Source organism: Arachis hypogaea, chromosome 14, assembly GCF_003086295.3.
Source record: "Arachis hypogaea cultivar Tifrunner chromosome 14, arahy.Tifrunner.gnm2.J5K5, whole genome shotgun sequence".
Lineage (NCBI taxonomy): Eukaryota > Viridiplantae > Streptophyta > Magnoliopsida > Fabales > Fabaceae > Arachis > Arachis hypogaea.
The window spans coordinates 121,911,120-121,972,067 of NC_092049.1; the positions used below are offsets into that span (position 1 = coordinate 121,911,120).

Here is a 60,948-nt window from a genome sequence, read left to right on the forward strand (position 1 = left end):
TTTTTTAGTGTATTTATATGCTTGCATATGATTGAGGCTATTATTTGTTATTAGTTCACTTATCCCAAATAGCCTACCCTTTCAATCACCTTTGTTAGCCACCTTGAGCCTTTTAATCCCCTTTTGTTCTATATTTTACCATATTGCTAGCCTTAAGCGGAAAAATAATTAGTTACCCCAATTGAATCTTTGGTTAGCTTAAGATAGAGATTGTGTGTCAATTAAGTGTGGGAAACTGTGGGAACTTGGGTTGATGAAAGTGTATAGTGTTTCATTGACAAAATATTGGGAATTTGGGTACCTACTCATGTGAGACCAGAAAAATTAAAAAAACTCATGTGCATTGATATGTTATGTTTGCTTTTATGATTCAAAAAAATAAAAAAAATAAAAAAAAAATAAAAAAAATAAAAAAAAATAAAAAAAATAAAAAAATAAATTACAATATAAGTGAATAAATAAATAGGGGACAAAATTGCCCCAATGTTAAGTTTAATAAAAAGATCAATGCATATGTGGTGAAATTAAAGAAAAATTTGGTACATGAGTATGTGATACAAAAGTGGGAATTATGGGTAGCTAGGCATGATTTTAGAGTTACATAGAGAGTGTGTGTGTGTTAGGTGAGAGCTTAGGTTAGTCAAAAACTCATATTATAGCTCATTTGGCCATACATATATCCTCACCCGTACCTTAGCCCCATTACAACCTTGAAAAGACCTCATGATGTTTGTATTGGTATACTAAATATTTGTTGATTGGTTAGATGAAGAACAAAGTTTAGAAAGCATGACTAGAGAAGAGTAGAGTGAATTAACCCTAGACACATGAGCGATTAGAGTGCATATACACTACCAGTGAGGGTTCAATGCTTGATTCTATGTTCCCTGCTTTTATGAGCTATCTTCTTACAAGTACTTGTCTCTTATTGTGTGATTTGAACTAGTGGAATCAGATTTTTGTTTGTCTTGGAGAATTTGTTTACTTTTAACCAAGTAGGTAGAGCATTTTGTATTTAGTTGCATTCATATGGATAGGTTGCATTTTATAAGTTTTATCATTCCTCTTCACTCTTTTATAATTTCTCTTGAATTTAGCATGAGGACTTGCTAATATTTAAGTGTAGGGAGTTTGATAAACCACTATTTTATGGTTTATCTTGTGCTAATTTGAGTGGTTTTTTATCAATTCGTTGCTCACTTATTCATATAAATTGCATGATTTTACAATTCCTTCCTAATCCTGTGATATAGTTGAAAACATATTTCCTAGGCCTTTAAACTGTCAATTTTAATTATCCTTTATTACCATTCGATGCCGTGATCAGTATGTTGAGTGCTTTTAGGCTTTATAGGGCAGAAATGATGTAGAGGATGGAAAGGAAACATGCAAAAGTGGAAGGAACGCGAAAAATGAAGTTTTGAGAAGCTGGCAGCGACGCGCACGCATGGGCGACACGTACGCGTGTCTAGCACAGAAGCCAAGCGACGCGTACGCGTGACTGATGCGTACGCGTGACAAGGAATTTCGCCAAACGACGCGCACGCGTGACTGACGCGTACGCGTGACATGCGCCACGTGCAGAAAGTTGCAGAAAGCGCTGGGGGCGATTTCTGGGCTCCTTTTGACCCAGTTTTCGACCCAGAAAACACAGATTAGAGGCTGCAGAGTGGAGGATTCATTCACACAACATTCATTCCAATAATTTTAGGTTTTAGATGTAGTTTCTGGAGAGAAAGGCTCTTTTCTCTCTCTAGGTTTAGGATTTCTCTTAGTTTTAGGTTTATTTCTTCTCAATTCCAGGTTCAATGTTCCTTTAATTTAGTTTCTCTTCTACTCTTATTAGTTATAGAACTTTAGTTTATCTATTCCTCTTGTTGGTTTATTTATTTTTCCTATTTAGCTTTATGAATTCTAATGTTAGTCTTGATTTCCTATTCAATGCAATTTGAGGTATTTCAGATTTATTGCTTCTTCCTTTATTTGTTATCATTGATGCTTGCAATTGTTGGTTTTGGATTTTACATTCCCTATTACTTTTCTATGTTTTTATGTTATGCCTTCCAAGTATTTGATAAAATGCCTGGGAGGGTTTTAAATTAGCTTTTTATTCCTTCTTGGCTTTGGTAGAGTAATTGGAGACTCTTGAGTTGTCAAACTCCTTTGCTGATTGATAATTGAAAGTTGCTAGTTGATTTGGATCCCTCTAAAACTAGTCTTTCTTTAGGAGTTGACTAGGACTTGAGGAATCAAATTGATTGGTCCACTTGACTTTCCTCCATAGTTAGAGGTTAACTAAGTGGGAGCAATGAACAATTCTCATCACAATTGATAAGGATAGCTAGGATAGGATGTCCAGTTCTCATACCTTGCCAAGAGCTTTTCTAGTTATTAATTTACTTTCTTGCCTTTTACATTCCCTGTTCAACCTTTCAAAAACACAAAAAGATACAATCCCATAACCAATAACAAGAACACCTCCCTGCAATTCCTTGAGAGACGACCCGAGGTTTAAATACTTTGGTTTATATTTTTGTTGGGTTTGCTTAAGTGACAACCAAACTTTTGTACGAAAGGATTCTTTGTTGGTTTAGAAACTATACTAGCAACGAGAGTTTATTTTGTGAATTCTTTACTAGCAAAAATCCATTCGTCAACGATATCTGTCTCTCTCAAGCTAACTATGCTTCTAATCTTCTTAAGCCTAATGTTCGGTTTACTCCTATATATGACACTGTTTTGGATAATCCTACTATTTATCGACAGTTAGTTGGAGGTCTTGTCTACTTGACTATCACACGATCAGACATTGCCTGTGCAGTTCATGTTTTTAGCCTGCTACTGTCAGCTCCTCATACTACTCACTATGTTGTAGTTCTTCGCTACATCAAAGGCACTCTGTTTCATGGTCTTCAATTTTCTGCCCATTCATTCTTAACCCTTCAAGCGTACTAAGATGCTGATTGGGTTGGTGATCCCACTGATCGTCATTCTACTACTAGTTATTGTTTATTTCTTGGTGACTCTCTCATTTTCTGGCGAGCTAAGAACAAATGTTCACTGCTTGATCAAGCACCAAAGCTAAATATCGTGCTCTTGTTAACACCACTGCGGAAGTTGTCTCGATTCGTTGACTTCTCGAAGACTTGGGTGCCCCTCAGTCGCCCCCAACTAATGTTTATTATGACAACTGCAGTGCTATTCAGATTGCTCATGGTATTTTTTATGAATACACCAAACACATTGAGATTGATTGTCATTTTGTCCGGCAACATCTCCTTATTGATGTTGTTCGTCTCGTAGTTGTTGGGACTCTGGAACTGATATATTCACGAAGGCTCATCATCCTACTCGTTTTTGGACTCTAGTGTCCAAACTCAAGATGGTATCTTTAGCTCCCATTTGAATTTGAGGACGGATGTTAGAGTGTAATTAGGATCAATTATAATGATTAACATATCTGTATATTTTTTATAGGATATTACGCTCTTATTGCTTTGATTCTTATAGTATCTATATATAATCTTGTATATTGTATTATTCTAGAACTCATTCGATAATAGACGACTCTTTTTTCATATTACTCTTTTGTTTCTAATAGTAAAAAATAAAAATTTAATATATTTAAATAGTAAAATAAAATTAAAAATCTATTTCAAAAAAATTAAATCAAATTAAATGTTAAGAATAATTTTAAAATTTTATATAAATATAAAAAACATATTTTACTGAAAAAATAATTAATGATAAGCTAACATAAATTTTTAATATTGTTATAAATGTATTATTGTGAATGTCTATATTTAACTGAAATTCATATTCAAATTTACAAAATTAATAATGGATATAACATTATTGAGTCAATTAAAAATTAGATTCTTGACTACAAATAATCTTTTAAACATTTTTTGTACATGTTTTTAGGGTTTTCCACCTTTTAAATAAAAAACAGCTAATTTTCTATATACATTGTTTCAGTTTTGTTTACGTATATGTCATGCTTTTAATATTAGTAAAAATTGCATCTAGAGTTTGAACATTAAAATAAAATACGTAAAGTAGTGCATCAGAGTCCAAAGACTTTACTCAATTTCTTACTATAGCTTAACTTGGTGCCATTTATAAAGGACATATTAATCCGCCTTAACCACTACAATTTAAGTGCGATATATTCTAGTGCACAATCGTCATATTATTCTACAAGAAGTTGTATTATAATACAAAAAATATTAATGTAGTGTATTTTGATGACAATTTGTATTTTTTTTTTTTATTGTTTTAAAAAAACTTATGCAAACACTACAAAAGAATCGGCAAGTTGCGGCAACTTTTTAGGTATTTGCGACAGTTTAAAGAAACGTTGCGGTTTAGAAGATGGAGATTTAATTTTGCGGCGGACACAATCGCTACTAAATCAACGATTAACGTCGGTTGATTTAGCGACGGTTTCAATTTTAAGAACCTTGAATTCGATTCTAATTTCTTGATGGTTTAAAACCGCTGCTATTTAAGGACAGTTCTGTTTTTCAAATTTATTTAGCGCCGGTTGAAAACTGCCGCTATCAGATATTCAATAATTTTAAATTTATTTCCAGTCATTTTGTAACCGCCGCTATTTCCTCGGCTTAATGGCCGCAAAAATATTGTATTTTGCACCGGCAATCAACGCTTTTTTTAATACGAATGTACTAGTAAGGGCGCACATGACCCGGCCCGACTCGAAGATTCAGCCCGGACCCGAATACTTTGGGGCTAATTTGGTGTGATTTTTCCGAGTCTAGGACCGGATAAGGGTCTCAAAAATAGATCTGGTCATTATTTAGAGTCGGGTCCGGGTCAATGTGAACCCGGCTTCACTCGACCCATGTGCACCCTAGGGAGACTAAAAAATGTATATATGTTAAATTAATTCTAATATTATGTAATATTAATTATAAGTTTATTGTTTTATTTTTAATCACATTTGTTGAATTAGGAAATAGATCAAAAAAGCATGAAATTCGAATTTATGCACAAATTCAAGTTCAAGTATGGTTATCAACTTCTCTGTAACAAGTTCTTTTTTCTTTTATTATAAATGAGTGCATCATAATTTTTTGACATAAAATTTATCAAGACCCGAACTTCACCCGGTAGAGACCTGGTTTTAGTGCAGCCCAAAAGTAGTGTGATTTTACCGGGTCTAGGACCAGGTAAGGGTCTCAAAAATAGATCCGGTTATTATTTAGGGTAGGGTCCGAGTCAAAACGAACCCGGTTTCACCTGGCCTCATGTGCACCCCTAGTACTAGGTATTTTTTTTATTTTCTTAATATTACAAATCTTAATTATTTTGTATCTGAAAAAATAAATTGATGGTAAACAGCATTAGCAAAACTATAAAGCAAATTCATATATTCATCCAAATATCAATAAAATCTATTCCTTAATAAGAGTCACATAGTCAACAAAAAAGTGTATATTAAAAAAATAATAATTTTCAATCCTAAGATCTACTTTCTATTTTGTCCCTCCAACGAATTCATCCATGCAGCGATGTCTGTTGACAGCTCCCCACCTTGTCCTTGAATTAGACATCTTGGAGTACTCTCCATTGCCTTCATCTTTATCTTTTCAGCTGCTACTTCATCCTCCACTGCCTACCTTTTTGTCTTCTCAGCTGCTACTTCATCCTCCATTGTCTTCCTTTTTATATTCTCGGCCGCCAGCTCTGCTTGTAGTTCAAGCAGCACCCTTGGCCTCCTCTCTTTGAGCTCCATTACTCGGCTAATGAAAATTCGTACTGAAGACTTGATTAGAAGTCATCCGATACCCATGCCACGCACTCTACCTGAGTGCTCTTTTTCGAGAGCTTGAGCAAGCGAATTATTCTGAGACAACAGTCTAGAGGATTCATCATCTTACTCAATCTCCATAATTCTTTCCTACACACATAGATAACCAAACATAAACATTTATTAGCTAGTTGCTAACCGCATAGACTTTCAATACAATTTTAAAAATAAAACCTACTAGAAACAACTTATCGATTTCCAACACATTACTTACACCAATAGACTGAGCTGCATCATAGATATAGGAGCCATTAAGTCATTTGTGCATTAAGGTCCACAACTCTCCTCTACCAACTCTCTTCCCTAGTTGTTCCAACTGTAACAATATAGTTTAAAAAGTGAATATGTAGACGAAGAAAAAGTTGAAAAAGTGAGTAAAAGGTAAATTACCTCTTCTTCTCCAAGCCTTGCCAAACTTTTCGATCCACCAGTGTGAGTGTATAACTGCTTCAATAATTATTTATATTAAATTTATCAATAATTCTAATATTGTATTTTATATTTTTTTAATAATTCTTATTATAATTCTTTTTTATATATCAGTAAGTCAATAATTATTATTATTATTATTATTATTATTATTATTATTATTATTATTATATTCTAGCGCCAAGCATGCATGCTGATGTGTCGTATTTTATTGACAGTTTACATTTTTTTCTCAATCATTTTCAAGAAAATATTATTTAATCAATCATATACAAAGTAACATTAACAATTATTTATGTTAAAATTTGTTAATAATTCTAATATTTATTTTATATCTTTTTAGTAATTATTATTATGCTTCTTTCTTATATTTCAATGAATCAATCATTAATAATCAATAATCATTATCATTATTATTATATTATTCTATAACGAGTTATATTTTGGCGCCAAACAAGAGTGGAGTTATATTAACTTTTAGAGAAGAGCAAACAAATATACAATTAACAAAGATCAAAATAAAAATTTTAAGGGGCTAAATTAAATTTTATATATAATGTGTAAAGAAAACTCATAATTAAGGGAGGTCATATTGCATTGCCCCCTTTATCTTATATGACGCTCTACCTCTAGCGTCAAGCATGTTGATATGGTATATTTTGGTGCTAGTTTGTATATGTTTTTTACAGTGTAATCAATCATACATAAATTAACATTTATTTATGTTGAGATTTGTCAATAATTCTAAAATAAATTACCATTTGTGTCTATGAAATATGTGAACACTAACAAATATATCCATCAAATAAGAAAACTAACAGTGTATCCATTGGTTACCAAAGCTCGCGCCTTTGGCATTGTTGACGATGCAAACACCGTTCTTCATCTCAAATGTGCTTCTCCTCTATCCCAACACCACCCACCACCTCCACTCCTTCTACGGCAAAAAACACTATCTCAAGCTCATCAACAACCACAAAAAGAAAATCGACAGCGACCTCCACCTCATGCATCTCTATGTCTCCCAATATCATCGCGTGCAAGTTCTGATTCGGTGGCTTTGGTGGTGTTGCCTCAACCCCTTCCTCAGTCGGTTCAAGATCTGCATCCTCCACCTTCCCCTTTGCGACGACACCATCCTCGACGTCACTATTAGATGTGCGTCGCACGCCACCATCTTCCTCCAATTATAAATCTAGAGTGTTTGTGTCTTAGTTTATTGGAGTACTACCAAAGCTCGCTCTTCTCATTGATGCCATTATTGTGGATTACCCAAAGATTCAAACTTGAAGACACCCTAATTTCTATTTTTTGTGTTCTTCAATCTCTGGCCAGAAAATCAAAACCCTAGAACCTTTCCTCTGGTTTTATTTAAAGAATTGTTCATTTGAAATTGAAGCCCTGTGTTCAGTTGAATTAGTTGTTTCTAGGTAATTATAGCTGCTCACTGCTTCAGGTTCGATACATGTGTAGCTCATTGGAACTCATTGACTCTTTCCCTTTTTTCTGTTGTGCTTGATGGCGGCGATGACCTCTGAATAGCGGAGGAAAGGGTGTTGGTGGGGTGATTGTTATTGTTGTTGGGTGGGGAGAGAGAGAGAGAGAGGGGGGGTTGAAGACAAAGGACATGGTAATTTTGGAATTTCGTCAAAAAGTCAACAAAAAATTAAAGTTCGGGCGTAACACGGAATCCATCTTTGATGGGTACAACATTAGTTTCCTTATTTGATGGGTACATTTTTCAGCGTTCACATTTTTCATGGGTACAAATGATAATTTATTCATAATTCTAATATTCTATTTCATATTTTTTAATTATTATTATTATTATTTCTTATATTTTAGTGAGTCAATAATAAAACATTCAATAATTCTAATTCTACAACGGGTTACATTCTGATGACAAGCATGTTGGCGTGGTTATTCTAATGCCAGTTTGGATACATCTCTCTTCTCAACTACTTTTTAGAAAAATATTATGTAATCAATTATATACAAATTAATATTTAATGATTAATTATGTTGAGATTTGTCAATAATTTTTAATATTTTAGTTTATATCTTTTTAGTAATTATCATTATTCTTTCTTATATTTATGTTAATCGATAATTCTAATATTTTATTTTATATCTGTTCTTGTGTGAACAACCTGGACTTAACCTCGGCTAAGGGAGTCGACACCGAGCTTTGGCCTTTAACACCAAGCTTTGGCCTTCAGCGCCGACCTATAAGCTGGGATGGTCCGACCTTCTCGTCCAGAGGGGTGTCACGTCACGGAGAGCACGAGAAAAGGGGGAGTGTACCTGCAAAAGGCACTCCGATGCTTAAGTTAGTACTGAGAATTCAGTGTATATCTATTGAGGATAAAACACCATACCTTTATAGGTAAAGTAAGATAGGTCAGTTATGTTCTTTATTTGAATTGATAAGTAGTTATTAGGTTTAATAAGTAATAAATACCTGGTCAGACAGTTTTATTCTAGGATGTAGTCCATTGAGTCCGATTATAACGTGTAACCGCCAAGTCATGACGCAAATTGCCGAGTTATGGTGTATAATGCCGAGTTAAGGTATTGGATTTGTAACGGCCGGATCATAGCCCCAAGCTTAGCCTGGAAATATGTTTAATGAAGCAGGTTAAGCTTGTAATGAATCATAAGTCGACCTCTGAGTGAGTTCATAACTCGGTGACTAATATGGCCTTGGAAGCCCCCAGTTCAAGTTGCTTTATTAAACAGTTATTTATGTTAAAGAGTGGTATGCTGGTAATGTTGAAGAAGATGATGAAAATGTTGGGTAGATTTTTAGTTATCTGGTGGAATTTGTACGTTTGTTTTGAGATCTTTTACTTTGTTCATTCAATAGATGCTTGGCCCTTGTTGTGGCTGTTTGAAATGTGTTATTATTGGTATCTAAACACAATGTGATGGTTTAGATGCAACATTTAAAAATGTGTTTAGTATCTGTTTGTTTGATTGATGCGGTTGCATTAGGTATCTGATGGTAGTATGTTTGACTGTATGTCTGGTATGACCATAGTCATTAGGTGTCTGATATGTATATCTAATAAAGATATAATTAAAGAGATAGGAATATCTAATAAAGTTCGGCGATTTGTTATATGGTCGGTGCAGACCGATTTGACTGATAGATCGGTAATTTGGTGAAGACCAATTTGATTGATAGATCGGTAATTGGTGAAGACCAATTTGATTGATAGATCGGTAGTTTGTTATCTAGTTTGTTTTATACTAGATAAAGATCGACAATCGGTTTATCTGATTTGTATGGTTATAGATCGGCTATCTGTTTACCTAGTTTGTTTGATTATAGATAAAGATCGTCAATCGGTTTATCCGATTTGTTTTGTTATAGATCGGCTATCTGTTTATCCAGTTTATTTGATTCTGGATAAAGATCGGCAATTTGTAATTTGATCGGCGGAGTCTGATGAGTTCGACTCTGAATAGAAGTCAGCAGAATAATATCTTTAATTCGAAAAGAGATTAAAATGCTCAATGGAAGATATAGTAAAGTAGAAAGTATAAGATTTTAGATGTATGGATGGACCTTTGATTACAAAGGTGCAGGTAGGCAAGCCTCGTTAAAATCATATTTATGGTTTGTAATCGGTAGGCTCCTGATGAGCGGATAATTTATACGATTTTTGGCATTGTTTTTAGTATGTTTTTAGTATATTTTAGTTAGTTTTTATTCAAAAATCATATTTCTGGACTTTACTATGAGTTTGTGTATTTTTTTGTGATTTCAGATATTTTCTGGCTGAAATTGAGGGACCTGAGCAAAAATCTGATTCAGAGGCTGAAAAAGGACTGCATATGTTGTTGGATTCTGACCTCCCTGCACTTGAAGTGAATTTTCTGGAGCTACAGAAGCCCAATTGGCACGCTCTTAATTGCGTTGGACAGTAGACATCCTGGGCTTTCCAGAAATATATAATAGTTCATACTTTGCTCGAGCTTTGATGGCCCAAATCGGCGTTCTAAGTCAGCATAAAAATTCTGGCGTCAAAACGCCAGAACTGGCATAAAAGCTGGAGTTAAACGCCCAAACTGGCACAAAAGCTAGCGTTTAACTCCAAGAGAAGCCTCTACACGTGAAAGCTTCAATGCTCAGCCCAAGTACACACCAAGTGGGCCCAAAAGTGGATTTATGCATCATTTACTTATTTCTGTAAACCCTAGGCTACTAGCTCTCTATAAATAGGACCTTTTGCTATTGTATTTACACACCTCATGACACTTTACACGTTTCATATTGTATTTCTGACAGCATGAGTCTCTAAACCCCATGGTTGGGGGTGAGGAGCTCTGCTGTGTCTCGATGAATTAATGCAATTACTACTGTTTTCCATTCTATCATGCTTGTTTCTATTCTAAGATATTCACTCGCACTTCAAGTTGATGAATGTGATGATCCGTGACACTCATCATTATTCTCACCTATGAGCGCGTGCCTGACAACCACCTCCGTTCTATCTGCAATAGCTTGAGTGCATATCTCTTGGGTTTCTAATATAAGATTAGAACCTTCGTGGTATAGGCTAGAATTACTGGCGGCCATTCCTGATATCCGAAAAGTCTAAACCTTGTTTGTGGTATTCCGAGTAGGATCTGGGAAAGGATGACTGTGACGAGCTTCAAACTCATGAGTGCTGGGCGTAGTGACAGACGCAAAAGGATCAATGGATCCTATTCCAACATGAGTGAGAACCGACAGATGATTAGGCGTGCGGTGACAACGCATTTGGACCATTTTCACTGAGAGGACGGATGGTAGCCATTGACAACGGTGATCCACCAACATACAGCTTGCCATGGAAGGAGCCTTGCGTGCATGAAGAAGAAGACAGTAGGAAAGCAGAGATTCAGAAGATAGAGCATCTCCAAAACCTCAACCTGTTCTCCATTACTGCAAAACAAGTATTTATTTCATGTTCTTTTACTTTTTACAATTAAATATGAGAATTATTGATATCCTGAATAAGAGTTACAAGATAACCATAGCTTGCTTCAAGCCGACAATCTCCATGGGATCGACCCTTACTCACGTAAGGTATTACTTGGACGACCCAGTGTACTTGCTGGTTAGTTGTGCGGAATTACAAAAGTGTGATTGTGATTTCGTGCACCAAGTTTTTGGCGCCGTTGCCGGGGATTGTTCGAGTTTGGACAACTGACGGTTTATCTTGTTGCTTAGATTAGGAATAATTTATTTTTGTTGGTTTAGAGTCTTTTATTTGAGTTTAGTTTCATATTTTAAGTTTGGTGTCAATTGCATGCTTTTATTTTCTTTCAATTTTTCGAATTTGCATGTTCCTAGTTCTTTCTTGATCTTTAAAAATTCTAAGTTTGGTGTCTTTGTGTTTTCCTTTAAATTTTCGAAAATTTGTGTTTGATTTTCTAAAAATTTTAAGTTTGGTGTCCCTTGTGCTTTTATTTACTTAAAAATTTTTCAAAAATTTGTTCTTGGTGTTCATCTTGATCTTCAAAGTGTTCTTGGTGTTCATCTTGACATTCAAAGTTTTCTTGTTTGTTCTCTTTTTTTTTTATCTAAAATTTCTAAGTTTAGTGTCATTTTGTTATTTTTCTCTTTCCTCATTAAAATTCAAAAATAAAAAAATATCTTTTCCTTATTTTACTCATAAATTTTGAAATTTTGCATTAAATTAGTCAAAGATTTTCAAAATCATATCTTTTTTTTAGTCAAGTCAAAATTCTAATTTCAAAAATTGATCTTTTCAAATCTTTTTCAAAAATAAAATCTTTTTAATTTCTTCAATCATATCTTTTCAATCATATCTTTTTCAATAAATTACAATCATATCTTCTCAATCATATCTTTTTCAAAATAATTTTCAATCATATCTTTTTTATTGCTAATTTCAAAATCTTTTTCAAAAAAATCACTTAACTACTTTTCTCTTTCATATTTCGAAATTAACTAAGCATTTTTTTCCAAAATCTTTTTAATTAATTAATTAATTTAGTTTTCAATTTGCTTTTATTTCATTTTCTTCTAATTTTCGAAAGTTTTATTTTATCTTCGACTTATTTTGTTTTATTTTTTTCCGGTTACTTTTAATTAAATAAAATAAAAAAATTAAAAATATAATTTAATTGCAATTCATATCAATTCCCTTTTCTCCATCATGGACATAAGTGGAAGTGAACAGTCCAGAAAGACTCTGGGGTCATATGTTAACCCCATTACAGCTGTATATGGGAGTAACATCTGTATACCTCCCATCAAAGCAAGCAATTTTGAGCTAAATCCTCAGCTCATTATCATGGTGCAGCAAAATTGCCAGTATTCCGGTCTTCTACAGGAAGAACCTACTGAGTTTCTGGCACAATTCTTACAAATTGCTGACACAGTATGTGATAAAGAAGTGGATAAGGATGTCTACATATTATTACTGTTTCTATTTGCTGTAAAAGATCAAGCTAAGAGGTGGTTAAATAACCAACCCACAGCAAGCATAAAAACATGGAGACAGTTATTAGACAAATTTCTGAATCAATTTTACCCTATAAAAAAGATGACACAGCTAAGGCTGGACATCCAAGGCTTTAAACAAGAGGATCATGAATCCTTTTATAATGCCTGGGAGAGGTACAGAGGGATGCTAAGGAAATGCCCCTCAGAAATATTTTCAGAGTGGGTACAATTAGACATCTTCTACTATGGGCTTACAGAAAAAGCTCAGATGTCTCTAGACCACTCAGCTGGTGGATCTATACACATGAGAAAGATGATTGAAGAAGCTCAAGAACTCATAGATACGGTTGCTAGAAATCAATATTTGTACTCTAGTAGTGAGTCCTCCATAAAAGAAGAGGCTAGGGCAGTAACTACTGATCCTAATCCTCAAGAACAGATTATTGAGCTTAATCAACAATTACTCCTTATGACAAAACAATTAGCAGAATTTAAAGAGATGCTCCAAGACACTAAAAATGCTAACAAGAATATGGAAGCACAATTGAATCAGACAAGACAGTAGCTATCTAAATAGATAACAGAAGAATGCCAAGCTGTTCAACTAAGGAGCGGGAAGACATTGAATAAATCAGCTCAAAGTAGCAGAAAGCCAAGAAAGGAACAACTGACAGAGGATGACCAAACCACTGCCCAAAATCCCTCTGAGGACAGCAAGAGCCCAGAGAGGAATAATTCTGGCATTCAAATGCCAGAAAAGGGTGAAAGATTGGCGTTAAACACCCAGTGGATGCCCACTTCTGGCGTGCAAACGCCAGAAAAGGGAGAAAAGTTGGCGTTGAACACCCATTCCTTGCCCAGTTCTGGCGTTCAAACGCCAGAAAAGGGTGGGAAGCTGGCGTTAAACGCCCATCCAGCACCCAATCTTGGCGTTCAAACGCCAATGAGGGATCAGACACCTGCAAGTGCTGATAGTAACCCCTCTAAGAAGGCTTCTCCAACCAACTCTGTAGGGAATAAACCTGCAGCAACTAAGGTTGAAGAATATAAAGCCAAGATTCCTTATCCTCAGAAACTCCGCCAAGCGGAACAGGATAAACAATTTGCCCGCTTTGCAGACTATCTCAGGACTCTTGAGTAAAGATCCCGTTCGCAGAGGCACTTGAGCAAATACCCTCTTATGCTAAGTTCATGAAAGAGATCTTAAGTCATAAGAAGGATTGGAGAGAAACTAAAAAGGTGTTTCTCACTGAAGAATGCAGTGCAGTCATTCTGAAAAGCTTACCAGAGAAGCTTACAGATCTGGGAAGCTTTATGATACCATGCACATTAGAGGATGCTTGTACCAAGACAGCTCTATGTGACCTTGGAGCAAGTATCAACCTAATACCTGCATCTACTATCAGAAAACTTGGCTTGACTGAAGAAGTCAAACCAACCCGGATATGTCTTCAACTTGCTGATGGCTCCATTAAATACCCATCATGCATAATTGAGGACATGATTGTCAAGGTTGGGCCATTTGCCTTTCCTACTGACTTTGTAGTGCTGGAAATGGAGGAGCACAAGAGTGCAACTCTCATTCTAGGAAGATCTTTTCTAGCAACTGGACGAACTCTTATTGATGTCCAAAAAGGGGAAGTGACTCTGAGAGTCAATGAGGATGAGTTCAAGTTAAATGTTGTCAAAGCTATGCAGCATCTAGACACATCAAATGACTGCATGAGCATTGATATTATTGACTCTTTGGTGGAAGAGATCAATATGACTGAGAGTCTCAAATCAGAGCTAGAGGACATCTTTAAAGATGTTCAGCCTGACCTGGAAGAACCAGAGAAAATAAAAGAACCTCTGAAAATTTATCAGGAAGAGGATAAGCCTCCTAAACCTGAGCTCAAACCACTACCACCATCCCTGAAATATGCATTTCTGGGAGAAGGTGACACTTTTCTGGTGATCATAAGCTCTATTTTAAATCCACAGGAAGAGAAAGCACTAATTCAAGTGCTAAGGACACACAAGACAGCTCTTGGGTGGTCCATAAGTGATCTTAAGGGCATTAGCCCAGCAAGATGCATGCACAAGATCCTATTGGAGGATGATGCTAAGCCAGTGGTTCAACCACAGAGGCGGCTAAATCCAGCTATGAAGGAAGTGGTGCAGAAAAAGGTCACTAAGTTACTAGAGGCTGGGATTATTTATCCTATTTCTGATAGCCCCTGGGTGAGCCCTGTCCATGTTGTCCCTAAGAAGGGAGGAATGACAGTGGTTCATAATGAAAAGAATGAACTGGTTCCTACAAGAACAGTTACAGGGTGGCGTATGTGTATTGACTATAGAAGGCTCAATACAGCCACCAGAAAGGATCATTTTCCTTTACCATTCATAGACCAGATACTAGAGAGACTAGCAGGTCATGAATACTACTGCTTTTTGGATGGCTATTCAGGATACAACCAAATTGCAGTAGATCCTCAGGGCCAAGAGAAAACCGCATTCACATGTCCTTCTGGGGTATTTGCCTACAGAAGGATGCCCTTTGGTCTGTGTAATGCACCTGCAACCTTTCAGAGGTGCATGCTCTCTATCTTCTCTGATATGGTAGAGAAATTTCTGGAAGTCTTCATGGATGGCTTTTCAGTATTTGGAGACTCATTCAGCTCCTGTCTTGACCATTTAGCACTTGTTTTGAAAAGATGCCAAGAGACTAACCTAATTTTAAACTGGAAAAAATGTCACTTTATGGTGACTGAAGGAATTGTCCTTGGGCATAAAATTTCAAACAAGGGAATAGAGGTGGATCAAGCTAAAGTAGAAGTAATTGAAAAATTACCACCACCTGCCAATGTTAAGGCAATCAAAAGCTTTCTGGGACATGCAGGATTCTATAGAAGGTTTATAAAGGATTTTTCAAAAATTGCAAAACTTCCGAGCAATCTGCTAGCTGCTGACACACCATTTGTGTTTGACACAGAGTATCTGCAGGTGTTTGAAACTCTGAAAGCTAAGTTGGTCACAGCACCAGTTATCTCTGCACCAGACTGGACATTACCATTCGAACTAATGTGTGATGCCAGTGACCATGCCATTGGTGCAGTGTTGGGACAGAGGCATAACAAGCTTTTGCACGTCATTTACTATGCTAGCCGTGTTTTAAATGATGCACAGAAGAATTACACAACCACAGAAAAAGAGTTACTTGCAGTGGTTTATGCCATTGACAAGTTTAGATCCTATCTAGTAGGCTCAAAAGTGATTGTGTATACTAAACATGCTGCTCTTAAATATCTACTCACAAAGCAGGATTCAAAACCCAGGCTCATAAGATGGGTGTTGCTTCTGCAAGAGTTTGATATAGAAATAAGAGACAGAAAAGGGACAGAGAACCAGGTAGCTGATCACCTGTCCCGGATAGAACCAGTAGCAGGGGCGTCCCTCCCTCCTACTGAGATCTTTGAGACCTTTCTGGATGAGCAACTCTTCGCCATTCAGGAAGCACCATGGTTTTGCAGCCATTGCAAATTATAAAGCTGTAAGGTTCATAACCAAGGAGTACAACAGGCAGCAAACAAAAAAACTAATTTCTGATGCAAAGTACTACTTATGGGATGAACCATATCTCTTTAAGAGATGTGCAGACGGACTGATCCACAGATGCGTGCCCAGAGAAGAGGCACAGAATATCCTATGGCATTGCCATGGATCACAATATGGAGGACATTTTGGAGGTGAGCGAACAACCACTAAGGTCCTCCAATGTGGGTTCTACTGGCCTACCCTCCACAGAGATGCCTGAGAGTTTGTGTGTAACTGTGATAGTTGCCAAAGAGCTGGCAACTTGCCCCATAGTTATGCCATGCCTCAACAAGAGATCTTAGAGATTAAGTTGTTTGATGTATGGGGTATTGACTTCATGGGTCCTTTCCCACCATCATACTCAAACACTTACATTCTGGTGGCAGTAGACTACGTATCTATATGGGTAGAAACAATTGCCACACCCACTAATGATACTAAGACTGTGCTGAAATTCTTCTAGAAACATATCTTCAGCAGATTTGGTGTTCTCAGAGTACTAATCAGTGACGGGGGCACTCATTTCTGCAATAAACAGCTGCACTCTGCGATGGTCTGATATGGAATTAGCCACAAAGTAGCAACTCCATATCATCCACAGACAAATGGGCAAGCTGAAGTCTTTAATAGAGAACTAAAAAGAATCCTGGAACGGACTGTAATTGCCCGTAGAAAGGATTGGGCATAAACCTTGGACGATGCTCTGTGGGCATATAGAACAGCATTCAAGACTCCTATAGGAACCTCTCCATACCAGCTTATGTATGGAAAGGCCTGTCATCTGCCGGTGGAACTGGAACATAAAGCCTATTGGGCAACCAGATTCCTAAACCTGGATGCTAAGTTAGCTGGAGAGAAAAGATTGCTCCAGCTGAATGAGCTAGAGGAATTCAGACTCAATGCTTTTGAAAATGCAAAAATTTATAAGGAGAAAGCAAAAAGGTGGCATGACAAGAAACTGTCATCTAGAGTCTTTGAACCAGGACAGAAGGTTCTACTGTTTAACTCTAGGCTCAGATTATTCCCGAGGAAATTGAAATCCCAGTGGAGGGGACCATATGTGATTACAAGTGTGTCACCATATGGATATGTTGAGCTTCAGGATATTGACTCTGACAAAAAGTTCATTGTTAATGAACAGAGAATCAAACATTATCTTGAAAGCAATTTTGAGCAAGAATGCTCAAAACTGAGACTAGAATAAAGCTCAGTCAAGGTCCAGCTAAAGACAATAAAGAAGCGCTTATTGGGAGGCAACCCAATGTTCTTTAATTATATATATTTATTTTTCATTGTTATTTTATATTTTCTTTAGGTTGATGATCATGTGGAGTTACAAAAACAACTGAAAAAGCAAAACAGAATGAAAAATAGCATTAAAAATAGCACACCCTGGAGGAGGAGCTTACTGGCGTTTAACGCCAGAAAAGGGCACCAAGCTGGCGTTAAACGCCAGAAAGGGAAGAAAAGCTGGCGTTAAACGCCAGAAATGGGCAGCAACCTGGCGTTTAATGCCAGGATTGGCAGTCAAAGGGGCGTTTACACGCCAGAATGGTGTAGGGATGAGAAATCCTTGGCACCTCAGGATCTGTGGACCCCACAGGATCCCCACCTACTTCAACTCATCCTCTCTCTTCTTCACACATTCCAATAACACCCTTCCCTAAATACTCTTTCCCATCACCTCTTAACCACTCACACCTCTCCATCTCCTCTATTTTCTTCTTCTTATCCTCCCTTCTTTCTTCTTTTGCTCGAGGACGAGCAAACCTTCTAAGTTTGGTGTGAAAAAAGCATTACTTTTTGTGTTTCTATAACCATTTATGGCACCTAAGGCCGGAGAAACCTCTAGAAAGAGGAAAGGGAAGGCAAAAGCTTCCACCTCTGAGTCATGGGAAATGGAGAGATTCATCTCAAAAGTCCATCACTAGAAAAAGGATGGAGCAAACAAGAGAGCCCACTCATGGACCTCAACAAAAGCAACCCATTATCCTCCATGAAATCAGAGAGGAGCAACAAAGGCAAGGAAGAGACATTGAGGAGCTCAAGCACTCCATAGGATCCTCAAGAAGGAGAACTAGCCGCCATCACTAAGGTGGACCCGTTCTTTAATTTCCTTGTTCTTATTTTTCTGTTTTTTTATTTCTACGCTTGATGTTCTATCTATGTTTGTGTCTTTACTACATGATCATTAATATCTTAGTGTCTATGCCTTAAAGATATGAATGTCCTATGAATCCATCACCTTTCTTAAATGAAAAATGTTTTTAATTGCAAAAGAAAAAGAAGTACATGAATTTCGAATTTTAAAACAGTTTAATTATTTTGATGTGGTGGTAATACTTTTTATTTTCTGAATGAATGCTTGAACAGTGCATATTTTTGAATTTTTTGTTTATGTATGTTAAAATTGTTGGCTCTTGAAAGAATGATGAAAAAGGAGAAATGTTATTTGATAATCTGAAAAATAAAAAAATTGGTTCTTGAAGCAAGAAAAAGCAGTGAAAAAAATATGGAAAAAAAATAGAAAAGAAAAAAAAGAAAGAAGAAGAGAGAAAAACAAAAATCAAGCAGAAAAAGCCAATAGCCCTTTAAACCAAAAGGCAAGGGTAAAAAGGATCCAAGGCTTTGAGCATCAATGGATAGGAGGGCCCACAGGAATAAAATCCTAGCCTAAGCGGCTAAACCAAGCTGTCCCTAACCATATGCTTGTGGCGTGAAGGTGTCAAGTGAAAAGCTTGAGACTGAGCGGTTAAAGTCGTGCTCCAAAGCAAAAAGAGTGTGCTTAAGAGCTCTGGACACCTCTAATTGGGGACTCTAGCAAAGCTGAGTCACAATCTGAAAAGGTTCACCCAGTTATGTGTCTGTGGCATTTATGTATCCGATGGTAATACTGGAAAACAAAATGCTTAGGGTCACGGCCAAGACTCATAAAGTAACTGTGTTCAAGAATCAACATACTAAACTAGGAGAATCAATAACACTATCTGAATTCTGAGTTCCTATAGATGCCAATCATTCTGAGCTTCAAAGGATAAAGTGAGATACCAAAATTGTTCAGAAGCAAAAAGCTAATAGCCCCGCTCATCTAATTAAGACTGATCTTCATAGATGTTTTTGGAATTTATTGTATATTCTCTTCTTTTTATCCTACTTTGTTTTTAGTTGCTTGGGGACAAGCAACAATTTAAGTTTGGTGTTGTGATGAGCGGATAATTTATACACTTTTTGGCATTATTTTTAGTATGTTTTTAGTATATTTTAGTTAGTTTTTATTAGTTTTTATTCAAAAATTATATTTCTAGACTTTACTATGAGTTTGTATGTTTTTTTGTGATTTCAGGTATTTTCTGGCTAAAATTGAGGGACCTGAGCAAAAATCTGATTCAGAGGCTGAAAAAGGACTGCAGATGCTGTTGGATTCTGACCTCCCTGCACTCGAAGTGGATTTTTTGGAGTTACAGAAGCCCAATTGGCACGCTCTCAATTGAGTTGGAAATTAGACATTCTGAGCTTTCCAGAAATATATAATAGTCCATACTTTACTCGAGATTTGATAGCCCAAACCGGCGTTCCAAGTCAGCATAAAAATTCTGGCGTCAAAACACCAGAACTGGCATAAAAGCTGGAGTTAAACGCCCAAACTGGCACAAAAGCTGGCGTTTAACTCCAAGAGAAGCCTCTACACGTGAAAGCTTCAATGCTCAGCCCAAGCACACACCAAGTGGGCCCGGAAGTGGATTTCTGCATCATTTACTTATTTCTGTAAACCCTAGGCTACTAGCTCTCTATAAATAGGACCTTTTGCTATTGTATTTACACACCTCATGACACTTTACACGTTTCATATTGTATTTCTGACAGCATGAGTCTCTAAACCCCATGGTTGGGGGTGAGGAGCTCTGCTGTGTCTCGATGAATTAATGCAATTACTATTGTTTTCCATTCTATCATGCTTGTTTCTATTCTAAGATATTCACTCGCACTTCAAGTTGATGAATGTGATGATCCGTGACACTCATCATTATTCTCACCTATGAACGCGTGCCTGACAACCACCTCCGTTCTATCTGCAATAGCTTGAGTGCATATCTTTTGGGTTTCTAATCTAAGATTAGAACCTTCGTGGTATAGGCTAGAATTACTGGCGGCCATTCCTGAGATCCGAAAAGTCTAAACCTTGTCTGTGGTATTCCGAGTAGGATCTGGGAAGGGATGACTGTGACGACCTTCAAACTCACGAGTGCTAGGCGTAGTGACAGACGCAAAAGGATCAATGGATCCTATTCCAACATGAGTGAGAACCGAAAGATGATTAGCCGTGCGGTGACAGCGCATTTGGACCATTTTCATTGAGAGGACGGATGGTAGCCATTGACAACGGTGATCCACCAACATACAGCTTGCCATGGAAGGAGCCTTGCGTGCATGAAAAAGAAGACAGTAGGAAAGCGATTTAGAAGATAGAGCATCTCCAAAACCTCAACCTGTTCTCTATTACTGCAAAACAAGTATTTATTTCATGTTCTTTTACTTTTTACAATTAAATCTGAGAATTATTGATATCCTGACTAAGAGTTACAAGATAACCATAGCTTGCTTCAAGCCGACAATCTCCGTGGGATCGACCCTTACTCACGTAAAGTATTACTTGGACGACCCAGTGCACTTGCTGATTAGTTGTGTGGAATTGCAAAAGTGTGATTGTGATTTTGTGCACCAGCTCCGTTCTCGACGACTTTGATAACTCGGAAAGGGCCTTCCCAATTAGCTGCTAGTTTGCCATGGTTAGGTGGTTTTCTAGCTTGTTTGGTTCGTCTCAGCACCAAGTCGTTTACATTGAAGGACCTTGGGTGGAGCTTCTTGTTGTACTGCCGAGATATATGTTGTTGCATAGCTCGGTGTGTGATTGCTGTTAAGGACCGAATTTCCTCAATGGTGTCCAGGTCATTTTGCCGACCTGTATCTATCATACTATTGGCGGTCAATTGAGTTCGCAGGGAGGATTGGGAGATCTCCACAGGTATCATTGCAGCCGACCCATATACCAGCCAGAAAGGCGTTTCCTTTATAGTTGAAGAATAGTAGTGTTGTATCCCCATATGACTTCGGGTATTAATTCGGCCCAGAGACCTTTGGCATCGTCAAGTTTCTTTCTCAATGCATGTAAGATAACCTTGTTTGTAGCCTCGGCCAAGCCATTGGTCTGCGGGTGTTCTACTGATGAAAAATTTTGTCTGATCTTTAAATCCTGCAAGAAGGAGGTGAATTTGTGATCGACAAACTGGCGACCATTATCAATGATAATGTGTCGAGGTATGCCGAATCTGCAGATAATATTTTTCCATACAAAGCAAAGAAAACCATTTGTTGCGATGTGATCTTTGCTAGAGGTTGTGCCTCTATGCATTTGGAAAAGTAATTAATTGCTACGATTAAAAATTTTACCTGCCCTGCCGCTAGAGGGAAGGACTGAGGATGTCGAGCCCCATTGATTGAAGGGCCAACTTACCTCGGAACTGTGGAGGAGTTCAACTGGAAGGTGTGTAATCAAACTGTGCTTCCGGCAATTGTCACAGCTTTTAACTTTTGTTTTACAGTCTTGTTGCAATGTTGGCCAATAAAAACCAGCTCGGAGTATATTTGATGATAAACTACGGACTCTGAGGTGTGTGCCACAAATTCCTTCATGTGCCTCGACAAGTGCAAGCTCGGCCTCCGACCTGGAAAGGCATTTAAACAGGGAACGAGAGAATCCTCGTCTATATAGGTAATTGTTATATATTGTAAAAAATGAAGCTTGTCGTCGAAAATGTCGAAAATTTTCGATACTCTCTGATAATATCCCTGTCCTAAGATAGTTTAAGTAGGGTGTTCTCGAATCTGCATCCTGTGTGACACTTAGAATATACTGAGTTTAACTGATGTTGATTGGTAAAGGGAGGAGTTGGTTGTTTGAGTACTGGCGAGCTTAGATAGAATATCAGCTCGGCTATTATTCTCCCGAGGTATATGTTGAATTTCACATTTACGAAATTTTGAAAGTAAGGTTTGAACAATGGCAAGGTATTTGGATAATAAAGGATACTTTACCTGGTATAAATCGTTTACCTACTGTACGATGAGCAAGGAATCACAATACAACTTGAGTTCGACAATGTTTAGATCGGCGGCGAGTTTGAGGCCAGCAATAAGAGCTTCATATTCACTCTTATTGTTACTTGCTTTGAAGTAAACGTGTAGAGATTTGTTCGATGGCGTTACCATTTTCGTTTTCAAGTATGATTCCGACTCCACTCCCTTGTGGATTAGAAGAACCGTCTACGTATAAAGACCGTTGGGTTGATTCCTCGGTTGTCTCTGGGCCTGTGAATTCGGCAATGAAGTCTGCTAAATATTGAGATTTGATTGGTCCGTATCCTTGATACCGGATATCAAACTCGGAGAGCTCAACTGACCAGTTTACTAGTCAGCCAACTAATTCTGGCTTTTGAAGGACTTGCCACAAGGGTTGATCTGTCGGAACATATATTGCATGACTTTGGAAATATGGCCAAAGTCTTCGTGCCGAAAATACCAGAGCTAAAGCCATATTCTCGATCTTCAGATAGTGAAGTTCAGCATTTTGTAGGGTCTTGCTGATAAAATAGATCGGCAGCTGCTGCTTTTGCCGTTCTGCAATAAGAATAGAGCTTATAGCCCAGTCAGTGATAGATAAATTGTAGAAAAAGCGGTTTCCCTTGAAGGGGTGTTTATAAAATAGGTGGTTTTAAAATAGTTTCTTTTATAGATGTGAAAATTTGTTCACATTCATTAGTCCAGTAAAAAGCTTTTTTCTCTTTTTCTTAAGGTTTGGAAAAATAGAAAGATTTGGAAGCTAGGAAAGGGAGGAATCTAGAGAGTGCGACAAGTCTTCCTTTCAGTTATTGGACTTCTTTGATAGTTTGTGGGCTTGTCATCTACAAGACAGCTCGACATTTTTCAGGATTTGCCTTGATTCCTCGGTTGGTAAGCATGAAGGCGAGAAATTTGCCCCCTTGTACACCAAAGGCACACTTCTCGGGGTTTAGCCGCATGTTATATTTTCAGATTTATTTGAATATTTCTACAAGGTTGTCAAGATGGTTGTGACCGAGCTTTGTTTTGGCTACCATGTCGTCGACATAAACTTCGAGGTTTCTGCCGATTTGTGCTGCAAATACCTTATCCATAAGGCGTTGGTATGTTGCACCTGTATTCTTAAGACCAAATGGCATAACTTTATAACAGTAATTTCTGAATTCAGTAATAAAAGTGGTCTTACTTTGGTCAGAAGGATGCATTAAAATCTGATTATAATCGGAATATGTATCCATGAAACTTAAGGTTTTATAGCCTGAAGCATTATCTACTAAGGAATCAATAGATGGTAAGGGTAGGAATCTTTTGGGCATGCTTTGTTGAGATCGGTGAAATCAACACACATGCATCATTTACCGTTGTGTTTCTTTACCATGACGACATTTGCCAACCATGTTGTGAATCTGATCTCTTGTATGAAGCCGGCATTGATTAGCTTTTTGGTTTCTTCCAAAGAGGCTTGTTTTCGTTCAAGTCCGAGGTTTCTCTTCTTCTGTGCTATAGGTCGAACAGATGGGTTCTAACTTATGAGAAATTACAGAAGGGTCAATGCCTGACATATCTGCGGGGGTCCAAGCAAACAAATCAGCATTTTGTTGTAGAATTTTTTGAAATGAGGTTTTCTCTTCCGAGCTTAGTGTGGATCCGACGTAAATGAATTTTTCCGAGCTATCTACAAAAAAGATTTTGTGTAAGTCCTCCGTAGGGGTTGGTCGTTTGAGAACGTCGGCCCTTGGGTTAAGGTCAGCCAACACTGGGGATTCGTCTTGATTGCTAATAATGTGAACATGTGCATTTATATTTCGGTTGGGCCTTTTGAGGCTATTGTTGTAACATTGTCTGGCGTCACGATTGTCACTGTGAATTATTGCAGTAGTGTCATCCTGCAAGGGGAACTTAATACAGAGATGAATTGTAGAAACAATAGTGCCGAACTTATTCAAAAAAGGTTGGCCGAGGATTGATATGCGAAATTGTTACTCTGAGGTTGTAAAATTTTGTTGTTCGTTCTCTCCCTGGCAATGGCGCCAATACTGGTGCACAATACCATGGTCCAAACATAACTTCACAACTTCGCACAACTAACCAGCAAGTGCACTGGGTCGTCCAAGTAATAAAACCTTACGTGATTAAGGGTCGATCCCACGGAGATTGTTGGTATGAAGCAAGCTATGGTCATCTTGTAAATCTCAGTCAGGCGGATATCAAATGGTTATGGAGTTTTCGAATAATAATAATAAATAAATAGAAAATAAAGATAGAAATACTTATGTAATTCATTGGTTAGAATTTCAGATAAGCGTATAGAGATGCTTTCGTTCCTCTGAATCTCTGCTTTCCTGCTATCTTCATCCAATCAGTCTTACTCCTTTCCATGGCAAGCTTTATGTAAGGGCATCACCGTTGTCAATGGCTACATCCTATCCTCTCTTGTGAAAATGGTCCAATGCGCTGTCACTGCATGGCTAATCATCTGGAGGTTCTCGATCATACTGGAATAGGATTTACTATCTTTTTGCGTCTGTCACTACGCCCAGCATTCGCGAGTTTGAAGTTCGTCACAGCCATCCCTTCCCAGATCCTACTCGGAATACCACAGACAAGGTTTAGACTTTCCAGATCTCAAGAATGGCCATCCATGGGTTCTAACTTATACCACGAAGATTCTGATTAAGGAATCCAAGAGATACTCATTCAATCCAAGGTAGAACGGAAGTGGTTGTCAGGCACGTGTTCATGGGGAATGATGATGACTGTCACGATCATCACATTCATATTGAAGCGCGAATGGATATCTTAGAAGCGGAATAAGTTGAATTGAATAGAAAAACAGTAGTACTTTGTATTAATGCATGAGGAACAGCAGAGCTCCACACCTTAATCTATGGAGTGCAGAAACTCTACCGTTGAAAATACATAAGTGATGAAGGTCCAGGCATGGCCGAATGGCCAGCCCCCATGATCTAAGAACTAAACGTCCCAAGATGACTTATACAATAGTAACAAGTCCTATTTATACTAAACTAGTTACTAGGGTTTACAGAAGTAAGTAATTGATGCATAAATCCACTTCCGGGGCCCACTTGGTGTGTGCTTGGGCTGAGCTTAAATGTTACACATGCAGAGGCTTCTTCTGGAGTTGAACGCCAAGTTGTAACGTGTTTTTGGCGTTCAACTCTGATTCGTGACGTGTTTCTGGCGTTTAACTCCAGACTGCAGCATAGAACTGACGTTCAACGCCCTTTTGCGTCATCTAAAATCGGCCAAAGTATGGACTATTATATATTTCTGGAAAGCCCTGGATTTCTACTTTCCAACGCAATTGGAAGCGCACTATTTTGAGTTCTGTAGCTCTAGAAAATCTATTTTGAATGCAGGGAGGTCAGAATCCAACAGCATCAGCAGTCCTTCTTCAACCTCTGAATCTGATTTTTGCTCAAGTCCCTCAATTTCAGCCAGAAAATATCTGAAATCACAGAGAAACACACAAACTCATAGTAAAGTCCAGAAATGTGAATTTAACATAAAAACTAATAAAAACATCCCTAAAAGTAACTAGATTCTACTAAAAACATACTAAAAACAATGCCAAAAAGTGTATAAATTATCCGCTCATCAAGGATCATATTGTATGGGCTAAAATAGTCAACTATTAAATATTGAATGTCTAAAGTTTTTGATAAGGGAACATCACCAAGTGTGGTTTGTAACCACGCAGATCCCAATACTGGGACTCGTTCGCCTGAAAAACCGACCAGGTCTCCAGTGAAAGGTTGTAGCATGTTGTCGCTTAATTTCATCTTCTGGAAAGTAGGGTAAAAAAAAGACGTCGGCACTGCTCCCCAGGTCAAGCAGTACCTTTTTACCAGGAGATCTCCAAGTTGAATGGAGATTACCACATGATCATCCAGATTTGTTGTAGCTATTTTGAAGTCGGATGCTTGAAACGTCATCTGGGGGAAGCGTAGAGGCATTTGAAGATTGTTCGGACTGGCTTTGATTGAAAACATAGCTCGGTAAGAGCATTTTCTTGCCAAGCTTGTGCTACTTCCACCTGCAAAACCTCCAGAAATATAGTTTATGACTTCTCTTGGTTGTTCAGGATGGTTTGTGCTCGCCTTTTCTCTTTCTCGGCCATGAATGGTCCAGGCGAGTTATCTGTCTTGCCTTCCTCGTTTTCTGGCCGAGCTTCCTCATTGTGCTCAGGTTGGACTCTTTTGTTCCGAGCTTCTTTGTTCCGAGCAGTTTCAGAGACATGTGTTGGAACAAATTGATGCTCGGCTTCTTCGGTTCGTTCTTGACGTCCATCATTGTTTTCAATCCGAGCATTAGTTAGGTTAGCAATCTGTTACGCCATTCTTTGATTCTCCTCCGCCATGCGCTAGTTGGCTTGTTGTAACTCAGTCACCGTTTGAAGGAGCTCGGACGGTTTAGGTGGAAGCTGCTCAGCCATGGTTGGAGGTGAAAATGTCAAGGCCAATGAAAATGAAAAGAATTATATTTCGGACCACACGGTGGGCGCCAATTATTCTTGTGTGAACAACCTGGACGTAACCTCGGCTAAGGGAGTCGACGCCGAGCTTTGGCCTTTAACACCGAGCTTTGACCTTCAGCGCTGAGCTATAAGTTGGGATGGTCCGACCTTCTTGTCCAGAGGGGTGTCACGTCACGGAGAGTACGCGCAAAGGGGGAGTGTACCTGCAACAGGCACTCCGATACTTAAGTTAGTACTGAGAATTCAGTATATATCTGTTGAGGATAAAACATCATACCTTTATAGGTGAAGTAAGATAGGTCAGTTACATTCTTTATCTGAATTGATGAGCAGTTATTAGGTTTAATAAGTAATAAATACCTGATCAGACAGTTTTATTCCAGGATGTAGTCCGTTGAGTCTGATTATAACGTGTAACCGCCGATGACGCAAATTGCCGAGTTATGGTGTATAATGCCGAGTTAAGGTATTGAATTTGTAACGGCCGGATCAATATCCTTTTCAAAATTATTACAATTCTTTCTTATATTTTTGTGAAAGTTATATATGGTGTTTCTTTTACCATTTATATTATGAGTGTAAATTTTAGACTCAAGTATGCTGATATGGCACGTTCTAATGCATGTTTACATGTTATTGCTATTTTCAAAAAATATTATGTATTAAATAATTAGAATTATTAATTATGGTGAACTTTTTTATTCATCATTATATTATTCTATAGGATTGTATTATGGTGCCAAATATGCTGACGTGACGCATTCTGTTGTACTTTACATACGTTTTTTTCTCAACCATGTTTTAAGAAACTATGATGTAATCAATTAGATACAAATTAATATTTAATAATTATTTATGTTAAAATTTCTCAATAATTCTAATATTATATTTCATATCTTTTTAGTAAGAGTAAAGTACTACTTTGATCCCCAACGTTTGGGTCAAATTCTAATTTGATTCCTAACATTTCAAACGTCTTATTTCTGTCCCAAAAAGTTCTAAACAGGCACAATATGATCCAATTATTAAACTTGACACTAATAGTTAACGGAATGAGTAATGTGGATGTTAATATCGTTGCTAGTTAAGTCATATTTTCTTTAATGTGTTAAAAAAACAAAACTAAAACCTTCTTGTAATACTTTTTTTTCTTAATTTTCTTTTTGTACAAAACTTCAAATCCTAACCATCAATCATCAATACTTCAAAATCAAAGAAAAGATTTTTATATTAGTGATTGTCGGTGGATCGATTTTATTTACATACGAAAATTGAATACTATTAACTCTTCAATATGTGAATTGTATGTGTCAAATTTAATGGTGGAACAACATCGAATCCGTTTAAAATTGTTTTGGAATTGAAATAGGACATTTCAAAGTTTTGGGATTGAAATAGGACGTTTGAAACGTTAGGGGACAAATTAGTCTTCACCCCAAACGGTATGTACCAAAATAATACTTTATCTTTTTAGTAATTATTGTTATAATTCTTTCATATATTATAATCAATAATTCTAATTCTACAACAGGTTATATTTTGACATCAAACATGTTAACGTAGCACATTCTAGTGTCTAGTTTGGATACATCTCTCTTATCAATTATTTCTTAGAAAAAGTATTGTGTAATCAATCATATACAAATTAACATTTAATGATTTATATTAAGATTTGTTAATAATTTTAATATTATATTTCATATTATTTTAGTAATTAACATTATTTTTTTTATATTTCCGTGAATCAACAATTCTAATATTTTATTTATATTTCTTAAACATTATCACAATTCTTTCTTATATATAATATTTCAGAAATGTGAATTTAACATAAAAACTAATAAAAGCATCCCTAAAAGTAACTAGATTCTACTAAAAACATACTAAAAACAATGCCAAAAAGTGTATAAATTATCCGCTCATTACAACACCAAACTTAAATTGTTGCTTGTTCCCAAGCAACTGAAAATCAAATAGGATAAAAAGAAGAGAATATACTATAAATTCCAAACTATCAATGAAACATAGCTCCAATCAGATGAGCGGGACTTGTAACTTTTTCCCTCTTGAATAGATTTGGCATCTCACTTTATCCATTGAGGTTCATAATGATTGGCATCTATAGGAACTCAGAGTTCAGATAGTGTTATTGATTCTCCTAGTTCAGTATGTTGATTCTTGAACATAGCTACTTTATGAGTCTTGGCCGTGGTCCTAAGCACTTTGTTTTTCAGTATTACCACCGGATACATAAATGCTACAGACACATAATTGGGTGAACCTTTTCAGATTGTGACTCAGCTTTGCTAAAGTCCCCAATTAGAGGTGTCCAGGGTTCTTAAGCACACTCTTTTTTTTTTGCTTTGGACCTTGACTTTAACCGCTCAATCTCAAGTTTTCACTTGACACCTTCACGCCACAAGCACATGGTTATGGACAGCTTGGTTTAGCCACTTAGGCCGGGATTTTATTCCTTTAGGCCCTCCTATCCACTGATGCTCAAAGCTTTGGGATCCTTTTTATTTACCCTTGCCTTTTGATTTTAAGGGTTATTGGCTTTTTGCTCTTGCCTTTTGGTTTTAAGAGCTTTTGGCTTTTTCTGCTTGCTTTTTCTTTTTCTATTTTTTTCGCCATTTTTTTCTCTTTTTTTTTTCTCGCAAGCTTTCTGTATTCACTGCTTTTTCTTGCTTCAAGAATCAATTTTATGATTTTTCAGATTATCAAATAACATGTCTCCTTGTCTTCATTCTTTCAAGAGCCAACATATTTAACATTCTTAAACAACAACTTCAAAAGACATATGCACTGTTCAAGCATTCATTCAGAAAACAAAAAGTATTGTCACCACATCAAAATAATCAAACCAGTTTCAAGGATGAATTCAAAACCATGTACTTCTTGTTCTTTTGTTTTTTTAAAACATTTTTCATTTAAGAGAGGTGATGGATTCATATTCATTACTTTAAGGCATAGACACATAGACACTAATGATCATGTAATGAAGACACAGGCATAGATAAACATTTAACATAAGAAAACAAAAAACAGAAAATTTAAGAACAAGGAATGAGTCCACCTTAGTGATGGTGGCGTTTTCTCCGTGAGGAACTAATGATGTCCTTGAGCTCTTCTATGTCTCTTCCTTGTCTCTGTTGCTTGATCCCTAGTGATTTTAGTGCTCCTATCCTTAGACCTTAGTTGCTCCCAATAATTGTGTGGGGGAAAATGTATCCCCTGAGGTATCTCAGGGATCTCTTGATTTGCAGTCAAATGTTCTACCACTGAGCTATAGATCCTTTACATGAATCTCTCCATCTCCCATGACTTGGAGGTGGAAGCTTTTGTCTTTCCTTTTCTCTTCTCTCTCTTTTTTTTTTTTTTTGAGGTTTCTCTGGCCTTAGGTGCCATCAATGGTTATGGAAAAGCAAAATAAGCAATGCTTTTACCATACCAAACTTAGAATGTTGCTCGCCCTCGAGCAGGAGAAGAAAGAATAGATGAAGAAGAAGATGTGGAAGAAACTAGGATTATGAGGAGGGAAGGTAGGGATCCTGTGGGATCCACAGATCCTGAGATGATCCTGTGAGGTTTACAGATCTTGAGGTGTCAAGGATTTACATTCCTGCACCAATTAGGCATGTAAAATGCCTTTGCATGCAATTCTGGCGTTTAAACGCCGAACTGATGCTTGTTCTCGGCGTTCAACGCCCAGATGCAGCATATTTCTGGCGTTGAACGCCAGCTTCATGCTTGTTTTTGGCGTTCAGCGCCAGCTCCATGCTCTGTTCTGGCGTTGAACGCCAGACAAATACTCCTTACTGGCGTTTGAACGCCAATGAACTCCTCCTCCAGGGTGTGCTGCTTTTAATGCTGTTTTTTATTTTTCTTCAATTTTTTTCAGTTGTTTTTGTGACTCCACATGATCATGAACCTATGAAGACATATAACTAATAAAAATATAATTAAATAAAAATTGGGTTGCCTCCCAACAAGCGCTTCTTTAATGTCAATAGCTTGACAGTGGGCTCTCATGGAGCCTCACAGATGTTCAGAGCATTGTTGAGACTCCCCAATACCAAACTTAGAGTTTGGATATGGGAGTTCAACACCAAACTTAGAGTTTGGTTGTGGCCTCCCAACCCCAAACTTAGAGTTTGACTGTGGGGGCTCTGGTTGACTCTGTTTTGAGAGAAGCTTACTGTGCCTCTTTTCCATGTTTACAGAAGGATGTCCTTGAGTTTTAAACTTAAGGGAGTCCTCATTCAATTGAAGGACTAGTTCACCTCTGTTAACATCAATCACAACTCTTGCTGTAGCTAGGAAGGGTCTTCCAAGGATGATGGATTCATCCTCATCCTTCCCAGTATCTAGGATTATGAAATCAGCAGGGATGTAAAGGCCTTCAACCTTTACTAATATATCCTCTACTTGTCCATAAGCCGGTTTTCTGGAATTGTCTGCCATCTCTAATGAGATTTTAGCAGCTTGTACCTCAAAGATTCCCAGTTTCTCCATTATAGAGAGTGGCATGAGGTTTATTCCTGGCCCTAGGTCACATAGAGCCTTCTCAAAGGTCATGGTGCCTATGGTACAAGGTATTAGAAACTTTCCAGGATCCTGTTTCTTCTGAGGCAATCTCAGTTGATCTAATGCATTTAGTTCATTGGTGAACAAGGGAGGTTCATTCTCTTCAGAAGAGGAATACTCATCAGAGCTCATGAAGGGCGTAAGGAGGTTTAATGGAATCTCTATGGTCTCTAGATGAGCCTCAGAGTCCTTTGGTTCCTCAAAGGGAAACTCCTTGTTGACCACTGGACGTCCCAGGAGGTCTTCCTCCTTGGGATTCACGTCCTCCCCTTCCTTCTTGGATTCGGCCATGATGGTTATATCAATGGCCTTGCACTCTCCTTTTGGATTTTCTTCTGTATTGCTTGGGAGAGCATTAGGAGGGGTTTCAGTGATCTTCTTACTCAGTTGGCCCACTTGTGCCTCCAAATTTCTAATGGAGGACCTTGTTTCATTCATGAAACTCACAGTGGCCTTAGATAGATCAAAGACTAAGTTTGCTAAATTAGATGTATTTTGTTCAGAGTTCTCTGTCTGTTGTTGAGTGGATGATGGAAAAGGCTTGCTATTGCTAAACTTGTTTCTTCCACCATTATTAAAGCCTTGTTGAGGCTTTTGTTGATCCTTCCATGAGAGATTTGGGTGATTTCTCCATGAGGGATTATAGGTGTTTCCATAGGGTTCACCCATGTAATTCACCTCTGCAATTGTAGGATTCTCAGGATCATAAGCTTCTTCTTCAGAAGATACCTCTTGAGTATTGTTGGATGCAGCTTGCATTCCATTCAGACTCTGAGAAATCATATTGACTTGCAGAGTCAATATTTTGTTCTGAGCCAATATGGCATTCAGAGTATCAATTTCAAGAACTCCCTTCTTCTGAGGCGTCCCATTACTCACAGGATTCCTCTCAGAAGTGTACATGAACTGGTTATTAGCAACCATGTCAATGAGTTCTTGAGCTTCTGCAGGCATTTTCTTTAGGTGAATGGATCTACCTGCAGAAGTATCCAATGACATCTTAGCTAATTCAGACAGACCATTATAGAATATATCCAAGATGGTCCATTCTAAAAGCATGTCAGAAGGACACTTTTTGGTCAGTTCCTTGTATCTCTCCCAAGCTTCATAGAGGGATTCACCTTCTTTTTGTCTGAAGGTTTGAACATCCACTCTAAGCTTACTCAGCTTTTGAGGAGGAAAGAACTTGGCTAAGAAAGCCTTGACCAGCTTATCCCAAAAGTTCAGGCTATCTTTAGGTTGAGAATCCAACCATATTCTAGCTCTGTCTCTCACAGCAAAAGGGAAAAGCATGAGCCTGTAGACTTCAGGATCTACTCCATTAGTCTTAATAGTATCACAGATCTGCAAGAATTCAGTTAAGAACTGAAAAGGATCTTCAGATGGAAGTCCATGAAACTTGCAGTTTTGTTGCATCAGAGAAACTCATTGAGGTTTCAGCTCAAAATTGTTTGCTCCAATGGTAGGGATGGAAATGCTTCTTCCATGTAAATTGGAATTAGGTGCAGTAAAGTCACCAAGCATCCTCCTTGCATTATTATTATTTTCGGATGCCATCTCCTCTTCCTGTTCGAAAATTTCTGTAAGGTTATCTCTGGATTATTGTATTTTAGCTTCTCTTAGTTTCCTCTTCAGAGTCCTTTCAGGTTCAGGGTCTGCTTCAACAAGAATGTTCTTGTCCTTGCTTCTGCTCATATGAAAAAGAGGGAACAGAAAAATAATAATAGGGATCCTTTTTACCTAGGTATAGAGGTTCCCCTGTGTGAGTAGAAGAAGAAAAGAATGTACTGTAAAGAAGGGAAGAAGAGAAAATTCGAACACAGATGGAAGAGGGGGTTCGAATTTGGGTGAGATGAAGTGTTAGTAGATGAATAAATAAATAGACGGAGATGAGAGAGAAAGAGGATTTTCGAAAATAAATTTTGAAAAAGAGTTAGTGATTTTTGAAAATTAGGAACGAAATCAAATTAAAATTGAAAATTGAAATAACTATTTAATTAAAAAGAATTTTTGAAAAAGAGGGAAGAGATTTTCGAAAATGAGAGAGAGAGAGAGTTAGTTAGGTAGTTTTGAAAAAGATAAGAAACAAACAAAAAGTCAATTAGTTAGTTGAAAAAGATTTGAAAATCAATTTTGAAAAGATAAGAAGATAAGAAGTTAGAAAAGATATTTGAAAGTCAAATTTTTGAAAAAGATAAGATTTAAAAAAAAAAAAAGATATGATAGGAAGATATGATTAGAATTAGTTTTGAAAAAGATTTGATTTTTAAAATCATAATTAATGACTTGACTCATAAGAAATCACAAGATATGATTCTAGAATTTAAAGTTTGAATCTTTCTTAACAAGTAAGTAACAAACTCGAAATTTTTGAATCAAAACATTAATTGATGATGTGATTTTCGAAAATATGATATAAAAATAAGAAAAAGATTTTTGAAAATATTTTGAAAATTATTTTTGAAATTTTCGAAAATAAATAAAGAAAGTGAAAAAGATTTGATTTTTGAAAAAGATTTTGAAAAAGATAAGATTTTTAAATTGAAAATTTGATTTGACTCATAAGAAACAATTGAATTTTAAAAAAAGTCAACCCAAATTTTTGAATTTTATGAGAGAAAAAAAAGAAAGATATTTTTTTGATTTTTGAATTTTTAATAAAGAAAGAGAAAAACATGAAAAAGACTCAATGCATGAAAATTTTGGATCAAAACAATGAATGCATGCAAGAATGCTATGAATGTCAAGATGAACACCAAGAACACTTTGAAGATCATGATGAACATCAAGAACATATTTTTGAAAAATTTTTAATGCAAAGAAAACATGCAAGACACCAAACTTAGAAATCTTTCATGTTCAGACACTATGAATGCAAGAATGCACATGAAAAACAAGAAAAGGCACAAAACAAGAAAACATCAAGATCAAACAAGAAGATTTACCAAGAACAACTTGAAGATCATGAAGAACACCATGAATGCATGATTTTTTTTGAAAAATGCAAGATGAACATGCAATTGACACCAAACTTACAATTTGACTCAAGACTCAAACAAGAAACATGAAATATTTTTTATTTTTATGATTTTATGATTTTTTTGGATTTTTTTTCGAAAATTAATGTGAAAAAGAAAAATAAGGATTCCAAAATCTTTAAGAAGAATTCCAGGAATCTTTCAATATTAGCCCAAAGCTCCAATCAAAGGGTTAGACATGGCTTAATAGCCAACCAAGCTTCAGCAGTACAAGCAATTCCCTAACATGTGGAGGCCTCAGTCCAAAAGAATTTAGACATGGCTCTACAGCCAGCCAGGCTTCAACATGCTTCATGAAACTTTAGAATTCATTCTTAAAAATTCTGAAGAACATAAATTAGAAAATATTTTTTTTTGAATTTTAATTGGGAAAAACGAAAAAGAAGAAAATATTTTTGAAAAAATTTTTGAAAACTTTTTGAAAATAAAATAAGAAGAAAATTACCCAATCTGAGCAACAAGATGAACCGTCAGTTGTCCAAACTCGAACAATCCCCGGCAACGGCGCCAAAAACTTGATATGCGAAATTGTTACTCTGAGGTTGTAAAATTTTGTTGTTCGTTCTCTCCCTGGAAATGGCGCCAATACTGGTGCACAATACCATGGTCCAAACATAACTTCACAACTTCGCACAACTAACCAGCAAGTGCACTGGGTCGTTCAAGTAATAAAACCTTACGTGAGTAAGGGTCAATCCCACGGAGATTGTTGGTATGAAGCAAGCTATGGTCATCTTGTAAATCTCAGTCAGGCGGATATCAAATGGTTATGGAGTTTTCGAATAATAATAATAAATAAATAGAAAATAAAGATAGAAATACTTATGTAATTCATTGGTTAGAATTTCAGATAAGCGTATAGAGATGCTTTCGTTCCTCTGAATCTCTGCTTTCCTGCTGTCTTCATCCAATCAGTCTTACTCCTTTCCATGGCAAGCTTTATGTAAGGGCATCACCGTTGTCAATGGCTACATCCCATCCTCTCTTGTGAAAATGGTCCAATGCGCTGTCACTGCAAGGCTAATCATCTGGAGGTTCTCGATCATACTGGAATAGGATTTACTATCCTTTTGCGTCTGTCACTACGCCCAGCATTCGCGAATTTGAAGTTCGTCACAGCCATCCCTTCCCAGATCCTACTCGGAATACCACAGACAAGGTTTAGACTTTTCGGATCTCAGGAATGGCCATCCATGGGTTCTAACTTATACCACGAAGATTCTGATTAAGGAATCCAAGAGATACTCATTCAATCTAAGGTAGAACGGAAGTGGTTGTCAGGCACGTGTTCATGGGGAATGAGGATGACTGTCACGATCATCACATTCATATTGAAGCGCGAATGGATATCTTAGAAGCGGAATAAGTTGAATTGAATAGAAAAACAGTAGTACTTTGTATTAATGCATGAGGAACAGCAGAGCTCCACACCTTAATCTATGGAGTGCAGAAACTCTACCGTTGAAAATACATAAGTGATGAAGGTCCAGGCATGGCCGAATGGCCAGCCCCCATGATCTAAGAACTAAACGTCCCAAGATGACTTATACAATAGTAAAAAGTCCTATTTATACTAAACTAGTTACTAGGGTTTACAGAAGTAAGTAATTGATGCATAAATCCACTTCCGGGGCCCACTTGGTGTGTGCTTGGGCTGAGCTTGAATGTTACACGTGAAAAGGCTTCTTCTGGAGTTGAACGCCAAGTTGTAACGTGTTTTTGGCGTTCAACTCTGATTCGTGACGAGTTTCTGGTGTTTAACTCCAGACTGCAGCGTAGAACTGGCGTTCAACACCCTTTCGCGTCCTCTAAACTCGGCCAAAGTATGGACTATTATATATTGATGGAAAGCCCTGGATGTCTACTTTCCAACGCAATTGGAAGAGTGCCATTTTGAATTCTTTAGCTCCAGAAAATCCATTTTGAGTGTAGGGAGGTCAGAATCCAACTGCATCAGCAGTCCTTCTTCAACCTCTGAATCTGATTTTAGCTCAAGTCCCTCAATTTTAGCCAGAAAATACCTGAAATCACAGAAAAATACACAAACTCATAGTAAAGTTCAGAAATGTGAATTTAACATAAAAATTAATAAAAACATCCCTAAAAGTAACTAGATTCTACTAAAAACATACTAAAAATAATGCCAAAAAGTGTATAAATTATCCGCTCATCAAGGATTATATTGTATGGGCTAAAATAGTCAACTATTAAATATTGAATGTCTAAAGTTTTTTATAAGGGAACAGCACCGAGTGTGGTTTGTAACCACGCAGATCCCAATACTGGGACTCGTTCGCCTGAAAAACCGACCAGGTCTCCAGTGAAAGGTTGTAGCATGTTGTCGCTTAATTTCATCTTCTGGAAAGTAGGGTAAAAAAAAAGACGTCGGCGCTGCTCCCCAGGTCAAGCAGTACCTTTTTACCAGGAGATCTCCAAGTTGAATGGAGATTACCACATGATCATCCAGATTTGTTGTAGCTATTTTGAAGTCGGATGCTTGAAACGTCATCTGGGGGAAGCGTGGAGGCATTTGAAGATTGTTCGGACTGGCTTTGATTGAAAACATAGCTCGGTAAGAGCATTTTCTTGCCGAGCTTGTGCTACTTCCACCTGCAAAACCTCCAGAAATATAGTTAATGACTCCTCTTGGTGTTCAGGATGGCTTGTGCTCGCCTTTTCTCTTTCTCGGCCATGAATGGTCCAGGCGAGTTATCTGTCTTGCCTTCCTCGTTTTCTGGCCGAGCTTCCTCATTGTGCTCAGGTTGGACTCTTTCGTTCCGAGCTTCTTTGTTCCGAGCAGTTTCAGAGACATGTGTTGGAACAAATTGATGCTCGGCTTCTTCAGTTCGTTCTTGATGTCCATCATTGTTTTCAATCCGAGCATTAGTTAGGTTAGCAATCTGTTACGCCATTCTTTGATTCTCCTCCGCCATGCGCTAGTTGGCTTGTTGTAACTCAGTCACCATCCGAAGGAGCTCGGACGGTGTAGGTGGAAGCTGCTCAGCCATGGTTGGAGGTGAAAATGTCGAGGCCAATGAAAATGAAAAGAATTATATTTTCGGACCCCACGGTGGGCGCCAATTGTTCTTGTGTGAACAACCTGGACGTAACCTCGGCTAAGGGAGTCGACGCCGAGCTTTGGCCTTTAACACCGAGCTTTGACCTTCAGCGCTGAGCTATAAGTTGGGATGGTCCGACCTTCTTGTCCAGAGGGGTGTCACGTCACGGAGAGTACGCGCAAAGGGGGAGTGTACCTGCAACAAGCACTCCGATACTTAAGTTAGTACTGAGAATTCAGTATATATCTGTTGAGTATAAAGCATCATACCTTTATAGGTGAAGTAAGATAGGTCAGTTACGTTCTTTATCTGAATTGATGAGCAGTTATTAGGTTTAATAAGTAATAAATACCTGATCAGACAGTTTTATTCCAGGATGTAGTCCGTTGAGTCCGATTATAACGTGTAACCGCCGATGACGCAAATTACCGAGTTATGGTGTATAATGCCGAATTAAGATATTGAATTTGTAACGGCCGGATCAATATCCTTTTCAAAATTATTACAATTCTTTCTTATATTTTTGTGAATGTTATATATGGTGTTTCTTTTACCATTTATATTATGAGTGTAAATTTTAGACTCAAATATGCTTATATGGCACGTTCTAATGCATGTTTACATGTTATTGCTATTTTCAAAAAATATTATGTATTAAATAATTAGAATTATTAATTATGGTGAACTTTTTTATTCATCATTATATTATTCTATAGGATTATATTATGGTGCCAAATATGCTGACGTGACACATTCTGTTGTACTTTACATACGTTTTTTTCTCAACCATGTTTTAAGAAACTATGATGTAATCAATTAGATACAAATTAATATTTAATAATTATTTATGTTAAAATTTTTCAATAATTCTAATATTATATTTCATATCTTTTTAGTAAGAGTAAAGTACTACTTTGATCCCAACGTTTGGGTCAAATTCTAATTTGATTCCTAACATTTCAAACGTCTTATTTCTGTCTCAAAAAGTTCTAAATAGGCACAATATGATCCAATCATTAAACTTGACACTAATAGTTAACGGAATGAGTGATATGGACGTTAATATCTTTGCTAGTTAAGTCATATCTTCTTTAATGTGTTAAAAAAATAAAACTAAAACCTTCTTGTAATACTTTTTTTTCTTAATTTTCTTTTTGTACAAAACTTCAAATCCTAACCATCAATCATCAATACTTTAAAATCAAAGGAAAGATTTTTATATTAGTGATTGTCGGTGGATCGATTTTATTTACATACGAAAATTGAATACTATTGACTCTTCAATATGTGAATTGTATGTGTCAAATTTAATGGTGGAACAACATCGAATCCGCTTAAAATTTTTTTGGAATTGAAATAGGACGTTTCAAAGTTTTAGGATTGAAATAGGACGTTTGAAACGTTAAGGAACAAATTAATCTTTACCCCAAACGGTATGTACCAAAATAATACTTTATCTTTTTAGTAATTATTATTATAATTTTTTCATATATTATAATCAATAATTCTAATTCTACAACAGGTTATATTTTGACATCAAACATATTAACTAGCACATTCTAGTGTCTAGTTTGGATACATCTCTCTTATCAATTATTTCTTAGAAAAAGTATTGTGTAATCAATCATATGCAAATTAACATTTAATGATTTATATTAAGATTTGTTAATAATTTTAATATTATATTTCATATCATTTTAGTAATTAACATTATTTTTTTTTATATTTCCGTGAATCAACAATTCTAATATTTTATTTATATTTCTTAAACATTATCACAATTCTTTCTTATATATAATATTTCATTTTACCATTTATAACTGTAAGTTTAGAATCAAGTATGCTAATATGACGCATTCTAATGCCCGTCTATATGTTATTACTATTTTTAAAAAATATTATATATTAAATAATTAGATCGTTAAAATTTAATGATTAATTATAGTAAGATTCGTCAATAATTATAATATCCTATATTTTTTTTAATAATTACTTTAATTCTTTTTTATATCTCTATGAACATTAGATTATCTTTTAAATAATTTTTTATTCTTTCTTATATAATATTTTGAATATAATATTTTTTATTTCTATTTATTGAATTTATCTAAATAGTTAGAAAATTATTTATTAATATTTTTTAATAATATATTATTATTTTTTACTACTCAAGTCAATATTTATTTTTATTATTATTAATTTGATAAGATTTAGTGAATACATATAAATTTTACTTTAAAATATTTTAGTTTAGTTTTTTTATATTGATATTGAGTTATTTGTTTACTGTATACGACATTTTTTTATTAAATATAAGTACTTTGTGAGTTTTTATTATTTTATAGATTTTTTATATTAGCATAAATCATAAAATATATTAAGTTATTTCATATAAGATAAATATATTCATAAATAACTTATTTTAAAAATATATTTCGGATATAAATATAAAAAAATATACATTTTCTATGTATCAGGCGGATAGATACATTAGTTGCTCTTAAAACATTGTATGCAAATAATTAACTATTTTTAATTTAAAATGATAAAAAAATATTATTTTTTAATATATAATTTTTGTTAGAATTTAATTTTGATGCATTAATAATGTAAAATATTTTATATAATCGTAGAATTATATTTATTCTTTTAAATGACTATTCATGTAATTAATATAAAAAATAATTATTTTACTAATATAATATCATATTGTTAAATACATATATAAAACTATTTTATACTAATAATACATTAAAATTAAATTTATTTTATTATCCATTTATTAGCTATTAACTTTTTTCAATGCCAATAAATTATAACTCAAACGGCATAATCTCTCCATACTCATTTAGAGGTCACGAATTTAAATCTCTTTATCTTTAATAAAAAAAACAAAAACAAAAATAAAAAACAAAACACTCTCTTCAACATCTTACCGGTAGTTGTTAATAACTTAATATTATTACACTTGCCATTCTTTTTCCGCAAACACTTTTACTCCAACCACCCTTTCTCAGAAAGTGATGGATTCACGTCTCGATGTGACTAAGCTTGTTGGACGAAGATGAAGACAACGTAACACCGGAGATGAAGACACTATGTGCCAGAGAGAAGAGAACTTTCAACTTAGGGTTTTGATTTTGGGTGGGTGCTGGTGGAAAAAGAAAAATGAAACCCTAACTTTTAAGGCATAATTCAGCTATGATGAATCAAAAATCTAAAATAGCTAGATACAACTCCATATAATGCAAACATATAATTCAACCATTAGGCTGCGCTGGCAGCGCTGCATTTGTTTTTGAGAAGAATAAGAAAAAATATTGAAAATAAGACAAAAAAGATATAAAAATAAAAAATTCAATATTTTTATATTTTGTTTGGTAATAAAGTAAAAAAAAAATTATAATAATAAAAAATATAATTATATAAAATTAATAAAAATAATAAAAAATAAAAATTAAATTATGTTTTTTATTAATGTTTTTGTATTTTTTTTAAAATAAAAATAAAATACATTAATTTAATATTTTTTGACACAATATTTTTATTTATATTTTATCTATCAAATATAATTTTATATTTTTTTATCTCTATTTTAATGTCCCATACTTATAAACAAACACAACTTTATATATTTTTTCCTCCTGCTGAATTGTTATTTATTTATTTATTAATTTATCTATTTTTTATTTCATTATTTTTTCTTTTTTTATTTAATTACCATATTATTGGTTTTCACATGTTATTAAACCAAATTTATACTTAAATATTTATAATTTAAAAATTTATAATTAAACTTTTGTATTAGATAAAAATTTATAATTAAATTTTTAATATTTATTTTACAGATAAAAGAAAATACAATGATCTTAAAATATTTATTTGTAGAATATTTTGTAGTTCATTCGACATCAAATATAGATTTAAATATATTCTAAAAATATGTTGTTTATTTTAACAAAAAATAGAGCAAATATTTAATTTGGCTCCTGGTAATTTTTTTAAAAGAGTACAAGATTCTTTAAAAAAAACTTCTTTTTCAGCTTTTAATTTTTAACTCTATGAGACCAGTTAGCAATTAGTCCATCCGTTAATAATCTTTTAAGAACTAATGAGACATACTTATGTGACACATTAAACTGCTGATTTATTCGTTAAGTATTAGTAGTTTGGATTAATAGATTTTTTGTTAGGGCTCATTGTCCTTCGAAATAATTGTTAGTGGTTATTTAAAATTTTTTATATTTTTTGTTATTTTTTTATATTCATTAGCTAAATTTATTATGTAAAGACTACAAAATATTAGTAATTTTTTACTTATAGAAATTGAATAGATAATATACATATTTACATGTCAATCTTATTTATTTGTTATTAGTTATTCTAAAATATTAAACTTTAAATTTGTGATGTTATATTTACCTGGTTAATTGATAATATAAATATCCTAATTATTGTATCTATTTTAAATAAAATAGTGTGTCAACTTTTTCATTATCTATATATTGTGAAATAGAATATGCACTTTTTCTAATAATTCAAACCAGTGATTAATAATAAATGAGTTTATTATGTGAATTATGATGCTTAATTTAAATTGAATACACCTAAAATTTAATATAATCTCAATAATATAATATCTTAACAATTTTTTTAAGCAACAGTAAAAAAATTAAAAAATATATCCCCTATTAAATTTTCATATTTATAAAAATTTTCAAAAAAATCACCCGTTTTTACACAATAAATTTGGACAATCTATTAATAAAGGTAACAAGAAATAGAGAAAAATTTTAAATGGTTAGTAACAATTACTCCAAAAACAACGTGGTCCCAACTAAAAAAATCTATTATCTCTAACTAGTATTTAACGAATAAATCAACAGTTTAACATGTAATATAGATATAAAAATTCTAATTAAAAATAATCTAATTGAATTTATTTATATTGAATATAAAAATTTAATTATAAATTTTTAAATTAAAAAAATTAATTAAAGTTTGATAAAATTATAAGATTCAGTAAAATAATTACACTTATCTAAAAATGCATCCCATAAATAATTGACATGGATGCCATGTTGGTTGGCGAATATTTTTGGCATCCTTAAATGAAACGAATTTTTTGTGGCTTGAAGCGGCCAAAAGGAAGACATCACGAATCGAATTGGCTGAGAGTACGGTGGAAACGAAGAATAGTGGATCTTAACTCAGAGTGGTATGAACAATCGGTGATGACAGTGAAGGGACACATACATGCATGCATGCATAAAACTCATTTTAATTTTACAAAGGAATTCAATAAGATGTTTGTTTCAATTGTTGAGTGAGTTTTTCAAAAAGTGAAAACTCATTTCCAGTCGATTTCACGTGAAGTTGATATATAGTTGAGAGTTGTTAGTTAGTTAATTTGACTGATTTGACTAATTATCTAATGATTTTCAACTATCAACTTCACGTGAAGTCGACTGTACGTGAGTTTTCACCTTTTTAAAATAAGATTTTTTGTAAGTATGTTTTAAAAAAAAAAAGTAAAACTAATTTGACATTTAAATATTTTTACCGTTTTTTTAAATAAATTAAAAATACAAAAATTATAGTTTACAAAACAAAACATATATTTTTTTATTTTTTGATACTTTCACTTTTAAAAAATGTGTCAAATATACTATAATCTTAAAAAGAATCCTTATTTTTATTAAAAAATAGAATAAAGTACATTATTTATTTCTGAAGTTTGTCAACATTTTTTAAAATATTTTTATTTGTTTTTAATTTTTGTTTTTAAAATTTTTTATTTGCATCAAATATATCCATGACAACTAAATTTTTAAAAATTTTAGAATCAATTCAACAATAATTTAGGACACATATGTCTGATTTGTTTGTATTGAATGTTGTTTTTATAAAATTGTTGCTAAATTCATCATAAATTTTTTTGAAAAATTAACTACCAGTAGTATATTTGATACAAATAAAAAATTTTTAAAATAAAATTAAAACAAAATAAAATTTAAAAATATTTTAAAATTTTTAACAAACTTCAAAGATAAAAAAATATACTTTATTTTAAAAAATATATTTTTACAATTTAATAGCTTCTAAATTATATAATATATATCTTAAAAATATATATTAAGATTGTGATTAATAAGTATTTTTATTTTTGTAATAAATATGTAACAAATATATTAAAAATTTAAAATTTTATACTTTTATGTAAAATTTTCACAACTAAGATCAACGCGTGCTCCAATCAATAAAGTGGCTTGTAAATAAAATATAAAAGAGTAAAGTATATTTTTTATTTCTGAGATTTGTTATTTTAAAAATATTTTTAAATTTTATTTTGTTTTAATTTTATTTTAAAAATTTTTGAATTGCCTTTAAATATACTCTCGACTGTTAAAATTTTTAAAAAATTTAAAACCAATCTAACAATAATGCATGAAAATTATATTTGATTTGTTTGTGTTGAGGGTTGTTCTTATGAAATTTATGTTGAATCGATCTTAAAATTTTTTAAAAATTAGTCGTTAGGGGTATATTACTATATTTGATGCAAGTCGAAAACTGTTGAGACAAAATTGAAACAAAATAAAACTTAGAGATATTTTTTAAAATTTTTTATCAAATTTTAGAGACAAAAAATATACTTTACCCAATATAAAAAAATAGTGTAACTTTATATTTGTTTATAGGATTATATATTAATATTATTAAAAAGTTTATAAAAAAATTAAAATTTTTAATATATTCATTATATATTTGTTAAAAAAGTTTTAAAATCTTTAGTGATAGTTTTAATATGTAGCCTAATATTCATAATTTAAATTTAAGATTTAATATATAAAGAATAAATAAACAATACTTTTTTGGAAAGTATGTGTACTTTGTAACATTTATTTATTTAAAAAAATATTTAAAAAAACGGAGGAAGAGAAAAGGGGCACTTTTAATCGGTGCCCTTTTGGGACATTGATTTTGCTGCCAGCTTTTGGGTAATGTGTTCGATGCAGTGGTTGGTTTGACAAATACAATGGTTATAATGGCATAAATTAAGAAAATGCAAAAATAAATAAAAAGAAATAAACGAAAGAAGTCAAGAGGAAAAAGCTGGTAGCTGATGCCGCAGTTGAAAGCAAAATGTCAAACGCTACGTTTCAGATTTTTGGGAACTGAGGTTTGACAGCTCCTTCTCCTCGTTCATTGCGTCCTCTCCTCCCTCCCTCTCTACAAAACCCTTTTCTTCTTCATTCAATATTCCCTTTTTTATTATCATTTGTCAATTCTCATTCTTTTCTTTTTCTTTTTCTTTAGTATGAGTATTATATTACTTTACTAGTTAAGTTGTACAATATCATCTTCATGTGTGTCATTATATAAATATATATTGTTTCTCTTTCCCTCTTCATCAATTCAAATTTCATTCCTTTTACTTAATAAATTAAATTTTTAATTTTAATATATTCTCAGTATAAATTGTAAAATAGTATTATACGTATATTTAATTATATAAAATTATATTAATAAAAATATTTTTTATATTAATTATATAAATAATTATTTAAAAAATAAATATAATTATATAATTGTATAAAATATTTTATACTGTCAATATATTAAAATTAAATTAATAAATTTAATAGTAATAGTAAATTAATTATTCAATATGTTTAAATAACGTATTTTTTGCATGGGAGCAATTATATTATATAGTTATTAACTTTTTATCTTTTATATGAAATATAATTTTTTTATAAATGAAAAGCATGGATATACTTTTAAAAAAATGTAAGTATATCTTTCACATATATACTAGACAAAGATGATTTTTTTTTTTTTGAATTTTTTATATATTAAATATATTCATTATCAAAATTTTAAATAAATTATGCATTACTCTCCATGTTAGTATTTCAATTTATCGGTTTATTGTTATATAAGGTTTTTCACTTTAAAAAAAAAAATTAATGATTAGTTTCGCAATAATTTGTTAGTTCCTTTTACTAGTTTCACCTAGAATATACTATACATTTAGAGATTGATACCTATAATTTTTTTAAATAATTTGACTATATATTAACAGTTAAATATACAAGATATTTATATAATCCCTGAAGATATCACTATTACTTCCGCAATAATTTTAATTATTTATTATTTATATCAGATATGGTTTATCAAAATCTCAACTTTCTCACTCTAATAATAATAAAGTAGCATTAGCATAGTCACCCAAAAAAAAAAAACGTAACATTATCACATGGCATGCTCTAATAAATAATAACACCACCAAAATAATTCCACAAACAAGCTTAATATAAAGAGTAATATTATTTGAAGATTAACATTAATATATTATTTTATTTCTATAGAAAGTATAATAATAAGAAGTGATAAAAATATATAGTGATAGTAATAAAAATTTTAATCCCATTTTGTTACATAATTTTTGCTAAAAATGAAAATTTTTAATGTATGAATCACATTACCATGATAAGAAAATTACAAAATTTGTACTAGTATAGCTTTGTGTGATTACCCGTTCTAATTCGTTGTGATGGAAGACGACGAAAGCATTAGATAAAAATATCTCCCCCTTCTACGCTTTCAATTCTATAATTTCCGACCACAACTGCAATACTATACCTACCACATCGTTTCCCTCTCACTTTTTCTCTCTTATTTTTATTTTTGTGTTAATTGCACTTATCTCTTTTCATTATTAAACTACTGTATTATACATGTTATTTTTTTATTAGTACAAAGATAAAATATAATACTCTTTATTCTCAATATTTTCAAAAAATTTAAAACTAATTTTGATATTTAATGTAATTCAATTTTAATGTCTTTACAAGCGCTAGTATATACTTATTTTTGTGATAAGAGTTTGCCATAACTAAAATTATTAAAAATTTATAAAACTTTTATCAGATTCCAAATGTTAATTATTTTATGAGTACTAAATATCTGTATGTAAATATGTATAATATTTATAACATTAAGTATTTCTATATAATATAAAAAAAATAATTTTTATACATTATCAAAAGTAAAATAATTTTAATTTATACCTGCATTTAATTACGTAATATTATGTCAAAAAAATAATTTTTTTACATTGTCTATCTTTTAAAAGTTTAATTACTTTGTTGATTCCTATAGTTTCATTAAATTTTTAATTAGGTCCTTATACTTTTTTTCTTTTTAATTGGGTCTCTATACTGCTTTAATTAAGTCATTCCTAATGTAAAAAATATTAGAGTTAACTAAATATTTTTTTACAAAGTGAAGATATTTATAATTAAAAACTTAATTAAATTTTTGACCGTATGTATTTTGATAAAAATATTATGTTAATTTTAACATTTTTAACATGAAAATAATATAATTACAAAATTAAAAGCAGTGTAGAGACTCAATAAAAAAAGTATAAGAACCTAATTAAAAATTTAATAAAATTATAAAGATCAACAGAATAATTAAACCACTTTTAAAAAAATGTGTTTAAACCATTGTATAGTTTTACACGGTCAATCATCATCAAAATTAAATTTTATTATAAAGTATAAAATTGAGTTTTATATATAGACAACATGAGTAACCTTAAGAAAAATGAAATGAGTGAAATTTTATTTATATATGTTTTGTGGGTAGTGAGGTAGTTAGTAGGCAGCTAGTATTGATAAGCATCATGTTATGAAATGGAAATGGTAAAGATCCAATAAAAAAAATACAAAAGAAGATGCTTAGCTTAGGGCTGGCTATTGACGATGAGTCTCTAAAGAAAAGAAAGAAGAGAAAAAAGAGAATAACATGGTTATAGGACCATATAAATAAATAAGATCAAGATGCACAAAGACGAATAGCTAGCCGCCGTAGGCACAGTGTTGCGTTGTATTCTCTTTCTCTCCCAACACACATGCACACACACATTCACACTCACATTCTCACCCTCCCCTATTGTTTTGCACCACCATGGGAATGCTAGACAGAGACATGGATCACAGATCCATCCAAAAGGCAAAAGGCATAGAGAACCGTGTTAAGAGATTGTAACTACACTAGTGAGAGAGAGAGAGAATCCTATAAGTCTCACACACACATTCACTGTCCCAATCTTAACAACGTTATCTGTTTGTAATTTGTGATGTGCCCCCTTTCAAATTAGAAATAATAATTGAAGGAATTATGATAATATACAAATGTTACGGGAACAATAATTTAATAGGGTTTATTTCGAATAGTTTTAAAATATACAATTCTAAAAATTACATTTATCAATAATATAATAATATCCATAGTCAAGTATGATTATTTATTTTTATTAATTTGTAGACATTTAATAGATAAATAAAATAAAATAATTTGTTAAAATCTTAAAAATTTTCATTTCTAAAACGATGATTGAATATTGTTAGAAAACTTAGAAAATTTTTACCCTTTTTTTAATTGAAAGAACTATTTTTGCATTTTTAACATGTGCTGCTAGATTCTTTGCTCTAAAAATTAGAGGCCCTAGGGTGACAATAGAATAATAAATATAATAAAATAATAGTATAAAAAATAGTGAGAAAAATAATTAAAAATAATATTTATATTATTTTTTATATATCATTTTCTATAATATAATTTTTTTTTCATTTTTCATTTGTCATCATTAATCTTTTAAACTAAAAGTAAAAATATATAGATAAAATAGCGAATATAGTAATAGTATTGTTTGTTTTTAAATATATAGAGAAAAGGAAAGAGACATGTGATTTGTTTGTTTAACCATATGCTACTGTACAGTACGCTTTTGGGGTTAATTATTTGAAGGCACACATTACACATACAATTGTTGATGTGCATACATACATAGACACTAAAACACACTAGCAGGATATGAAGATAGAGCCTATCATCACTCTATTCTGATTCTCTTCTCTCCTCTCTATCCCCAGACATGGCTGCTTGTGCTTTGTTCAGTGGTGCCAGTAACAACACTGCCGAAGATGGGAATGTCAGCACCACCACCACCACCACCAACGGTGCTGCTGTTGCCGGAAGTGGTAGTAGCCCTCTCACCAGTGCTTCCAGCAACATCAGCGCCGGTGAAGAACAACAACACATGCTTCTTCTCCATGGTAGTAGTGGCTTCATGAATCAGCCTCATTGTGAGAGGAAATTGGTGAGAAAAAGAATGGCTTCTGAGATGGAACTTCACCCTTCTATAACCAACACCACCACCACCACCATTTCTGAGTATCCTAGGTTTCCTCGTCGAACCACCAACAACATCAACACCTCCTCTTTCATTCAAAAGGGCTCCTCAGTTGGTACAGGTAGTAATTGTAACTATCCTTATAATAATAATAACAATAACAATAATATTAATAATAATAATAATAGTAATAGTATTAGTAATGTTGTTGTATCAAGAGATAACGTTACTATTCCAAATTACCCCATTGTGACGCTCACAACCAACTACTCCACTATGATGCTACCTTCTCTTTCATCATCTTCATCATCGTCATCATCATCTTCTTCCACCAATCTCATCAACACCGTCAATTCTTCCTCACCCTCAATACCCTCCACAACCATAACCGTTTCGGCTCCAAACTACGCTCAACACTTCAATCAAGAAATCCTACTTGACAACAATCAAAACACAACATCACCTGCAGTTTGCGGATTCTCAGGCCTGCCACTCTTTCCATCTTCACAATCGCAGAGAAACATAAGGAACAGCTCTGCAAATATTGTTGAGGTTGTTACTTCTTCGCCTTCTTCCATGGATGAAAGCTCAGCCGCTTCTAATTGGATCGATGGAATATTGAAGGATCTAATTCACAGCTCTAATAGTGTCTCAATCCCTCAGCTCATCAACAACGTCAGGGAGATTATATACCCTTGCAACCCAAACTTGGCCATGCTTCTTGAGTACAGGCTCCGCCTCCTCACTTCTGACTCCTCCGCCTCCGCCGTGCCCGCAGCACCACCGCCACCACCGCCTCCACAAAACAAAACTCCGGTTATGAAGCAAACAAATACTTCAAACATGCATGCTTACAGCACTATGCATTTTCAAGATTCATCTTTGAATCAGTACTGGCCTGTAGTACCGCCAACGCCGTTAGATTCTAACAACAACAATTCAGTTTCGTTGGCCAATACTTTACCATCACCGCCACCGCCTCCGCCGCCGCCACAGCCACCGCAACAAGAGAAACCCGAAGAAGATCTTGTTACAGCACCGGCAACCACCACGAGCACCGCCACCGCCACAGAAATGGCGGTGCTAACGAGAAAGAAAACGGAGGAGATGAATCAACAGAAGAAGAAAGACGAAGAAGGCTTGCACCTCCTCACACTACTCCTCCAGTGCGCAGAAGCAGTTTCAGCGGAGAATCTAGAAGACGCGAACAAGATGCTTCTAGAAATTTCTCAACTGTCGACGCCGTTCGGCACATCAGCGCAACGCGTGGCAGCGTATTTCTCGGAAGCCATATCCGCAAGGCTGGTCAGCTCTTGCCTCGGAATCTACGCAACGCTGCCAATCGTTCCTCACAGCCAGAAAGTGGCCTCCGCTTTCCAAGTCTTCAACGGAATCAGCCCCTTCGTCAAGTTCTCCCACTTCACCGCCAACCAAGCCATTCAAGAAGCGTTCGAGAGAGAAGAAAGGGTTCACATCATAGATCTAGATATAATGCAAGGCCTCCAGTGGCCTGGCCTCTTCCATATTCTGGCTTCCAGGCCCGGTGGGCCTCCTTACGTGAGGCTCACGGGCCTTGGAACTTCCATGGAAGCACTGGAGGCCACTGGAAAGCGGTTATCGGATTTCGCCAATAAGCTTGGCCTTCCGTTTGAATTCTTTGGCGTTGCGGAGAAAGTTGGGAACGTTGATCCTGAGAGGCTTAATGTTAGTAAGGCTGAGGCTGTTGCTGTTCATTGGTTGCAGCATTCTCTTTATGATGTTACTGGTTCGGACACAAACACTTTGTGGCTTTTGCAGAGGTAATTCATCTTTTTCTTCTCTTTTTGTTGCATGCTCTCATCTCATTTATTCATTATTCATTTATATAATAGCTTCTACTACTACTGCATGGATTATGGAAATGTTGGTTGATCTTTTTTCTTCTTGCTTATTATTGGCTATGCCCGAGAGATGATTTTCTTCTTTTATTGCTTTTTAAGCTGGACGTCTAGTACCTTAATGTTTTACCAAAATATTTAATTTTATTATATATATTGTTTATGTTAAATATTTTATTTTGTTATTTTAGAGAATTATATATGATTTCTTATATGATTTGCTATGATCCAGAGGTAGCTGATGTGTGTTTGTGCTAGCTAGGTAGTTGTGAGTTTGAGTACATGTGGAATAGTACTTTTCGTGAAAGATTTCCCAAAAACATTAGCTTCTTTTTTCAAACTTTAGGGTCTAGTAGTCACTTTATGTCTGCTTTTTTTCCCTTCCTAAGGGAAAAAAATTTGAGACCAATGATTATGACTTGTGGAATTTCGCTACGTACACATTAATGGACATAAATAACTGCATAATAATGTATATAGTAAGCTTTCTAAGATTTTGATGTCGTGTATGATTTACTAATAGTGAACGTTATATACTATTTTGATACTACCTTGCAAATAATTTTGTTGCTACATTGCATGTCACATGTTACTTGAGTATATTATTATATGGTAAGTTTTAAATGCTTTCTATTACCATATACCATATAGTATATACTATCTATTATTTACTAATTGATAAATGGTAAAGAATTCTGATCGTTTATTCCATTGCATGTGACTTGTGATTATATGATTGAGTGACATTATAAAACTCTATTACAATATCATGCAGGTTGGCACCTAAGGTGATAACAGTGGTAGAGCAAGACCTAAGCAACACAGGTTCATTCTTGGGAAGGTTTGTGGAAGCCATACACTACTACTCAGCATTATTTGACTCCCTTGGTTCAAGCTATGGAGAAGAGAGTGAGGAGAGACATGTGGTGGAGCAGCAACTACTCTCAAGGGAGATTCGGAATGTTCTAGCTGTTGGGGGTCCATCAAGGACTGGTGAACCAAAGTTTCATAACTGGAGGGAGAAGCTTCAACAATGTGGATTTAGAGGTATATCACTAGCTGGTAATGCTGCTACACAAGCAAGTTTGTTACTTGGTATGTTCCCTTCTGAAGGGTACACTTTGGTGGAGGACAATGGTATTCTTAAACTTGGTTGGAAGGATCTTTGTTTGCTCACTGCTTCAGCTTGGAGACCACCCTATACCACTGCAATGGCTCATCATCATAGTTAATGTTTCTCCATAGTTTTTTTTTTTTCTATGGTCTTGTCATTTTCTGATTCTAATCCTATATGTAGCATCCATCTCTATGGTCGTTAATTTAAAAAAGAGATATTTGGTAGGTGGTGTTCCTAAAGTGGGAGACTTTTCTTGCTAAATGTGTACCATCACTGCAAAGAAGGAAAAAAGAAAATGTAGTTAGATAGCACGGAGGTAGTAATCAATTAATCATCCAAGTAGGTTCCTATGGTATACATTTAATAATACAAAGCAAGACATTTCTCTCTGTTTTGGAGAACATCATAGAATTTATCTCAATATTATTTTACTGTGACAAGTGAGAACTGAGAAGGGTGTTACTATGACATTTTGATTTTATGGGTACCCATATAGCTAGCCATAATGTTGTCTATTAGTAGTGTAGTTGTTACGAATGCATTCTGATTTTGACTATCTTCGGTTGTTCAGTTTGAAAGTAACAGTGATTTAGTGGCTTCCGAACCGCATATTCCCACATATTGGAGCGCATTCTTAGGTCTTGAATTGTCCATTGACTTTTAAAGCTGCATTTGGTTTTAACTCCAGCATAAAACACAATACTGATAATATAAGTATATAACACAAAAATTAATATTTTTATATTTTATTTAATTATAAACTAGATATAAAATAAAATAAATAATAAAAAATTAATTTAATTTATTTTTTATTTCACATAAAAAATTTTAATAAAAAATATTTTTATCCATATCTTATAAACAAATACGATTTTGAATTTTAATATTCATATTTCAATTTCTTGTACTTATAAATAAAGGCAACTTAGCTTATTTGGCAAATAATTGAGAATTTAACTTTCATATAATGGCTACAAAATTAGGTGACTTTAGGTGCTGGTAATTAATACTCTTAAGTATTTGTGCTTAAATTCTTTGCATTAGTACAATAAAAAAATTCTATGCATTATTAACACGGTCACGATTCTTCCATGTCGATGAATACCCAAAAGGCTACGGCTTGACCCCGGAAAATTTTGTTTGTGTATATTTCTTTTTTTGGTTCACTGGAAAATAAATTTTGTTTGTGTATACGTTATAGGATTAGGTGTTAAAAGGTAGCCATGATAAATTCAAATTATTTTTTTGAACAAAGGATAAATTCAATTTAAAAACAAAATGGAAGCAAAAAGAATATTTGAATTGAAACTAAGACCAAGGAATCCAAAAGTAGAAGAGAGAAAAAATCTCTTCCACATGCGTGAAATTTCATTAAACAAATGTTAAAAAATCTAATCCATGTCATACATTTCTATTTTCTATCTACAGTGCCATCCAAGAAAGAATTCCTCCCTCTTACATATTTATCGAACCACGTTAAGTTTCTGACTTCCCAACGTGCATCCCGAAAGGTGCAACTCATGCAACTTTTAAGATTCACATTATATTACTATTTACCTACCCTGTCTCGTACAAGTTATGAAAAGCAACTGTCACTGATGCAGTATAATAGACACAACTGAATAGCAAAGATCAGCAATGCTGAACTTCAACTAGGGGACAAAATTGTTACTGTATCATTTTTCTTATAAAAGCTGTTGGACAACATTCTTGTAATCAAATAATAACAAACCTTAGAAAAAAAAAAATTTGAAATCCAAGGAACTAGGAGGGATAGTTCTACTTGTTTCCCGGCTAAGAATAATTTACATCATTCAGGATACTAAATCTTAAAACAAACAATTGCACTGTCTTTATATTTTGAGTTATTTTTTTTTTTCTGGACCAATGCCTTGCTCATGTATACCTCTCCATACTTGCCTACCAGCACAGTAAGATCAGATAAAACCTCAACATTAAACCAATTTAACTATCTTGAAAACTGTGAGGGGTGCTCAATTCTGCCAGAAAATCAAGTGCAGCTTCCAGGTTCTTATTTGAATGGTTAATTTCATAACCTGTTTTGTTAAGCTCACCAACACTATCACTTCACTTCTTTCAAAACACCCCCTTGGAAAAGCTACATTGGAAAAAATTTGAGCACCCAAAGCACAGGCATATCATCTTTCCTGCTCCTTAAGAGCTCACCCCTACAATCTCCAAAACATTCAAGACTTGACCATGGCGTATTATGAATACACATTGCACTCACTTAAGAATTGGTTTTCTTTGTTGATAAACACCTTCCAATAGCTCTTATAATTTGGAATTCCCAGATCTAGCCAAGGTTTCATTTTCCCATTGTAGTGTAGCACTGGAGCTGTCTTAATGGAATTTGCATCAATTGCATAATCATGACCTAGTCCAGACAGAACCCAATCTTTGAGTGGATATATTTTATTATCAAAGGTGAGTAAACTTGCACGCCATGCAATAGAATTGGTTGATCCTTCTTGTGCACTCAACTATCAGAGGAAATAAAACAAAAATCAGTAACGTAAAATGCTCAGAGAGCAACATATTTCAATGAATATATTGATTAAGGACAACCATGGATAAATAATAGAAAGAAACTAGTAAGTTGGTTAAGTCACTCCAACGGATTTAAGTCTGGTAAAACGTTTGCTTAATACTCATACAATTACCCTAACAATTCCTATATTCATTTAACTATTTCCAATACTACTATTTTCTGCAGCAGTAGTAAAAGAAAATATTGCAGTGCAAATCCAATAAACTCAAATACTTACCTCTTTTATCAACCTTTGGTATGTTTGTGTAAGACTAAGCTCTCTCCACTTCACTAGGTCAATTATGTTCAACCCCGACATCCAAGCACAGGAATCTTGGTTGTAATCGTTCTGACCCAGATAACTTTTCAGCTGACCAAGCCTAACTGAGCAAAATTGCACTGCACCATTAACCTTTTCCCCCATGTCTTGGTTCCACAGAGATGACAGGTCTTGCTGAATAACAACATCATCATCCAGTACCACAACTTTCTTCAAATTGCTGAATATATCAGGAAGTAAATAATGTGAATGAGAAAAAATTGAGAAGTATTCTGTTCTAATCTGGTTATCAGCAGTGCGAAAAGAAACACGGAATTCCTCAGGCAAGGACAGTTGCAATGGATCCCCATTTTGGTTATTGAGGTCAAGATGCTCGAAATTCAATACTTCAATGGCAGCATCCTTATACTTGTTCCTCAAGAACCAGAGCTTCATTGCATAATAATTTTGACCATCAGTCACCACATGAAAAACTTGCTTCCAGCTTTCCTGAAACATTTGTGCAGCAACAAGGGAAACTAAAATTTACAACTGCTGAAATTGATGAATCCAAGATAACGAAGCATGAGAAGAAACATAACATACTTGGGAATGAATTGAAGTGGAGTTGATAACTATGGATGCTGCAAGTACATTGGTAGAAAAAATAACATAATGGTGCAATGAAGAATCTGTAAACTTTTCTTTATCAGCCCTTTCTTCAGGTGAAGATTTGAAGTACTCAACAGTTAGTTTCAGCGCCAGGCAGTGAAGACTTTTTGGTGTTGTCTGGACATTAAGTTTATACAGGTAAGCACTCTGTTTCATGTGGAAGTTCGCTTCATCCTCAGTCAAGTCATATATTTGTCTCAATTTCTTGTCAACATTATTGCAATCCACTGGGACTGTTTTAGCTTTAGTTATTGTAATTTCCATCTTCTGTGACTTGTTCTCAATGCTGTAACAAAATACCACATAAAATTTATTGTGATCTTAGAGTAATTCATAAAGGAAAGAACATGGAGAAAGGAGAATTCGATCCAGAAAGGTAAGTTCCACAGCAATAGCTTCAGGTATAATGCAAAAAAGGGGGGCATATTAAACCCTAAGATACAATGGTTTCCAGAATAATATACTAGCCCAACCCAGCAATAGGCAAGGGAATCATATGTTGGTGATAAAGAATCACTATCATGGATTCACGACATACAATTGCTAGCATGTTTACTGAATCACATGATTCAAATTGCAAATACTAATATTCAAACGACTTATGGTAGAACAAAATTTACATAAAAGTGTAAAAACATGATAGAAATGAATACAGGCGTACAAACCAGCTTTTAGTTATGTTTTGAGAGCAGAAGTTTTGCCCTATGATTTTATATTATTTGTCCTCACTAGATTCAGTTTTGGTTGTCAAAAAGAAACACAAATCTTGTTGCAGTTTTCTGTTCCTGATGTGCTTCGATGATCACTTGGTTGGACAGGTAACCTAGAAAATTTAATAATTTCCTTCCAAATGTCAACTTCATTTGCAATGGGATGGGATGATATTTTTGGCATCCATTTTGATGTTCCATTCATAATATGTATAATGGTGCTTCTTTATCTGGTGAAAAAGGGATTGGCATACTTTTTTTCCATAACTTAAAAACATAGTATTTAGTTATTTTTGTTTTCTTTGCCAATTTGCATCGTTCTCTTTTCTAGTCAAGCGTGCTGATACAATAATGACTATCAATATTTCTTCTGCTGCTATTTGATTTAAGTTCAAATTTTATACATGTGCAAACATCATATTCCAATAACTGATCAAGTAGAATGCAACCCAGGTAAGTAAACCGGTAGAGAAAAGAAATACCACAAAAGAATAACAGCTTACAGTGGTGGAAGATCAGCATCCGTAGTGGATTCACTAAGCACATGCTCCAGATCTTGTATATTTTGTTTCATTTCTCGAGACAATTTGTCTTGTGCGGGGAGTTTTGCAATGCTCGGATAGTAAGCTCTAGCCACAAATAGTTGGTCTTTCAATTTCTTAATCATGGCATCTTTCATAACTTCTTTATGTTGTTTTTGCCACAGGCAATAGCTACCAAATGTGAGCTCACAAGACTTTCCACTTTCATCAGCCGGGGTTGTTTTAACGGGTGTGACTTGATTCATGTGGCCGGCTATAGCATTCTGTTGCAAAATTTAAATCAGTCAAACTAGCTGTATAAATAATAAGTTATGAAGAAGTTTGTCAGGCCGCTGTGTTTTTAGTTATTTAACTTAGCTTCTGAGTGTTATCACTTATCAGGTTGGTCTTTTACCAGCTGTAATGTTTTTGTACAGCAGTACTCAAGCTAATATTATGTGTATAAATATGATGAATAAATTAGTGTTTTAAGTTAATCTATTCCAAGGAATCATTAGTTTACTGGATTTCTTTTCCTTTTGTGTAAAGCACGTGATCTTTTCAAGAGATTTTCCTGAGACATCTTTATCGGTTGGAACGCTTCACTCTATTGATTTTTCTTTTTTCACCAGTTAGTTTTCATCTTGTAAATAGAATCTTTTCTCCCCCTACCTTTTGTATACTTGTCTCTTCATCTCAATGACATTCTTCTTTTATCAAACAAGGGATTTTTTTGTGGGGGGGGGAGGGGAGGGGAGGGGAGGGGATGGTTGTGGATTAACTATCTTGAGCAATCAATAAATCAGTGTTCAAAGTTTTATACAAAGGATAGTATTGTATGCGTACACTTGAAGTCAGAGGAGATTGCCGAACAACAATAGGTGGTGGAACATTAAATCCTGAAAAGAACTTTAGATTAGAAAAGAAGATGAAATAGAAGTGAAATATCACCTGAGCAGTCAATTACATAAAACTGAATGATACCTTTATGTTTATCATCACTGGAGACCCTATTGATGGTGCCATTCTTCTCTTCTCGAGGATAATTCTTGAGAACATCCTGAAACAATTGCAAATGATAATCAATAATGCAACCAAAAAATCTGGTTTTGGAGGATTCTTATCCTCCATGGTCTTTGTACTCTGTTTCCTTCTAATACTTTTATTACCAAGACCCAAAAAACAAGGATTGCATAGACAAAGCAGTGCATTTATATTCCCCAATTATATTATGGTCAACGGATAAATAAGTCTTGTTTCTCTGGAGAATTTAAAAGGTTGAAGTAGACTTTAGGAAGAATAGAAGATATTAGGTCGACTAATATTATGATATTAATTAGTTTAGTCCTATCTAAATCGTAGCTTGTAATTCATCTTACATATCCAGTAAAATAGAACCAAAAGAAGAAAAAATAACCTAACACCAACCCAAAAAGTAAGGATGCCAAAATAAAATTTAAATCTAATAATTTAGAAATTTTTAGTGAACCTCATGAGTAGGGGTAACATTTATCTGCAAAAACTCATTCCCTGGAGGAGTGATATCCTTAAGCTATGCAAGCATAACAACCCCCTTGTGCCTAAGACTAGACATCTAGAATGTAAAGTTCATAAGATTGGACATTTGAGGCCGGCTCCACAATAAAATATCAATCACAAGATAAACTCTAATACTATCTTAAGTTTGCGAACCTAACTCTACCCAAAACCTAGCTAGAGGGGAAGAGATGCTCCTATGCATAAGATGACTATCTTAACCATATCCTTCAGCAATGAGACCCAAAAATCAACATAAAACTAATAGAACAGAGTCAAACTTTAAAAGTAAGCTCAATATTCACTTGTCCTTAGCTCCTAAAAGTTACCTAGTTCTGATGTTACTAATCTTCTCAACTAAGATAAATCGGTAAAATAAACCTTGAGATGACCATCATTTTAGATGCATTAATTAATAAAACCTTTGGTTCTCTATTATCAAGTCGTTTATCTTGCCAGCAGTTTCAAGTTTGTAGGCTTCTCGCCCTTATGTTATTCTCTCTCATAAAATGTGTGTTGCATAGACCTATTTCTGAAACAATTAAAACTCTATCTTTTCAAGGTGTCCAATTTTCATGGAAAGTTTATTTGGCAAATGTGGTGAAACACTAGGTATACACTATGCTTTGGAACAGTTGGTAAACATCATTAACCTCCAAGCCTGTCCCCACTAAGAATACACAAATAAATACTTCTCATTCATGAACAGGTATATATGAGGAAATCGATCATTTATACTCAATATTTTATCCTTAAATGCTCTGAATTAAGAAGTATAAAATTTAACCACCAGAGTATTATGCAGAGAACCTTTGGAAGTGTTGGCTCAAACTTTGTGATTAGTTCCTCCACATGCTTCGATTGATCTCCCTACAAAAGAAATTAAAGAAACATAGCATTCATTTGGAATTTTTGGGGATAACCAATATCATATGTTTTGGATGTCTTTGTTAAAAGTTCTTCAGGTTATGCACCGGCTATACATTAGTTTGGACTTCATTATTATCCTAAGAAAAAGATTAATTGTTCCCCCATTTTCTTCACTCTAGAAAATGCCCCATCATTCAATTAATACACGTCCATGATAAATGAAATCTTAAAACTACTTGCCCCACATTAATAAGTAGGGAACATCGACCACAATAAAATAAACGGCCACAATGACCTATGATGTTCCAAAGAAGATTGCTAGACAAATGTTGTGCATACCTCAGTTCTATTGCGGTTACGGCTGGAATCATGCCGATCGAAGCTTTCAAGACCCTTACTCTGGTTTGAATAACCATGGACAAGAAGGCAAAAAACACATCAGCATCAACAACAAAATCAAGCATCACCTTGAAAAAACTGTTTATATCAAATGAATCACAGCTACATTTAAATGCTTACCGATGGAGAACCTCTCTGTTCATATATATACCCTGCAAAAAAAAAAAAAAAAAAATCAGGCAGGCCACATCTTTTTCATGAGTGGAAGTTCCATAATTATAACCATGATCCAACAAAAACCATTCCAAACAAATAGAGCTTTACAGGTACAAGAAAAGGTCGGATCCATATTATACAGCACTTCTAAACGATTCACATTATTATAACACAGACAAGAACTTATGAACCAGTAAATTCCGCTAACACACCCACATAACAAACAGTTTAACACCAACAAATTGAAACTAAAGCTTACAGTGTCAAATTCCACTACTGTAAGATACATAATCATATACACACATTATAGTTTCCAAAGTAGAACCAAACGTTGGATCTGCAGTACACTGCATTTGCGAACGATGTGCAGTATCATAACACACTGAAGTTACAAGCTAGTTAATTCAAGATTACCGCTAACATTTACACCTAAAGTTTCAAATTCCACTACACTAAGACACATAATTACGAAGACGCATCACAGTTTGGGAACCATAAAAAAAGTTGGATCTACATTATAGTTCATCAAAACTCAGCGAGACACAAAGTTAAAGCCTGGAATTCCGCTACGCCAAGACAACACAATCACGAACACACATAGAAGCTTCTGGAATCAGAACAGAAAGGAGTTGGATCTAGAGTGCATTGCATTTTGCGAAGGGAGATCGGTGCGGATCTCGCGGGAACAATCAATGCGGGGAAGAGAGAGAGAGGAGAGAGAATGTAACGGATCTCGGCGAGTTTGGAATGGATCAAGAGAAGAGAGAGTGAGAGTGTTACCGGAAGAGTGGAAACCGTTGTGGAGGCCGAGGAGGAAGACGAGTGGGACGAGCATGGAGAGAATGACGAGGCCGAGAACCGCAATCACGAACCCTCGCCACCGCCTCTTCGCCGGAACTGAGTAAGAAGGAACCGCGCCCATGGCACCACCTCCACCACCGCTCTTCATCTTCTTCGTGTTTGCGTGTTCCTGTTTGTGTTCCTCTCTTTCCGTGCTTCTTCCTTCCCTTTACTCTCTTCTTCTTCTCCTCCTCTGTGCGTGTTTCTCTCTCTTGATGAGCTTTTTATTTTTCTTATTATTTTTTTTAATTTCTTTTCGCTAATGACTTCTTTTTCTTCTTTTCTTAATTAATTAATTAGTTAATATAAATATAATAATTAATCAAGAGTGTGCGAGTGTAGCAGTAATATAAACTATAATCACAAGTGGCGAATTTAGTTTAGCATAATCATTAATTGATGTAATGAATCCGAAGCACACATCTAGAATGAAAGTAACCAACATGGTTCCAATTGGGCACTCTCACTTTCAATTCACCTCCACCTCACCCTTATGCCTTATCAATCATTTGCTATGCCTCCAACTCTCTGTGTCTGCCTTACCTCATAAATATTAAATAAACATAGATTTGGGTCCATGAGATAATTTTTTTTTTTTATATTATTATTGAACCACTAAAATCCGAAC

General features: G+C 34.5%; 2 protein-coding genes and 1 non-coding gene across 3 annotated transcripts; 2 read left to right on the forward strand and 1 right to left on the reverse strand.

Moving 5' to 3' along the window:
* The first annotated feature begins 32,556 nt into the window (after window positions 1–32,556).
* LOC112746527 (small nucleolar RNA R71) lies at window positions 32,557–32,664 on the forward strand. The gene has a single exon (XR_003174407.1). It is a non-coding gene; the product is annotated as a small nucleolar RNA R71 (small nucleolar RNA).
* A 15,647-nt stretch (window positions 32,665–48,311) lies between these two features.
* On the forward strand, window positions 48,312–52,312 carry LOC112743909 (protein SCARECROW). The gene is made up of 2 exons (XM_025793338.3): window positions 48,312–50,611; window positions 51,465–52,312. Exons 1-2 carry the CDS (start codon window positions 48,555–48,557, stop codon window positions 51,919–51,921), a joined length of 2,514 nt encoding a protein of 837 aa, XP_025649123.1. The 5' UTR covers window positions 48,312–48,554; the 3' UTR covers window positions 51,922–52,312.
* Window positions 52,313–53,471: 1,159 nt separating this feature from the next.
* LOC112743910 (probable galacturonosyltransferase 7) lies at window positions 53,472–60,726 on the reverse strand. Its single transcript, XM_025793339.3, has 10 exons — window positions 60,261–60,726; window positions 59,445–59,476; window positions 59,265–59,324; window positions 58,866–58,925; window positions 57,504–57,579; window positions 57,366–57,418; window positions 56,502–56,803; window positions 55,223–55,574; window positions 54,596–55,126; window positions 53,472–54,310 (listed from the first exon to the last, which is right to left on the reverse strand). Exons 1-10 carry the CDS (start codon window positions 60,427–60,429, stop codon window positions 54,035–54,037), a joined length of 1,911 nt encoding a protein of 636 aa, XP_025649124.1. The 5' UTR covers window positions 60,430–60,726; the 3' UTR covers window positions 53,472–54,034.
* Between the last annotated feature and the right edge of the window lie 222 nt (window positions 60,727–60,948).

Coding starts and splice junctions, on each gene's coding strand:
- LOC112743910 (XM_025793339.3), bottom strand. CDS start 60,429: ATGAAGAGCGGTGGTGGAGGTGGTGCCATGGGCGCGGTTCCTTCTTAC. Junction 57,419..57,503: donor CAGTGATGATAAACATAAAG/GTATCATTCAGT, acceptor AGTTCTTTTCAG/GATTTAATGTTCCACCACCT. Junction 55,127..55,222: donor CCACTTCAATTCATTCCCAA/GTATGTTATGTT, acceptor CAAATGTTTCAG/GAAAGCTGGAAGCAAGTTTT.
- LOC112743909 (XM_025793338.3), top strand. CDS start 48,555: ATGGCTGCTTGTGCTTTGTTCAGTGGTGCCAGTAACAACACTGCCGAA. Junction 50,612..51,464: donor ACTTTGTGGCTTTTGCAGAG/GTAATTCATCTT, acceptor AATATCATGCAG/GTTGGCACCTAAGGTGATAA.